The sequence below is a fragment of the Callospermophilus lateralis genome, chromosome 1 (assembly GCF_048772815.1).
Source record: "Callospermophilus lateralis isolate mCalLat2 chromosome 1, mCalLat2.hap1, whole genome shotgun sequence".
In the NCBI taxonomy this organism is placed as follows: Eukaryota; Metazoa; Chordata; class Mammalia; order Rodentia; family Sciuridae; genus Callospermophilus; species Callospermophilus lateralis.
In genome coordinates, this window is record NC_135305.1 from 155923993 (window position 1) to 155984940 (window position 60948).

General features: G+C 45.6%; 1 protein-coding gene across 1 annotated transcript; it reads right to left on the reverse strand.

The window, feature by feature from the left end:
• Nucleotides 1-22150: 22150 nt before the first annotated feature.
• Aldh2 (aldehyde dehydrogenase 2 family member) lies at nt 22151-47647 on the reverse strand. Its single transcript, XM_076853863.2, has 13 exons — nt 47434-47647; nt 37774-37878; nt 36593-36733; nt 35456-35535; nt 33128-33239; nt 32630-32758; nt 32218-32331; nt 30427-30529; nt 29850-30034; nt 27407-27571; nt 25805-25962; nt 24260-24374; nt 22151-22556 (listed from the first exon to the last, which is right to left on the reverse strand). Exons 1-13 carry the CDS (start codon nt 47557-47559, stop codon nt 22524-22526), a joined length of 1566 nt encoding a protein of 521 aa, XP_076709978.1. The 5' UTR covers nt 47560-47647; the 3' UTR covers nt 22151-22523.
• Nucleotides 47648-60948: the final 13301 nt, after the last annotated feature.

Below are 60948 nucleotides of genomic sequence, written 5' to 3' on the forward strand. Positions count from 1 at the left end.
TTGCCATGCAATATATAATTTGGTACCTAGAAATGGTAATATCATAACCCCCTGAAATACGGTAGTTTTGGAACCAGGTGGTAGACAGAGACTGGACAGATTTTTGAGGACTATATTAGAGAAAACCTGAATTGTCTTGGACAAATCTGGTAAAAAATAAGGATACTGCCAGTAAGTAAGATGTTATTGCAAACTGGAGGAAAGATCACTGTGTGGTTTCTTCTGCTTATAATAAAATGTGAAAAGATAATTTGTGAGGATCATTTCACAACAAAGAACTGGGACTTGATAGTTTTTGATCTTCAGCAAAGATCAAAATCAGCATTGCACATAAAATGGGTCTCTCTTTCTTAGCTCAGGTTGCTGAAACAAAATACCATAGACTGGGTGGCTGACACAACAGACATTTATGATAGGTCTGGAGATTGGGAAGTTCAAGAACAAGGTCCCAATAGATTTGGTTCCTGGTGAGGACCCACTTCCTGGCTTGCAGATAGATAGCTACTTTCTCACTGTGTCCTCACAGAAACCTCTGCATTCTTTTACTTTCTTACAAGGGCTCTAATCCCATCACAGAGACCCACCCTCATGACTTCATATAAACCCAATTACCTATCAAGAGGTCCCACCCCTAAATATCATCACATTGGAGATTAGAGCTTCTACAAGCATTTGGTGAAGGTTGGGGAGAGAGACACATTCATGTTACCATCTGGTCTGAAGCCAAAGTAGAAGATGCCACTGATGATATTTTGTTAAGACATCAGAAAGATCAAGAGGTGCCTCAGAAAACTATAGTCATGAAAAGTACCACTGAAGTATTCATGGTATGTCTCATAGATTTTAAATAATAAGGCCTCTTAATGTCACTGTCCCTTAAATCTCAGCAGGACTTCAAGTTAGAGAAGAACTTACTACAGGGAGGTTTGTGGATGTGCCTTTTATATAATGCAATAAATCCCAAGAAGATTGCTAGGAATTCAGAATGTATTTGAAAATTATGTTTGGACTCTTGACTGAGGGATCGACAGTGCAGATAAGTAGAAATTATAATTCTACTAGCAGGAAGCAAGCTAAGAACTAAACTGCAAATGTGGTTCCCTGTTAGAGTCTGTAACAAGTCAAGATGGCGCCTGGCATTTTGCAGAGGGAGTGGTTTATGAAGTAACGCCAGCGCCAGCAAGCCATTGAGTGTGGAGATTCCTTATTGGTTGACTGCTGTATCTAGTTTATGTTAATTAAGATAAGCTGTGTGGAATGTATATATACCCCTCCTGTCCTACAATAAATGGCTCCCACTCCTGCTGTATCAATGTACACAAGTTTCTCGTCCCCTGTCCCCCCGCCCCCCGCCCCCGTTATTTTGCCCAGCCAGCCAGGCTGCGGCAGTTCCCCACCCCACCCATACTTCCTATACTGGGGACTGAACCAGGGGCATGCTACCACTGAGCTACACCCTCATCCCTTTTTCTTTTCTTTTTTTTTTAAATATTTTTTAGTTGTCAATAGACCTTTATTTTATTAATTTACATGAGGCTGAGAATCGAACCCACTACCTCACACATGCTAGGCAAGCAAGCACTCTACCACTGAGCCACAACCCCAGCCCCTCACCATTTTTCTTTTTTGTCTTGAGACAGGTTCTTGCTGTGTTGCTCACTCTGGCCTCTGATTTGCTATCCTCTTGTCACAGCCTCTCAAGCAGCTAGGATCATAGGCATGTGCCACTGCACTAGGCCAAATGTGCTTTTTTTTTTATGAAAAAAGTATCACTCAGAGAGTGGAGCCAGGAACTATTTTTCTTAGATCTTGAGAACTAATCATGGAACTTCCAACATTTGCCCAATGGGATTCCAGAATCACTATGGACCAGCGACTCCTTTGTACCTCTTTTTGAATAAGAATATCTGTAGCTGTTGCCTGTATCAGAGAAACAGAACCAGCTGGCTATTGGTATTGCCTATATATAGATCAATAGATAAGAACAGATTTATTATGGGGATTGGCTTGTGCAATTATTAAGTTAAGAATTCCTAAGACAATGCCGTCTGCACACTGGAGAACCAGAAAAGATGCTTGTCAAAGTCCCAGAGTCTGAAGGCCTGAGAACCAGGAGTGCCAGTATCCAAGGGCAGGAGAAGATGGATGTCCCAGGTCAAGAAAGGAGCAAATTCACCCTTCTTTCACTTTTTTGTTCTATCAGGGCCTTCAGTGGATTGGATGTTGCCCACCTTCATTGGTGAGGGTAATTTTTACTCAGAAATTACTCAGAAAACACTTTCACAGATACACACAGAAATAATGTTTTACTAGCTGATCTCTTCTTCCCCAGTCAAGCTGACACAAGATTAACCATCATATCACCCCAGGCCTGTTGTATGTTGAATGTGTAGGGGACAAATAATTTGTAATCTTATTTTCACAAGACAAATCTTATTTGTCCTGGTGAACGTGTATTTAAGGAACTGTACTCAATGAGATTCCATCTAGACTTGAGTTGGTGTTGAAATTCTGGACTTCTAGCTGGTACTATGAAAGGATGAAGCTTTTGAGGACCTTCAGAGGGTGAGAGTGTGCTTTGTGAAGAGGACACAGATCACTCGCTCCAAAGGAACAGAGTGTAGGTGGCCTCTTCTGCTTTTCATACTTCCCACCCCTTGAGCATGAATGGGAGCCAGTGAGTCACTGGTAAGACTGCAGTGTGGGGAATATCATTTCCAAAGTTGATCACCTCTAAATATTGTGGCTTCCCTTTTGGGCTCATTCTCTTGCTTAACTTCTCTCAGTGAAGGCAGCTGCCATGTGGTGACCTGCCTCACAGAGGAGCCCAGGTGATAAAGAGCTGATGTCTTTGGTCAACGGCCTGTGAGGGCCTGCCATCTGCCAAATAGCTGTGTTAATAAGCTTAGTAGTGGATATTACCCCAGTAGGAGGAGTGGGAAACCCTGACCAACACCTTGATTATAGTTTCCTCAGAAGTCTTGAGCACCGAGCAAGGCAGCATAGATGTCTGACCCACAGAAATTGAGATAATAAATATGGATTGCTTGGAGCTGCTGTTCATGGTCATTTGTTATACAGCAATAGATAGCTAATATAGATGGTTTTAAAATAAATAAATAAAGGAAAAGAGGCCTGCAGGAGAGAGGTCATGGAGGCCTGAACTAAATGGCTGCTGCAGATGAGGAGTAAACAGATCAGAAGTCTGTTTGTAGGTGGAATCAGCAGGGGCTGGTGATGGCTTACTTGTGGAAAGAAGTGGGGAGGCTATCCTGCATTATCCCAGGGCATAAGCAGTGGTGCATTTACTAAGGCTGAGCACACTAGAAAGAAGAAGGGTTAAAGGATTGTCAGTAGGGGCATAGTGTCTTAAATGCAGCAGCAGGGGCTGGGGATGTGGCTCAAGTGGTAGCGCGCTCGCCTGGCATGCGTGCGGCCCGGGTTGGATCCTCAGCACCACATACAAAACAAAGATGTTGTGTCCGCCGATAACTAAAAAATAAATATTAAAATTCTCTCTCTCTCTCCCCCTCTCTCACTCTCTCTTTAAAAAAAAAAAATGCAGCAGCAGATGGGCAGATGGATGAAAGCAAGCAATCAGCCTGTCATTATCATTCTCTCTGTGCAACTGTGCTCAAGCAGCACAAGTTTCACAAGAGTGACCCCAGTTAACAAAAGCCCCCTGATGCCACCTGTCTTGGACTAGGGTAGCACCATTGGTCCCTCTCGTTCTGGGGCTTCAACCTCTTGAACTGCAGAGCTACTCTCCAGCCTATAGGTGGCCATTGTGGATTATCCAGCTTCTGGTCATGTAAGCCAACCTAATAAGTTAAATTATTAAATTATACTTTCTGTTGATTCTATTCCTCTAGTGAACCCTGACTAATACATTCACTAAGCTACATTTTCATTTTCTGTTTGTTTTTGAGACAGTGTCTTGCTAAGTTGCTGAGGTTGGTCTAGAACCTGTGTAACATTAAAGTGTTAGGTATGTGTGCTGAATTTGGCAGGTAAGATCTGAAATACAATAAAGATACCCTTTTTATACAATATAATAATATGGAAGCAACAGTAAGAGTAAAAGTGACTGGTGAGAGAGAAAGAGAAGGGGGAAATGCCAGATCAGGGGGAAATGCCCGGGCAGCTTTTCAGAATCCCCACTGGGAAGTCTCCTACAGAGAGCAGATCAGTCCCTGACAGGAAGGCTGAGACTCCAAAGTCTTATTCCCAGTGTGACTCCTTAAATATTAGAACACAGAAAGCTCTGTTCTAACAATCTTTATGACCTGGCGATCCCCTCAAGGACACTTCATCCCCTAAAGACTATTGGATCGCCAAAGGGAGAGCTTTGAGATAGTGGAGAGAGCCAACCCACCTAGAAGGCAGCACTCTAGATGTTCCATCAAGGGTGAGTAGGCACAGGTTCAGGGAAGATCTTTAATATTTTCCTTAGCTCTTTAACTTGAGATTCTCCTGCCTCAGCCTCCCCAGTCACTGGGATGACAGATATGTGCCACCACACCCACTATGCCATTTTTTTTAATATTTTTTTTTAGTTGTAGTTGGACACGATACCTTTATTTTATTTATTTATTGTTATGTGGTTCTGAGGATCAAACCCAGCGCCTTGTATGTGCTAGGCAAGTGCTCTACTGCTGAGACACAACCCCAGCCCCTGTGTCATTGTTTTTTAAAAGTTAAGCACCATAGAAGCTAATAATGCAGAAAATGAAAATGAAGTTCACTACTCAACAGACTTTGTTAACTCTTTTTGCAGAGCAATTTTTTTTTGAGAGAGAGAGAGAGAGAACTTTTTAATATTTATTTTTTAGTTTTTGGCGGACACAACATCTTTGTTTTTGTATGTGGTGCTGAGGATCAAACCCGGGCCACACGCATGCCAGGCGAGCGCGCTACTGCTTGAGCCACATCCCCAGCCCTTGCAGAGCAATTTTGTTAACTCTTTACTACTCTTCTCTGAAACCAAGTTCACATTTACCTGCAGCTGTGGTTCTGTATAACTGCTGTGGTACTACAGAAATCCAAGCTTCCCTCCATGACAGCACTTAATACCCGCATGGTAACTTTCACCTACCCATGTCATTTAACTTTATAACTGCACTCTAAGGAGGGTGATGTGATTATTTTCACCTCCATTTTACAGATGAGGGAACTAAAATTAAGAGAGGTTAACTAGCTGGGCCTGGTGATACACACCAGAGACTCAGGAGTTCACAAGTTCAAAGCAAGCCTCGGCAACTTAGTGAAGACCTATCTCAAAAAGAGGGCTGGGGATGTGGCTCGGCTATTGAGCATCCCTTGATTCATTCAATCTCCAGTACCAAAAAATAAAATTATTAATTCTAGTTAACCTCTTTTTAACTAGACTTACTAGTTTTAATTAATTTCAGTAATTCATCCAAAAACAATTGACTTCGCTTGTCTCTCAATGGACTAGATTGTTCAGCTGGTTAAGTAGCAGATCTAGCCACTGATCCTAGAATTGAGGACACACCCTCTTTCTCTTGCCACTGTCTCATCTCCCTCCATGGCACCAGTGGCATCACTGAGGTTCAGGTTGCTTCTACTTGTGACTCTGCCTTCCTTGAAGGTCCTAGCACCAACTTAGTCCAAGAAAAATGCACTTGTCCTCAAGGTCTGGCAGCATCTCTTCTAGTGCAGCACCTACCAAATATGAATGTTCAGAGGCTCTGGTTAACCACCTGGGGATCTGGTTAAAAATGGAGATCCAGAGTCACTGTGTTTGAGCTGAGGCATTTCTAACAAGTCCCCAGGTGATGGTTATGCTCCTGGTCCATAAAAACCATACTTTGGCCAGCTATCATCCTCTTAAGCTTGAGAACCCATTTTCTGCACCTCTGTGTCCCAGGCCCACATTTCTTGAGGTTAGAATAGTGCAGTCCTTCAATAATGTCCCAGCACAATATTTTAGCCATCCCTTTGAGTCACTGTAATGCACATCTAAGAATGCAGAGTTAGTCCCTAGCCTGAAAGGTTCACAGTCTAAGAAGCAACTGAACGATCAAATGCAGATTGAGTAGGCAGTAAGGAGAAGTGCATGCTAAGTATAAAAGTAGTTAACAGAAGGAAGTAATGAACTTGGGGCTAGGGAGAACACCTGGCATCCTAAAGGAAACCAGCTCTGCTATTCCAAAGACACATGCAGTCAGAGCCAGCACCAGTGATACATGGTGTCAGTAAGATTTGCTTAAAGACATGTATTTGCTTTGGGGAGGATCTAAAAAATCATGAGTTCTGTTTTAAGCTTAGCACTGGACAATATTAGCTGCCTAGTAAGGCCCACTTACATCTGAATTGCTGATTTGCTATGTTATGGTGTGTATGTGTGTGTGTGTGTATTATAAAAATGGAATCCTAACCCAAGATGAATAAAAACATGTCCACATGAAACTTTGTACATGACTGCTCATAGAGGCACTATTCACAATAGCCAAAGAGCGGAAGTAACAGATAAATGGATAAATACAATATGATCTGCTGCGCCCCTCCCCTGACTCAGGCAATGGCAAGGCCCTACTGAGGTGGATGGCGCAAGGCGTCCATCCTCTGGAGGAGCGCAGTATGTTTCTGGGAATGGGCTGGTTTGTTTTTGTATTCCTTTAATAAGTATAGTTGTGACTTCTCATATGACCATTAAGTATGAAGGGAAAAAAACATGACTTTCCCAATTAATGCAACTACTTCTAAAGAATAGATCTGTTTGCTCTAAATGCAATGATTCAGCTGTGGAGCGTAAATTGTTAATGTCTAATGAAAAACTCCCTGTATTCCTGTCAAGGAAGTTTTTGAGAAATTAAATTAAAATCTAGAGAAGAAAAATTAATGTTAAGAAGACAGATTAGTGCTTAGTACTGGGCAACTTGTTCTTGTTCCTGTGCACAATGGTTTGTGCTCTTACTCTTGTTTGATTAAAATTAATAACAAGTCAACCACTTGCCATAACCATGGCACCGGTTCCAGTCAGTAAGTCAAGAAAGAATAGTCAAGGTATAGGCCAATAGTTTGGGACATTTGTAACTATTATTAAAAGTTAACTAAGCAGAAACAGCTCAAAGCAAAACGCGAACTGAAAGTACAAATGTTTGCTTATGCATAAGCCAAGATACATTCTTCTATTCTGAATGTAGCTAGGTAATATTTTGTTTCTTTGAATAATGATTCCTGTTTTGTAACCACAAAGTACTGTGAGCCTGCCAAAATGAAAAGTATATATGATCAACTTCACAAGTAAAGATTGGGATCAACACCTGCACTTTGGTGTCTGTGTTGTTTCTCCACCCCTCTTTCGCCGACTCCTCATCATTTGTTCGTCTCCTGAGACCCCCTGTTGGAGCTGGTCTCCGACAATGATCTATCCATACCATAGAATATTATTTAACCATAAAACGAGTGAGACACAGATGCATGTTACAGCATGGATGAATCTTGAAGATATTATTCCAGGTGAAAAGAACTCAGTCATATATTGGGGCTGGGGTTGTGGCTCAGTGGTAGAGCACTCACCTAGCATGTGTGACACGGCATTGGGTTTGATCCTCAGCACCACATAAAAAATAAATAAGAGTATTGTGTCCAACTACAACTAAAATAAGTAAGTAAATAAATAAGACCACATGTTGTATGGCTTCATTTATATGAAGATCCAAAATAGGCAAATCTTTACTACAGTAGTGAGCTGAGGGTCAGGAGATAACAGCTAAGGGATACCAGTTTTCTCTTTGGGGTAACGAAAATGTTCTGAGATCTATTTTGACATGAGAAATGCACAACTCTGTAAATATACTAAAAACCCATTGAAACTATTTTAATAGGAGGAAATGGAGGGAGAGGGAAACCAAGGAAGAAAGAAAACAAGAGCTTCTATCCCTTTGTCTCTCAATGTTTAATGCACACACTGGCTCCTGAAGACTAAATGCAGATTCTGACTCATTAGATGTGTAGAGCCTGAAACCTGCCCCATGCTTTCCTTGGACCTGGATCACACCTGGAGGGTAATTGAGGATGCCTCCTGGTGCCTACCACCTAAGAGCTTCTACTTATAGGATTGGCCTTTCTTCATGTGAGTGCCATGTGACCCCATCTCCTGGCTGAACTGACTGGCCCAGGAATGGATATCTGACTTAAGCTAGGTCATCAGTGATATCTATCTATCTATCTATCTCTCTCTCTCTCTCTATCTCTCTCTCTCTCTCTCTCTCTCTCTCTCTCTCTCTCTCTCCCCCTCTCTTTCCTTTCTTTCTTTCTTTCTTTCTTTCTTACCAGGGATTGAATTCAGGGACCTTAACCACTGAGCCACATCCCCAGCCCTTTTTTTATATTTTATTTAGATTTAGAGACAGGGTCTTACTGAGTTACTTAGCACCTCTCTGAGTTACTGAGGCTGGTTTTGAACTCACAATCCTCCTACCTCAACCTCCCAAGCCACTAAGATTACGGCATGCGCCACTGCACCCAGCACATCAGAGATATTTTCACACTGTTTTCAGCTGGATATGGTAGCGTTCACCTGTAATCCCAGTGGTTTGGAGGGCTGAGGCAGGAGGATCGCAAGTTAAAGTCAGCCTCAGCAACTTAGTGATGCCCTGCAACTTAGCAAAACCTGTTTCAAAATTTAAAAAAAAAAAATTTTTTTTAAAGGCCTGGGGATATGGCTCACGGATCAAATGCCCCTGGGTTCAATCCCTGGTTATCAAAAAAAAAAAAAAAAAAAAAAAAACATTGAACTTTCAGCTCATTATTGTTGTCCTCATGACACCCCAGTGCAGAAGATACAGTAGGAGTCAGATGGCCAAAGCCTAGGTGCCATCTGACAAGCAAACCTCATATCACCAGGTATCACAGCCATGCCTTCATTTTAGAGTACATTTACCTGTCCTCCTTGGTGTACCAGGTACTGTCTCGGGCTCTGGAGATACCCCCATAATTTAAAGTCCCTCCTTTAAGGAAGCTTACATTCTAAAAGAAGGGATAATAAATATGACCTTTCTACAGCATAAAGTAATACGTGTCATCAAGGAACGAGATGTGCTCTGAAGACGCATAGACCAGAGTGAAGAGGCAGAGTGAAGGAGAGGCTGTCCTAGACCTGGGATCGGGAAGGCCCTCCCTGAGGTGGCACTGAGCAGAGACTGGAGGGCAGGAGGGACTGTCCCCCAGGGCTCTGAGAGGTGCAGAAGCAGATGAAAGCTGACAGGGAGCATCTTCTCAGAATGAACTGGCATCACACACAACTTCTCTCTTGAGACAAGTTATTTGCTTCCAACTAATAAGTAGCTATGACTGTAGAATACTAATAAAACTCCAGGACTCCCATCCTGTGTCCCCAGCATCCTCACTCCATGCTCACAACAAGGCCATGAGGTCGGCTCTGTTATTTCTGAATTGTGTGGTGGGATTGAGGCCAGGCACTGTGGCTCTGGAGTCCCCACCCTGGCACAGACCACTGCCTGGAAGAATAAAACTCCCTTAGGCTTCCATTTGGAAGTCGGGGTTGGGCTGCAGCACCTTGAGTCAGATCTAGGGGCTGCTGTGTGGGTGGAATTAAGGTCCCTAACAAGCTAATTTGAGTAAGGGGAGCTATGGACTATCTGGGTGGGCTGCTCAGTCCATTGAAAGCCCTTAAGAGTGGAGCTGAGGCTTCTCTGTGAATGCAGCCTCGCCCTGTCCTGCCTGCCCTTCCTGATGGCCTGTTCTGTGTATCACAGACTTGCCTGCCTAGCACCCACCACCCCACAAAGCAAACTCCACATGCATGTGTGTACTCACTCCTCTTCCCTGGGTGAACCCTGACTAATCAGGTACCTGTTCTCTTTGTGGCCTTCTGCATTGGCCCAGGCCTTATTTGACTGATTATGTCTGAAATCTGTGTAGTACATTCAGTTAAACTATGACCCTCCAGCTTCAAACAGTCAAATTCTTTTTTCAATTTTAATAATATGTGCAAGCTGAATACTTCCCTTCATAGGTATCTGCTGCTAATCCCTGAAAACTGTGACTGTTTCTTTCTATGAAAAGATGTCATTAAATGATTATATTAAGGCTCCTGAGACCAAATTTTCATAAATTATTCAGATGGGCTCAAGATGCAATCAAAAGTGTCCTTTTTAGCCAGATGCTGTAGTGCACACCTGTAATCCCAGTGACTCAGGAGGCTGAGGCAAGAGAAAAGCAGATTGCAGGCCAGCCTCAGCAACTTAATGAGACCCTCAGCAAATTTGCAAGAGACTGTCTCAAAATAAAAAGAGTTGGGGATGTAGCTCAGTGGTAGAAAACCCTTGGGTTCCATCCCCTGTCCCATAAAATTTTTTAAAAGTTTTTGAAGTATGTTTTTTAGAGGAAAGACAGACTAGATACACACACACACACCTAAGCAGAGATGATGGAGCAGAAAGATTTTGAAGGCTCTATACTTGAGTACTGGAATGATGTGGCCACAAGCCAAGGGACACCAGCAGCCACCGGAAGCTGGAAGAGGCCAGGAGCAGAGTCTCCCTTGAAGCCTCTGGAGATCTGTCCTGCTGACTCAAGTTTAGTGCAGGGATACTGATTTCAGAGTTCAGCTTCCAGAGCACTGAGAAAATAAATTTCTGTTGTTTTAGGCCACCAAGTTTGTAGGGTCTTGTTATAGGGCCACAGGAAACTAACACACATGCTCTCATTGAAACTTCTTATGGTGAATGTTCGGGAAGATAAGGAATGATGGTGCCCTGGGAGACAACTGTAGCCCTAAAAGGCATATATTTAGGGGGTTTGTCTGCTTCTCCAAAACTTCAAATAAGACATAAACAAAACAAAGCATTCCCTGCAGGTGGGATAGAGGTAAGAAGTGGAATAACAGGTTAGGGATAATAACATTGCTTAGTGAAATAAGCTAGTCAAAAAAAGAAATGCGCCGTTCACCATGGCTCACACCTGTAATCCCAGTGGCTCAGGAGGCCAAAACAGGAAGATTGCAAATTCAAAGACAGTCTAGAAAGACTCTTAGCAACTCAGTGAGACCCTGTCTCTAAATAAAATATTAAAAAAAAAAATAGGGCTGGGGGTGTGGTGCAGTGGTTGAGTGCCCCTGAGTTCAATCTCTGGTACACCCCCCACCAAGAAAAGACAAATGCTGTCTGATCCCCTGCAGGAGGGCCCTGGAGTGGTGATGCTGAGGAGACAGAAATCAGAAGGTGGTGCCAGTCTGAACCACAGAATTCTTGGCACATAGCCATGAAACCTGGGAATTGAGACTTACCAAACTCTGGCACTGCTCACATCAAAAAGCTCTAGCCCGGGCTGAGGTTGTGGCTCAGTGGTAAGGCACTTGCATTGCACACATGGGGCCCTGGGTTCAATCCTCAGCACCATATAAAAACAAATAAATAAAATAAATATTTGTGTCCATCTAAAACTAAAAAAAAAAATTTTTAAAAAGGCTCCAGCCCCATGTGACCCCAGTTCACTCAAATGCCTTCCTGAGGGTTCATCAACACTCAGAAAATTTACTAGCCAATAACTCAGGGTGGGCCCTGACTGCTTTTTTGTGGCGCATGTAGTCAAAAGTCTCCCGATTGTGGGTGTGTTCCCCTTGCGACTCAGCAGCATCTGGAAGCATGAGGCCTCTGCCACCCACCTCTGCTGGAGGACAGTCCTAACTCCATAATCACCAGCCAGAGGACACAGCTGGCCTGTCACATCCACGGCTCACTGTTTACTTGTTCACTTCTGAGGCTTCATCCTTCCCCATTCTCCCTTCCAATTGCCCAAATCACCACTGCACAAATCAGAGCAGAGTTCAGTTCAAAATGGTAAACTTCACATTATGCACTTTTCCAAAATAAACAACAACAAAAAAAACCCACGCATTGTTCAGTCTGTGGTGATGGATATGAGAGTTACAGGGTGATGAAACTGGAACTGAACACACACACACACACGGGCAAAATAGGCCATCCGAATGGTATCAGTGGGTTGTATCCACACCAGGAGCCTCCCAGGACTGCCAAATTCTCAGGTGGCCACAAGTTCACCCTGTGCTTTCTTCCGGCTCACCTGGCCTTCATTTCTGTTCTGCACAGTTGCTTCCTCTGTTCTGCTTTTGACTTGCCATGTGACCCTGAGGTTCTAGAATGGATCCTCTGCCCACCCGACTCAATACCCAACTCCACGGTATCAGAGGTCCTATGGGTCCAGCCTGACTAGGTATCCACCCTGCCTTGGTGTAATTTCTGGGCCAGGGCAGGAAGCAGAACGCCCCCATGTATGTGGGTTCCCTTCTGGGAGGGTTGGTAGAGAAGATAGTCAAAGGGGAGCCATGAGTTGGGGTTCTGGCAGGTTCTGAGAAGGGAGGAAGACCAGGGAATGCACCTGCTTTGCCCTGGGATAATCCTACCCCTTGGATACTTCCAAGGTTATTGAACACCCCTGCGAGTATTGAATAAGAGTGGATCAAATTAAATTTCCCAAGTTTGTCAGTGAACTATAGTTATGTAAGAGAATATTCTAGGTATAACTTCAAACACAATAATAGCAGGCCAATGGGCATAATGCCTGCTGTCCACTCGTAGATAGCCTAGAAAAGTTATATGCACGTAGGAGGTGAGAAAAGGGGGGAGAATGGGGAATAATAGACCAATGGGGGCAAAATAGAAACAGCAGGTAAGTCTGGGTAAAGTATATGAGAAATTGTTGTGCTATTCTGACACCTTCTCTATAAGTTTGAAATAAGTTCAGATGAGTAGAAAGGAAACAAACACAAAAGTTTCTGAAGGAAGTTCTGATGCCCCCATAGTAAGGAAATAAAGGTTTCTATATGGAAGGGTCATAGCACGGCCTAGACAGCACTTCTGGGGCAGGGGTTCTCAAAGTGGGGCCTCCCAGCCATTAGCATGAGCATCACCAGAACTTAACAGAGGTGCAAAGTCACAGCCCTCACCCCTCCTTAGATTCACTGAATCAGGGACAGGTGGATCCAGCAGTCATGTTCACAAGCCCCCCAGGGTCTTCTAATGCCTGCTCAAAATTGGGAAGTCCTGTCTGCAGGAAAGGAAGAGTATCTTGTTGGGCACCAGGAAAGGTCCCACAGGGAGAGCTCCTGGACCCACACTGTAAGTGGGTAGAGAAAGAGCTCAGGCATTGGCTTTCAAAACGCTGGATTCTGGTCCTGACTTGTCCACTTTAGGATGTGTGATCTATGTGTTGTCATTAAACCTCTCTGTGCCTTTATTTTCTTGTCCTTAAAATGAAGCTCTTGAAAAGAAGTAAGTTCCTGGCACTTGGTGCATAGTAACTATTTCTTTCTGGGGTCTAGGACTGGATACCAGATCTCTCTCTCTCTCTCTCTCTCTCTCTCTCTCTCTCTCTCTCTCTCTCTCTCTCTTTACCATGTGTATCTTTTTCCTTTTGGGAAAGTTAATAAAAATCTATATAAATATACAAATATTAGTTTGTTTTAATCCTTCACAAAACAGTCAAATAAGAGCTGTCAAGGTCTTGCAAGGACCATGAGGCTTAGGAGTCACAGCTCATTCAGGTTCCCATGGCCAGCTCCAGGACCTGGGTTATTTTTTTGTCTTGTTTTTTATATATGGTTTTTATTTTGAATTGGCACATAATAATTGTACCAGGTATGGGGGTGTGTCTCAGTGATAGAGTCCTTACCTGGCAGACATGAGACCCTGGGTTGATCCCCAGCATCACAAACAAACAAAAACAAGTACATGCAACATTGATATCTACTTGTGGGATGATATTTCTTTTAGATATATTTAGTTGGAGTTGGACACAATACCTTTATTTTATTTATTTATTTTTATGTGGTGCTGAGGATCAAACCCAGCACCTTGCACATGCTAGGTGAGCGCTCTGCCGCTGAGCCACAACCCCAGTCCCGTGGGGTGATATTTCAATACTTGCATACAATGTGTAATGATCCCGGTATTTTTCTGGTTGAAGTCCACCTAGCATAAACCTGCTATTTTAAAGTGAACAATGTGCTCACATTCTATGCCCTCACAATGTTGTGAAACTACCACCTCTAACTCATCCAGTTCCAAAACATTTTCATTAGCCCAAAAGGACACCCCCATGCCCACTGAGCAGGTATTCCCCATTTGCCCCTTCTCCAGGCCCTGGCATCCACTGCCTGCTTTCTGTCTGGATTTGCTGGTTCTGGACCCTTCAGCTACACGGAATGAAACAGTATGAGGCTTTGTGTCAGCTTTTTTTGGCATCATATTTTCAGGGTTTACCCATGTTGTAGCATGTCAGAGCTTCATCCCTTTTATGGCTAATAATGTCCATAGATGGACATGCCACATTTTGCTCATTCATTCAACCTTGGAATGTTTCCACCTTCCGGCTGTTGTGAATAGTGCTACTGTGAACATTTGTGCACACGTTTTTGTTGGAGTCGCTGTATTTAGTTCTGCGGGTGTGCAACCTGGCCTCTTGATCGATCACTGCACTACTGCCTGCCAGGTGTAGAGTCCCTTTTAAGCAACACCACTTTTAAGGACAGTCCTCACCAGCCCGTGGAGAGGATAGCGCTGTAGCTCCACATACTGTCCACAAGGTGGCGTGGGCACGCAGTCAGCGCCTCAGCCCCAGGGATCTGGACTGCGTGAAAAGCTCCCAGCGTCCTCTCTAGAGCTGAAAGCCCAGCGTTGCTTCTGGGAGACTTGAGAAGGCTGACTCCAGACGCAGCAGCTTTACACCTAATACTCCTGTGACTGACCCACATCCAAATACCCAGAGAGATTAGGTTGTTCATAAGCCGAGAAGCTTGTTTTAAATTCATTTAAAAACAATGAATTGCCAAGTTCTAATTGCTTCCTGTCTCTAAAAGCTCAAGGAGATTAATAAGTGCCTAGGGTGTCAAAATCAATGACACAACCCTTCATAGCTAACGCTCCCTTTGTCATTCATCAGCTTAAAGAGCTGATTTTCTTACAGTGAGTCTGACTTACATGGCTAGTGGACAAGAATCACATTCTTCTCTTCTTTCTGATTCGCCCCTAGTGGGTTCTTTGCAGCATTGTTTGTAGTACTGAAAGAATGACAATGACATCAATATCATCAGTATTGGTCTCTCCAGTTTCCGCATCACCTTCTTCAGGCAGCAGTCTCCGTTTTCTCTGGGGGATCTAATTCTTCCTCATTCTCAGCCCAGGTGGGCTGGGGGCTCCACTCCTGGCCACAGAGCGGATCATGACTGAGGTCTGAGCTAATCACCTCATCTCTTCTCTGGCCCAGTGTTGGTTGGGTCAAGGGGCATGTCAGCTTGAACCTAATGGTTCTTGGAGGGCCTAGAAAAAGGGGCTTCCTCCTTGCCAGTGGACCTCAGCCTGGCAGGGTTAGGCTAGAGTTTTTGATTCTTGAGGGCAGATGGCTCTTCTGGGGTTCCAGACCCACCAGAAATCAAAATAGATATAATAGGGCAGAGGTGGTGCCCAGAGATGGAAGCTTTTGGACCTGATTTGAACCTCTGAATCAGGACTCAGCTGAAGCCAACCACCTCAGGACTTTTGGAATGTGGGAGCCAATGTCTTTTTCTTATGACAGTCTGAATTTGGCTTTCTGACACCTGCAACTAAAATAGTCTCTTTTTCCCCAGCTTTGTTGAGATATAATGGATGAATAAATATTATATATATCCATAATGTTCAAAATCATGTTTTGAGATACACACATATATACACACACACACACTATAAAATGACTACTATAATCTAATCAATGTATCCATTTCCTCTCATAGTGACCTTTTGTATGTGTGGTAAGGACATTTAAGGCCTATTCTTGGCTGGGAATCTAGCTCAGTGGTAGCAGTTTGCTAGCACACATAAGACCTTGTATTCTGTCCCCATGACCTCAAAAATTAAAAAGATTTGCACTCTTAGCAAATGTTAAGTTCACAATACATTATTAACTATAGTCACCATGCTATGCAGTATTCTGAAATTAATTCCTTTTACAACTGCAAATTTGTACCCTTTGACCAACATTTTAAAATATTCTTTTCTTTTTTCCTTTGGTACCAGAGATTGAACCCATGGCCATTTACCTCGGAAACAAGCTCTAACTAAGTTGCTAAGGGTATGGTTAAATTGCTGAGATTGGCCTCAGACTTGCGATCCTCTTGCCTCAGCCTCCCCAGTCACTGGGATTATAGGCGTGCACCATTGCACCCAGCAGCATCTTAAAATATTCTTAAGTGGTACTCTGACTACAGAGAACTTCTCAGAATTAGTATCCTATATAATGAAGCTTGGCAGTAAGGTGTTTCGGCCAGCTTATCCAGCTTGCAACTCTAAACTTTTCAAAATTCTTCCCACAAACCAACCCCAAAGGCTTCTGAAGCACATGGGAAGGTTAGTCACAGCAAAGACAATATTTCTCAGTACCAATATGTTTTGGTCAGCTTTTGCATCGCTGTGACCAAAATGCCCAACAAGAACAACTTAGAGGAGGGGAAGTTTATCTGGGGCTCATAGTTTCAGAGGTCTCCATCCATAGACAGCCCACTCCATTGCCTGGGTCAGAGATGAAGCAACATGTCACTGAGGAAGGGCCCAGTGGAGGACAGCTGCTCAGCTCCTGGCAGGTCAGGAAGCAGAGATGGGGGGAAGGACTAAGGGAAAATTCATCCTTCAGTGACCCCCCCTCCTCCAGCCACACCCCACCTGCCTACAGTTACCACCAGCACAGAAATGGGAAAAAAAAATTCCAAAGGAATCTGGAGAAACATTGCCACAAGTAGGTAATGATCTCAAATCTCCTCATTCCTCTCTACCTAGTTGGTTTGAGCAATTCCCAGATATTATCATTTTTTTTTTTTTTTGGTACTGGGGATTGAACCCAGGGGTGTTCTACCACTGAGCTTCATCCCCAGCCTTTTTTCAAAAAAAAATATTTATTTTTTATTGTAAGTGGGCACACAATATCTTTATTTCATTTTTACATGGATCAAACCTAGTGCCTCACACATGCAAGGCAAGTGCTCTACTACTAAGCCACAACCCCAGCCCTTTCTATTTTGAGGCAGGGTCTCACTAAGTTGCTTAGGGCCTCACTAAATTGCCAAGGCTGGCCTTGAACTTGCAATCCTTCCATCTCAGTCTCCTGAGTCTCAAGGATCATAGGCCTGAACTACTGCCCTCAGCTTTATCCTAGATCTTAGAGAAGCAGTGAACCGGGGCTGGAGTTGTAGCTCAGTGGTAGAGCACTTGCCTTTCATGTGTGAGGCACTGGGTTCCATTCTCAGCAACTCATATGCATAATAAATAAAATAAAGGCCCAGGGCTGGGGATATAGCTCAGTTGGTAGAACACTTGTCTCACAGGCGCAGTGCCCTGGGTTCAATCCCCAGCACTACCACGACATTAAAAAAAAAAAAAGAAAAAGAGTCCACTTACAACTTAAAAAAAAAAAAAAGAAGAAGAAGAAGCAGTGAACCAGAAACCTGAATTGCCTCTTTGGAACTGGTTGCTACAGGTAACCCTTTATCTTGCAATATACCTCCTATGGTCACTGAGTTGAATTTAGATGGTACCAAGGCAAACTCTCTCTGGTTTCATGATTTTTGTAAATTATTCAACACTTACAATTACACCAGAAGGGTGAATGTATGTCTTTTCTGTGGCATCCCAGAACCCATGTAACAGGCCACCCAGGGATTCTCTTCTTCTCTAGCACAGGGACCAGTATATTCTGGCCAGGGAGTAAAATCCAGACTCTGGTCTATTTTCCAACAGCCCTCAAGCTAAGAATGATCTGTCATGGCCATAAAAAAATAGTTAAATAAAATAAAATGTGAAATTTATGTTGCATTACATGCAAAGCCCAACGTATTTTCTATTCTGGACTTTGATACAAAAAAAAAAAAAAATTTGCCAGCAGAGATTGTACTATTGTTTAAATTTGGCTTGAACTACTTAACCACTTAAGACAGACTCTGCAACATGACCTGCCACCTTGTAGATCTGTGTCCCTTACAGATGCAAATTATTTTTGCCTCCTAGAACTAAAATCCCTACAATTATGATTCCTTGCCTTATAGGATGTTAACCAGTTCAGTTACCTAACCTAGAAGTCCCGTTCTAACACTCCTTCACAATAGTGCCCAGTGCTTTGGTGGGCTTGGTTCACCTCCTGAATACCTTATTGATTCCTTGTTGATTTACAAGTTGAATAAAATTTTTGACCTGTGATCTCTTCATAGCCAGGCAGGAGTCATGCTTTTCACTTTGAGAGTTAGACATTGACATGCACTCGCTATTGTTTAGGGCAAACACCAAGCTGCTGATATAGTTCAACTTTATAAGTGGTTTCACTTTCCACAATTCCATTCATCCATAGTCAACTGTCTGAAAAGATTAAATGGAAAATTCTAGAAACAAACCACCCATATTTTTTAAATTGCACACAGTTCTGAGTAACAGTTCTGTCATATTCGTGGAAGCCGAATCATTTCTTTGTTCAGCATATCCACCTTGTAAGTCCACTCTCTGACCTTTAGTCACTTGGTGTAAGGATGGCCTTAGGCCTGAGCCTAAGCAACTCCATTTTAAAACTCCAGTTTGAAACCTGCAGTCTCACCAGGCACACCTACGGAACCCTCCATTATGGCCCTCAGGCACAAACAAGTCACTTCTCCTCGCCCTGACAAACTCAGAGTGTAGTCTCTGGCATGTTGCCCTCCCCCTGATAAGAGCAAGAAGCAAGAAAATCAGGGTGGGGACCACCATACCAGATGCTTTAAACTCAGAATGAATGACATTCACTGAGAAATCCAGTAGCAGCTGATAGGAATTGAAAGGGTGGTCAGAAGCCCCCAAACTTAGTATAAATGATGGAGCAAATGAACAGACATTCAGCCAGCCAATACACTGATGCACACAAGCCTGAGAGCCTGGTGAGGACCTAGGCTGACATCCCAACTCTTCTCATCTGCCTGATCCTCTGTGTTGTTCTCACCACTCTCAAACTCTACAGCAGCCTCCTGACTCAGGTGAGAAAAAGACTTCTCCCTATGACCGCCTCCTCAGCCAGCCGTCAGCTCCACCCCAGGAGAAGCCTGCCTTGGTTTCTGACCTGATCACCGTGGTCTGAGTGAGTGTGCAGCTGCTGGACTTAGAGCCTAAGGCTTCAGACTTTAGATCTGGCACTGGTTTAGCATGCAGAGGGAATGTCTGTCATGAGCCTGTCATGATTAAATGTGTTTTCAGTGCTTAGAATTAATCTAGAATTGTTTGCTGTGAATTGATTATATGTCTATTGCAGTGCCTAGCATTAAGGATTGACATTTTCTTGATTCAGAACCTATAGAGAGTGTAATTGTATTGAGTGATTTGAGTGAATAAAGCATTGAAAAGGGCAGAAGCGCATAGACGTTCTTTATTTCTCCCCCTCGACTGCGTAAGTCCCACGTTTTGTCCATCGCGACACTTAACTACCCTCTCAGTTATCAGAGTTTGTTTTCAAGTAATTTCACTTAATAATGGCCCCAAAGCACAGAGTAGTGATGTCAGCAATTTCCTTGAAATATGTTATAATTACTGGTGTAATTACAGTTGTTAATCTCTTACTGGGACTAATACATAAATTAAACATTATCTTGAGTATTTTATATATAGGAAAAGAGTGTGGTTATACAGGGTTCAGCACTGTCTGCCATTTTAGGCATCACTGGGGGTCTTGGAACGTACCCTTTGAGGGTGAGGGGGACTACTATAGTGGTACTCCCTGACACACAGGAGTAAATTATAGGCAGCTGACCTGGGGACTCAAACCCTCAAAACTGAACCTGCTGGCAGAAGGGTGGGGGTGGGGTGGGTGGGAAGTCCAGGCCAAGCCGAGCCCCTCTGGATAGTCTCTGTCCCTCCAGTCAGTTGGTTCCTCCTTGATTTCCTCTTTGGAGACTGTCTCCCTTCACCAGATCCAGAGCTTCTAGAGGTCCTAACTGTCTTGGCAGCCTTTGCCTTGCCAGCCCCTAGCACCCTGTGAGCTCTATGCTTGCTTAGGTGAATGGAAGTGGGAGGGGACATGGCCTTGCCCCCGGCAAGGCCCAGCTTAGGCCAGACATCCCTCTTCTCACGCTCCAACACCCTCCTCCTCTGACAACCTGCCAGTCTCTGTTATTGCCCTACTTTTGATGCTTCTCTCCCCATAGGTTGCATGTGGGGTGAGCACAGGGCCAGCCCTCGTGGGTCCATGTCCTACTCCACCCTAAACCCAGGAGGCCACAGGGAAGAACAGAGGACGAGGCCAGCTGAGGAGCAGGCTCAGAGCTGTGCCCTCCGCCACCAGGTTTGCATGTTGTTAGCATCGCCGTTGCTTGTCCTCATCAGAGCAGTCTTGAAGTCACTTACAGGGGAGGGTCCTGTTATTTCTGACTGGTCCCTCTTCTCCCTGAGGAATACGTCTTTGCAGGTCTGAACAAGCTAGGATAATTATGTTCAGTACTTAGACTTAATTATTCTAAAGTTAATAATATTCTGCTTTGGTCACTTTTCCATTGCTTTCTGTGCGTGGCATTTAAATGCTGTTTTCTTTTTTATTTTTTATAACTTCATTTTTTTATGTGGTGCTGAGGATTGAACCCAGTGTCTCACAAGTGTTAGGCAAGTGCTCCACTGATGAGCTTCCACCCCAGCCCCAGTTTAATTATTTTTTGGTGGGGTTGCCTTGCTGATGCTAGATTAGCACTCCATCACTGAGCCACACTCCAGCCCCTAAATGCAAGTTTTGTTGTTTTTTTTTAATATATGGCAATAGGATGTCTTAATTTTTATTTAAATAAAAACGAGCCGATGTGCTGGTCGTGGTGGCACACACCTGTAATCCCAGCAGCATGGGAGGCTGAGGCAGGAGGATCCTGAGTTGAAAGCCAGCCTCAGCAACACAGTGAGCCATCCTAAGTAACTCAGCAAGACCCTGTCTCTTAACAAAATTCAAAAAATGGATAGGGATATGGCTCAGTGATCAAACGCCCCTGAATTCAATCCCTGGTACAAAAAAAAAAAAAAAAAGAGTTGATTTAATGAAAAAAGGAAATAACAGTATATGCATACATGACAAAAATTATGAAATATTATTCAAAGAATTAAAACTAGTCTTTAGTGGACTGAGGTTGTTTATCCCAATGTGGCTTAGCCTGAATGAAACAAGGCCAGGGGTCAACTAATGAATGCTGCCCCCTGACACACACCATGTGCAAAAATCACACGAGGTAGTGGGGGTGGGGGGAATATTGGGGAATGATATTGGACAAATGATATTGTTATATTGTGTCCATGAACAAATATGTAACAAGGAATCCCACCATTATATATAATTAATCAATATAAAATATGGAAAAAATATAATCACACAATTTAAAAAATTAGAGGTTATCTTTTTTCTTAGGACAGAATCAAACTTTTCCTCAAATTCTCAAAGGAATCCATGACTCCAAAATGATCACAAATGGGATACCTGCGGTTCCCTCTTTCACTAATTCCCTGCCTCACCAAGGAGTATTCCAATCACCAGTCATCAAGAACACTGGTTTGCCAGGAACCAGGACTGAAGGAAGACTAGGTTCTGGACAGGACACTTGAGTGTCTGGCTCCTGAATCTCACTTATCTGAAGTATACGGGCATCTGGCTTGCAGTCTCCTGTGAAACTGGCCAGCACAACTGTGTCATTTGGTCTGACCAAGATTGTAAACTTTTTTTGTGTGTGGTGCTGGGGGTTGAACCCAGGGCCTTGTACATGTGAGATAAGCACTCTACCAACTGAGCTATATCCCCAGCCCAAGTTTGTGAACTTTGACAACAGAACACACCTCAGTCATTTGACACCTCACTCCTGGAGGACCATCCTCCTCTCTAGGGGCAGGGGCTATGAGTCCTGTGGGGGTTGTGTCCCCCTAGTGCCTGGTTCAGGACCTGCCTCAGGACCCGCCCCAGATAGACAGGCCAGATGTATTTGTGTATTGAATGTGTGAAGCCAAAGCCATTCACTCATGGATGGAGAGCCATGAGACACAAGGTGACATGCCAACAGCAGGCTAGACATCAGGACATGCCATTCAGCCTCGCAGCACCTCCCTGGGTTAGACAGATGGAGGAAGAAGCCCGGAGCTGAGAGCAGCTCAGATTTTAATGAGTTTTAGTCCAGGATACAAAGCAGGGCACTAGCAGTTGGCTTTTTCTTCCCCAATAAAGGCAAGTTACAGAAGTGCAGCAGAGAGAAGAAAAAATCTAGGAACCTGTTTTTAAAGAAATCTCCCTGACAGCCAGCAGGACTGTTGCAGTTTTTAAAAAAAGGCTTTCCACATGTGCTTCGCCCCACCAGCCCACCCTGTTTATCAGTTCTAATTCTGGGACTTTCTTGACCCCAGAGACTTTGTGGGAGGGATTTCTCCTTTGAGCCTTTCGTGTGCAAAGGTCGTTCTTGGAAATCTTGCTGAACTCGGGACTCCGGCACTGAATGAGGAAGGAAGCTGGATGGTGCTTTATGAGTTCTTCTGAGGAACTTTGACTGTGACCTGTGAGAGGAATACAGAAGATGCTGGATCCTCACACTTCCTGACACGCGCGAGGCAAGTGCTCTACCAGTGAACTGCCCCCCTGAGCCCCTCATGGCTCTTGTGAGACCAAACCCCACATCAAGGCAACCCATCTCCACATCGTCTAGCCCCACACATTCTTCCTGCTGGTGATCGTTTACCACCAGCAAGGTCGTAGAAGAGCCCTTTATTCCTTGCTCTCAAAGCTTTCCCACAAGCCATGGCCTCTGTCTAGAATGTCCTTGCCTTCCTCCCTGTACCTACTCCACTCCCGGTCACCCTTCCATCAGCTTAAATACCACTTGTCACCTAGCTGTCTTGTCTGCCTCCTCCTTAGCACTGCCCACATCTCCATTAACTGAAGCTGGATCTCCCTAAGCAATGTTGTCTTCAAAATCTAAGGCAAACTTCTTGCGCACATGGCTGTTCTGCTGACCACGTGCCCCCTGTATGAAGCACGTACCCTGGAACTAGATGAGGGTATAGTGTGTGGCACACAGCAAAATGGGCCGTGTACCAATCCATCACACCTATATGATGGGGACACGGGCTCCTCACGCGGTTCTACCTACACTTGCATGTATTGGAAAATTTTCACAATAAGCCAGGGAACATATTTATTTTATTCTAGTAGGCTTTTCAAGAACACAGGTGGTCTCTTGGTCTCTGGTTCAGGCTTGGTGCTGTCTGAATGGAAGGACACCCCTGGTGGCTTTTTTTTCCTCACCTGCCCCTGGTGGCTGCCCTGAGCCTTCTCTTTTCCGTTCCAAGAAAAGCTCAGTTCTGCCCATTTCCTTTTTCTCTACGTTATCATGTGTGAATGTGCTTCCTGGTTAGACTGTGTAACTAATGTTCACTATAGAGGGGAATAGTTTATTTATTTTTCTTTTTATATTTATAAATTAATGCATTTGGTTATTTGCCAACATGTACATACTGCTCTAAAATTGGGCTTACATAGGGTAGGTAACATTGTGTTCTGCTTTCCTTACTTTGAAAGGTGGGCGTTTTCAGTACCTAATGTTCTGCAGAGACTTTTTTTTTTTTTAGTACTGGGGATTGAATTCAGGGGCACTCAACCACTGAGCCACATCCCCAGCCCTATTTAGAGAGAGGGTCTCACTGAGTTGCTTAGTGCCTTGCCGTTGCTGAGGCTGGCTTTGAACTGGCAATCCTGCCTCAGCCTCCCAGGCTTCTGGATTATAGGCGTGTGCCACTGTGTCTGGCTGCAGGGACATTTCTATGCATGACTGGAGTGACCCATGGTTTTGGGACATTTAGATTACATTTTGAATTTTTCTCCTAGAGGTAATGGTGTGATGGATGTTCATGATGCTAGAACTTCCTGTGCATTTCTGACTAGCTCCTCCGGCCATGTTCCTGTTGAGGGATGGTCAGCAGATATGGCATGGCCCTTGACATCTAGTGCCTCCCAGCCAGCCCATTCCTCCTAGGAGACTCTCCTTGTTGCTTCAGCCTAATGGGGCCCTCCCTGCTCAGGCTGTCAAGCCCCTGGAGAATAACAAAGCCCAGGGAATGACCCTGTAAGCCTGGAGGGTCAAGACCCTAGAGGCTGGGTCTTTACCTCTTCTCTGGCTTAAAGTGAGAAACAAGTAATAAGAGCTGACCCTCCCAACCCCCTGCCGGAAGGAGAGACCAAGCACAGTGGGCTGGACACTCACAGTCTTCACTTCAGTGTAAGCCTGCAGGCCGTACTCGCCCAGTTCCCGGCCACTGCCTGACATCTTGTAGCCGCCAAATGGAGACTGGGCCCCAAACACATCATAGCAGTTGACCCTATAATTTGAAAAGAGAATGCAGAGTTCAACCTGTGTGTTCCTCCAAGGGGCTCCTCACATGGCTCTGACAGCTTACTGAGGGAAAATGGAAGGGACTGCGGTAATAACCGGCTGCAGAGGAGGCCACACGAGCCAGGGCCTAAAGTCACCTCTGTCCTTCCTAGTGCCGCCACACGTAGATGTCAGTAACAGTACTCCCTGTGATAGCTTTCAATTTGGATCACTCATTTTGGCTCATTAGTTGGTAGGCCTACTTCTTTCTCATTTCCAACTTCAAAATTCATTAAGTTTTAATTGAACTTTAAATGCACCATGTTAAGGTATTACTGCATTCCCAGTGGTGTGCCACCATCACCACTGCCTGACTTCGGAATATGTCTGTTACCGGGAAAAGAAGACCTGTGCCTGAGGCTGGGGGCAGTGGGGCTGGGGCTCAGCAGTGGAGCACTTGCCTCGCACATATGAGGCACTGGGTTTGATCCTCAGCACCACATAAAAATAAATAAACAAAATAAAGATATTGTGTCCAACTACAACTAAGAAATATTTTTTTAAAAAAGAAGACAACGATCTGTACCCGATAGACAGCCATCTCCATTCCTTCCTCCAGCCCCTGCTGACCACTGCTATACTTTTCTGGCCTCATTTGAATAGTTTATATAAACAGAATCAGGCCAGCTGTACCATCTGAGTCCGGCTCCCTTCACTAAGTACTGGGCTTTCCAGGCTCATCATGCTAGGACTTCAGGACTTGATTCCTTTTCATGGCTGAATCATATTCCACTTAAGGATAAAGCACATTTTGTTCGGCCACTCACCCACTGACAGACTGTGAGGCTGTTTCCATCTTTTAGCTGTTATGAATGTTGTTGCTGTGTACATCTGTGTGTATATTTCTGTGCAAATATGTTTTATTTATCTTGGGATGTCCCTAGAAGTGGAATTACTGTACCACATGGTGACTCTTATGCGGAACTTTTTGAGGAAGTGCCAGACTGTTCTCCACAATAACTGTCTGTTTTCCACTCCTACCGGCTATGGAGGAAGGTTCCAATTTCTCCACGTCCTCACCAATATTGATTTCTTTTTTTTTTTTTAATTACAGCCATGCTAGTGAGTGTGTCAAGTAAATGCTAAGTTTTTAAGATCAGAATTCCAATTGTGCATACCCTTGACTCTGGTTTTCTGCCCTTGTCACATCTAGGGAGGGAGACTTAGTTGTCCATCTGTGTGCCCAAGGAGAGCTGCAGAGGCATCTACACTGCAAAGAAGTGTACTCTCTTCAAGGGGAAGTAGCTGAAAATCTACCAGCTGGCTACACCATGCCCTGGCCCAGGAAAAACAGGCCAACACCAAATTCTGGGATACCAGCAGATGCTGGCTTTGGGGAATCTTGCTGGGTTGTGGGAACTGATGAGAGGCTCTTACCACACGGTACCAGCCTGAAGGGCTTGGGACAGGTAATTGGCCTTGTCCAGATCTTTTGTGAAGACAGCTGCAGCCAGCCCATACTTGGAATTGTTGGCTCTCCCAACTACTTCCTCTATGGTTTTGAACTTCAGGATCTGCATCACAGGCCCAAAGATCTGGGAAAGAGAGAGCAAAGTGGAGGGTGGGGCAAACAAAAAGCATATGCCCTCCAGTGTCACAGGCCTGAGCATGTGATACCAGAAGCCACCAAGCTACCAGCCATAACCCAACAGTTCCAGAGCAAGATGGCAACATTCAAGGTCAAGAAACACCAAGTGGAGGTGGCTCTCAGGCTGGTCACCTCCTGGTGCCCTGTGTTTTTCACACAGCATCTTACTCGGCTTTCTAGATTCCCCAGATTTATCTCACTTCCTCTGCCCTCTTCCCAGAATGGGCTATTTCTTCAAAGAACTCTGGTTTCTTTGCTTGGAGTGGGATGTTTAGAACCACGACCTAAAAGTTAGGGGTACACAGTGCACGTGGGGTGACACTGCTCTCAGGCCCTTGCAGGGGAGACCACTGAGGGGAACAGATTGTAACTGACCATAATGTCATCAGGTGCCCAAGGAACCCACCAATTATAATGTAATCACTGGGCACAACAGGAATGCGGGACTCCCAAGGGGCCTAACTGGCGAGAAGCAGAGAGGGGAGATGGAGTCCTGGTATAAGCATAGCCCAGCTGAAGTCCTTCCTCACCGAATCCCATTTTTCCACTAAAAGGGACCAGGGCTCCTTGAAGACATGGCTGGTCTCAGGAAGACGGGGTGTAAAGATGGAGGTGGGAGAAGATGGCCAGGCACTCTCATGTTTGGGATAGGACTGTGAGTTAGGGCCTCCCATGCTTCAGATACTGCCCTTCCAGAAAATTGAGAATTTGTAAGAAAAGCACCAAAATAGTCATGATGGGAGAAAAGGCAGAACTCCTCTGGACCTTCTTACCCTGGCTTTGCATTTTAATATTATTTTCTTTTGACTTACACCCAAATGGGCACAGCACCATGGTTCCCCACATAGGGCTGCATATCCAAGGCCTTAATCCAAGGGCTGGGGAAATGGGATAGTGTGAGTGCCACAAGGCCAGAGGCAGGTGTCTCTACGGTCTACAGGGAATCCAGCACACAGTGGGCGTCCATCGAGAATGTGTGAAATGAATGTGTGATTGAGTTAGAGGAGCTGTCCTGAGTTCACGCATCTTGTCAGGTGGGGAGTCAGCCCCTGGGTATAACCCAACATCCTGCTTCTATCAAGGTCATGCGCAGGGCCAGATGACGTCACTGCCAGGACACAAAGGCCTGTAGGCTGTGCTGGGGAAGGACAATATTTTCTTAGTAGGTAGAAACAGGGAAGGGGAGATGGAGTCCTGGTATAAGCACAGCCCAGTCAAAGTCCTTCCTTGGAGAATGACAATAACACATGCAAATTATAAATTAATTCATTCCAGGTTCAGGGCTAGCCCAAAGCCAGTGGAAGAGTCATAGTGTCAAGATATCAGACCAAACCACCCACCCCTCCTCCCTCCCCAGAGCATTCCCCAGAGCACCAGCACCAGCTTCTAACCTCTTCCTTTGCAATGGTCATGCCATCCTGCACATCTCCAAACACTGTGGGCTGAATGAAGTAGCCACGCTCAGCAGCGGCCCCCCCACCACACAGCAGCTTCGCCCCCTCTTGCTTCCCTGACTGGATATAGCCGAGGATCTTCTTGAACTGAGTTTCATCCACCTGTGGGAGAAGGAGCCCAGCGTGATGGAGAAGTTAAATTCAGACCACTCCTAGGTTTCAGGCTGAGAACCACGAAGACAACTAGAAAATGGACCCAGGTCTTGAATAAGCCAGGCTGGAAGAGGAAACACCCAGGACCAAGAAACATGGAACAAAAGAGAGGTGCGATTTCATTAGCCATCAAAGAAATGAGTATCAAACCCCTTGTTTTTTTCAACTATGAGATCAACAAATATTTTTATTTTTATTTAGTTTATTTTTTAAAAATATTTTTTGTTTTTAGTTGGACACAGTACCTTTATTTTATTTTTATGTGGTGCTGAGGATCGAACCCAGGGCCTCACACATGCTAGGTGAGCACTCTACCACTGAGCCACAACTCCAGCCCCAACAAATATTTTAAATAATAAGAAAACACAAGGGCTTGGGGTTCAGCTCGGCGGTAGAGCATGTGCTCGGCATGGAAAAATCCCTAGGTTCAATCTCCAGCACCAAGAAAAACAATAAAAAGAATAAGATACATTAACAATTAAGCTGTGTTCCATACATGGTTAGGACTATAAATGGCACAGCTCTTAGGACCAGTGGTTTATTAATATTGATCAAAAATTATATGCTCCGGCTGGGGTTATGGCTCAGTAGTAGAGTGCTTGCCTAGCACATGTGAGGCACTAGGTTCGATCCTCAGCACCGAATAAAAATAAATCAATAAAATAAAGTCATGTGTCCATCTACAACTAAAAAAAAAAAAATTTTATGAAAAAATCATGCTCCATCCCCTTTGGTATAGCTATTTAACTTTCAGGAATTTATTCTACACAGGCATAGAAAACTAAATGAGGATAATCACTGGGGAGCATTCTGTAACGGTAAAATATAGAAATAATTGTAAGTATACATCAGTAGAGGGTATGGTTAAATAATTATGTTATGCCCATATTATGTATGACACTGAGATAGCCCAAGATATTCTGTATAGAGAGGAGAAAGCTTATGGACAATATAAACTACATAATCCTTGTTTTGTGAAATGTACAGTGAATAACTCTGTGTGTTTGCGTGTGTGTGTGTGCGTATGGAGAACAGAAACAGAGGGCATCTTATTTTTTTACTAAAAACACTTTTAAAAAATTAAATGTTTGGGGCTGGGGATGTGGCTCAAGCGGTAGCGCGCTCGCCTGGCATGCATGTGGCCCAGGTTCGACCCTCAGCACCATATACAAACAAAGATGTTGTGTCCGCCGAAAACTAAAAAAATAAATAAATATTTTTTAAAATTCTCTCTCTCTCTCTCTTTAAAAAAAAATTAAATTTTATACCAGTTTGCATTACCTTTATAATTAACTACAAATAAAATTTTTTTAAAAAGGGGATGCTGGGGTTTCCAGCAGTACTGTTCAATAACTAAAAGCTGGAAACAACCCAACAGTCTATCAATTAAGGATGGAGAGACAAAGCATGGTCTACACCCATCATGGAACACAGACCAGCCATGAGCAGGAATGAAACTGTGACACAAGCCATGACACCACGAACCTGAACATTCTGAGTGGAGGAGGCCAGTCACAGAGGTCCACCCCCTACATAACTTCACCTATGCAAAACACCTTTGTGAACAAATCCTGGTGGCTGCCAGGGCCTGAGGGAGGGAGGAATCAGGAATGGCTGCTAGTAAGCACAGGGCTTATTTGGAGGTAATGAATATATTCTGGAGTTAGTGGTGATGGCTGCACCACCTTGTGATACAGTAAACCAATGAACTGTATAACTAAAATGGTACATTTTATGGTCTATGGCATATGAATGATACCTTCAAAAAGCTAGTAAAAAGAGAAGCCAGGTGTGGTGGTGCACTCTTGTAAGTCCAGTGACACAGGAGGCTGAGGTAGGGGATTGCAAGTTCAAGGCCAGGCTCGGCAACTTATCGAGGCCCTAAGCAACTTAGGGAGACGATAAAATAAAAAGTTCTAGGAACGTGGCTCGATGGTAGAGTGTTCCTGGGTTCAATCGCCAGTATGGCAGGTTAGGAGGGGAAGTCGGGCTCATAACCCTGTTCCATGGTGAGAACAGTCAGTCCCTCCTCAGACATGGGTATGGCTCCCTGACTCAGGTCCACAGACCTGAAAACTGAGGGGAAGAGATGGCAGGTGGGGTCTCGTGTTCACTGCAGTGGGGCATGAGGTGAGACTTGGACCCGGTTCCACCTGACTCTGAGCCCGGGCCCTTTATGTCTCCAAATTTGCTCCACCCAGGCTCACCCTGAAGCTGCCTGGCTTACCTGTGGCCCCTGCTCCGTTCGGCTATCAAAAGGGTTCCCCACCACCCGAGACTTGGCCCGGGCCACACTGCGCTCCAAGAACTCTGCGTAAATGTCCTCCTGCACGAAGGTCCGGGAACCGGCGCAACAGCACTGGCCCTGGTTGAAGAACAGGGCAAAGTGGGCCTGTTCCACTGCCCAGTCCACTGCAGGGAGGGGACAGAGAAAAGGCCACCATGAGGGGAGCATGACCCTGGCCCCAGCACTATCAACCCACCCAACCCTTTCATGCCACCACTAGGGCTGGCACCTGCAGGGTACCAGAGCCTGGGTAGGAGCAGTCAGAGCCATCTCTCCTTTCACAATGCGCAGGGACCAGTCGGAAGGACAGACAGGAAGAGAAAGCTCCGCAGGGAGGAAGGACGTGGGGAGACAGAGTGGCCTGTCCAAGAGCATGTGTGCACAGGGGGCAACGCGGGCTCAGTCTGTCAGACCACAGAGCCAGGAGGAGAGAGGCGAGAGTCCCAGAGCCAGCCCCGTGGAGGTCGAGGACCATAGGAGCGAGCAGCCGCCTCCATCACCGACTCCCATAACTTACTGTCAGCGTCCGACATGATGATATTGGGGCTCTTTCCTCCCAGTTCCAGGGTCACTCTCTTAAGGTTGCTCTTCCCCGCAGCCACCTGGATGAGGTGGCCAACCTGTGGGGCACACAGGACACAGGCAAGCTCTCAGAGGGGAAAACAGAGCCAAATGCTCTCTACAGACAGAACAGAGGGCCCCCAACCTGAGGAAGCCAATGGGTTCAAGAGACTCCACTCCCTGGCTGCCCAGCCCGAGCACCTAGACCACAACGATGATAGCCAGTAGCCTGCACTACCCACTGCTGCCTATGCATTAAATCCCACCCTCATGATGGCCTGGGGAAGGTGCGACTCTTCCCCTTGACTTAGAAACACCATAGCTGGGGCTCAGATTCATGTGCCCAGAGTCATGTAGCTGGTAAATGTGGGATCAGGACCACACTTGGGTTCAGACCCACTCCCCAGCCTCCTTGCTGGAGTGTCATCCCCAGCGTGCTGTACATTCCGTGAGGACAAGGACACGGTGCCTCTCAACTCTATATTCCCAGAGCCTGGCACAAGGCAGCCCTGTGTTTACTTTTTGGGTAGATGGGCATCTCCCCATCAGGAGACCACCCCCTCTGGACTCTCAGCCCTGGGTCAGGGAGTATCCCCAACTCAGTACCGTGGACACCTCTCTGCCCTCCGGCACCACATCACTACCCGCAGGCTGAACGTTTGAAGGTGTCGTCATAGTGAAATCTTTGAAGAGCACCACCGTTCCCTATTTATTGACCCTCTGGGAAGTCATGCGATGAAGACAGCTGAGATTTTGGGGTAGGAAACAGTTGACCTCAGAAGGTAAACTTGACTGCTTTCCTGGAGACCATGTTGAGGAATCTCCAGATCTTGTCTTTGTCCGCCTCGTGTGTGGCACAGAGCAGCCCAGCAATGCCCCGTCCACTCCCTTACCCACTCTGTGGAGCACATGGTCTGGGCCACGCAGTCAAAAGGTTTATCTCGTCCACCTGCACTCCACCTCCGTGAGGGTGTGGGTTGTAAAACGACTTTACAGAAGGGGAAACACAGGCTTCAGGCTGCTAAGTGACCTGCCTGAGGTTACACAGCAAGTAAGAACTGTGAGGCCAGGCACAGGGCGCAGGCTAGGGACCCCAGTGACTCAGGAGGCAGAGGATCCCACGTGCCTGGCCAGCCTGGGAAACCTAGCCAGGCTCTGTCTCAAAATAAAAAGTAAAAGTGTCCAGGGCTATGGTTCAGTGATAGACTGCCCCAAGTTCAATCAAAAAAGTGCCACAAAAAAAGAGAAGAAACAGGAGTGTGATGTAGAGGGCCACCATGTACCCACTACACTGCCTGTGCTGTCACTACCACACAGACACCACCCCTCACCTCAGAGGAACTGAACAGAGCTCACGGACACTCAGTGAACCACCCGAGTCTCGAGAGTGAGGCCAGGACTGCAGCTTCCTGAAGCCCACAGGGACTCCTTGCTGCCCAAGGAGCCTGCCAAGGCCAAGGTGCTTGGGCCTCAGCTTTGAGCTTTACGCAGCCAGCCAGACCTCCCTGTTCCACATGGGATGCTGACCCCTGCGAGCAGCATCTGGAGAGCCATCAGGCCACAGCAGGCTCAACCCTGCTCCGTGACTCCTGCCACATGTGGGCTTTGCCTGAGTTGCTCAGAGGCAAGTCCTGGGAGCAGAACCTGACACGCTCCAAAGGGGCTCCTCCTCAATGCAGTAGCCTTTGAGGACAGTGGGAGCTTGAGCCAACCACACTACCAGCATGAGGTCCCAAGGACGCCTTACCTCAGTGGACCCTGTGAATGCCACTTTGTCCACATCCTCGTGGGAGGCGATGGCAGCCCCAGCTGTGGGGCCAAATCCAGGAACAATGTTGACCACACCAGGGGGGAAGCCGGCCTGTGGGCAAAAATCAGAGGAAACCAGGAGTCATCCTTCTGCTCCAAGAGTCCTTCCCAGAGAGGCCGAGACAGTTTGCTGGGGACCCATGTGCTCAGAAGTATGGGGCACTGTGTGGGAATTCTAAGTTACTCGGCCAAGCAGCCTGTTTACAGGCTTCTGAGTGGACAATTCATAATTCACTTAGAATGATGACTTTCATTCTTCACAGGGGTTAGCCCCTTGGGGTTAGTCACGGTGATGATGGCAAATCCACACAAGGGCAGTTAGGGGGTCAAGCTGGGAACAAGAAGCGAACCTCCTTGATCAAGTTGGCCACGTAGAGGGCGGTGAGTGGAGTCTGCTCCGCAACCTTCATCACAACCACATTTCCAGTCGCCAGGGCTGGGCCCAGTTTCCACGCTTGCATCAGGAGTGGGAAGTTCCACTGCAGGACACAACAGCCACCAGAAACCCAGCTCCCCTCAGAGAGCCTCACCAGGTGGCCGAACACGCCACCCCACCCCCACACCGAGATGGAGATGGATGAGCGAAGCAGGTGACTGGCACTGTCATGTACCTGGCACCATGCCTCCCTGAGCAGAAGCGAGGTTAATTCCCACATTCAAAACTGAGGCCCAGGAGTAAGTGACTTGCCCAAGGTCCAGTTGGCTTGTGAAAGCCCATGTTCTCTTGTGAAAGCCCATCATCCAAGGCCACCCATAGAACCTCCCCCTTTGCAACGAGCCTGGTCCAGGCTGCTGGATTGCCACACTCCACCACCCTCCTGATGACCTCCGGAGGGGCTGACACTCACAGGAATGATCTGCCCGCACACCCCTACGGGCTCATGGCGGGTGTAGCTGAAGAAGTCGCCATCCATGGGAATGGTTTTCCCGTGGTACTTATCAGCCCAGCCAGCATAATACCTTTAAGCAAAGAAAAACCCAAGTTCTAAGCAATGTCAGGATCTTTTGAAACCCGCCCTTGCATGTGGTTGATTCCCAGAAACACTTGCAGGACTGCCGGGAACACAGTGACTCATGCTACATCAATGACCTCGAAGCCTCAGAATCAACTGGGGTGCTTGGAGCAAAAAGTCAAATTCCAGGGTCCCCCTTCCAAACCACTTGATCTACCTCTCCGAGGAAACGGTATTTTAAATTAACGTCCAGATTTATTAAAATGTGACTATTGTTACCAGTCCCAGCACCATAGAAAGTGTCAGAGAACCATGGATCAGATCTGGTGGAAAGGGGTAGGTACTTCAAATGGCCAGCACTTCCTAAGACTGGATGGTCACAGGAAAACAGAAATCACCAGCTAGACGCACACCTTGTAAAGTTCGTTACCCTGACCACAGCAACACAAGTGACAGAAAAGCACAGCAAATTAGAGTTGGTGGAAAACCAGGTATGTACTCACAGTACCTAATGGTTATGTGGTAGGAAAGAAACACAGAAGATACAGGAATGATAAAGTTTGGGGAAGGAAGATTTTTGAAGGGACTTGACTGATGAGCCACATCCTCATCCCTGTCAAGATGGACCTAAAACCAATGCTGACCTAGGTGAGAACACAGGTTTGTGACTCGAGGGAGAAAAATGACCAGGAGTTGCCAATCCATGCAAGCCCCGGCCTCCCTGCCTCCTTCCTCCTGCATCTAGGTAACATGGTCTACAGTGCATCTGTTTTGCACACCTCAGATAATCAGCACAGAGGAATAATGCTGAAGCTCAGGAGAGAGCATGGCTCTGCCTGAGGCTGCTCTCCAGGGGTTCTTGCAGCATGAGTTCCTCAGCCTTGGCACTGACATTTAGGGCTGGAAAATTCTTTGCTATGGGGGTTGTCTTTACACTGTGGGAAGCCAGCAACATCCCCTCCTCTGCAGTTGTGGCCACCATAAATGTCCCTAGAATTGCTCACTGTGCCCTGGGAGGCATGATGGCCCTGGTTAAGCAACCCTGACCCTTCTGGCCCTGCTGCCTCCCCACCGCCTCTATCCATGTGTCACAGGGCAGCAGCTACCTTCCAGCCCTGCCACAGCTGGTCAGACTCTAAGCCAGCCAACCACCATCCCTCCCCCAGGAACTTGGCAGCTGCAGGTTAGTCAAGCAGCCAGGTTCCCACACAGGCAGGCCCTGAAAGAGGCCATCTGCAGCAAGAGAATAATGAAGTAAGGGGCGGGGTGAGCAGGGCTCAAGAGCATTTTGGATTTGAGGCCTGGTAGGGTCTCTGTTACCTAGTTCGGGCTGCTGGACTTTCTGTTACTTGCAACTCCAAGCATTCTAATAAAGCTCTTATTCCTTGCTCATTAAGATGTCTATGATTAAACTAAACCCAAAGCTAGCAAAAGGCAGGAAATAACTAAAACTATAGCAGAGAGATGAAATAGAGAATGGAAAAACAACAGAATCAACAAAATAAGACAAGATTTTGACTGGAATGAGAGAGAGAAGACACAAATAACTAAAAATCAGAAATGAAAGTGGAAACATTACTATTGACCTTAAAGAGATAGAAAGGCTTGTAAGACCCAACCATGAACAACTCAACTATATAGCAATACACCAGATAACCCAAATAAAGTGGGGAAATTCCAGGTAACACATAAATTGCCAAAAGTGACTCAAGAAAAAGCATTTGTGATTAAGTTACAATTTTTTTTTTTTTTTTTTTGGTACCATGGATTGAACTCAGGGCACTTGACCACTGAGCCACATCCTCACCCCTATTTTGTATTTTATTTAGAGACAGGGTCTCACTGAGTTGCTTAGTGCCTCACTTTTTCTGAGGCTGGCTTTGAACTTTTGATCCTCCTGCCTCGGCCTCCAATGGGATTACAGGCCTGTGTCACTGTGCCCAGCTGGAAGTTTGCAGGTTTTTTTTTTTTTTTTTTTTTAATGTGGTGCTGAGGATCGAACCCAGTCCCTCACATGTGCTAGGGAAGTGCCTCTACCACTGAGCCACAACCCCAGCCCCAGTTTATAATTTTTGATAAGTGAGAGAATTTTCCCAGTAAATGGAGTGGACTTCTCTAAATTCTGTGGTCCCATTATTATAATTCTGTTTCTGCCTCCCAACATTTCTCCCTCCCCTCTGGCACAATCAAAAAAAAAAAAGAATAGTGAACCTAAGACCATACCGGAGACATTTCAAGACCATGTCCAAATCCACTAGGTAGGAGATGACATAGGGCTTGCCATTGTCCAGGGTCTCCAAGGCCTGAAAGGAGATCAAGGTCAGCAGAGGCAAAGATGATGCAGAAACAACAAGAGGCACATAGGTAGACCCACGGTACTGAGGCCTGGACTGACAAGGACTCTGGACACCAAGGATAAGAGTCCCCTTTTGCCACTGAGTGTCAAGGGCGTTTCTGGATCATGGCCCTAGCCTTCCCTAAGAGGGAGGAGGAGGAAGGGGGACAGAAGGGGTGAGGCACCACCTCTCACTGATTCATTTCATAAGATTTTTTTTTTTTTTTAAGCTTCTGCCCTCTGCCAGATCCAGGTGCTGGGTACATAGAAGTGAGCATGGGTCTTACAGAGCAGAGACAGTGAGTCGTGACACAAAGCATCCATCACAGAGTCTCCAAAGAAGGAGAAGACCAGACTGTCTGCCTTGGTCTGAGAAACACCCACCTCAGATTTAAACCTGAAGGCTGTGCTGGAGGCACCTGGGCAACAGGGCCAGTGGGGTTGGTGAGGGCAGTGTGTGCAGAGACTCTGGTGCCCAAAGGAGCGAAGGCTGAGCCAGGCAGAGCCTGGGACAGGCAGTCAGCATGAGCTGGGAGGGGGAGCCAGACCTGCACAGTCTCACGGACTACACTGAGGACATGCTAGGGACATATGGCCACAAGGCTGAAGATCACCATGGTACAATGTGCCTTCTGGGACGTTCACTCTGGCTCCTGTGTGTGGAATGGATTGGAGAGGGGAGGGGATGGCCTCCTGATGTCTTCTGACTCTGGCAGCCAGGGAGAGACCTACCATGAAAGGGGCAGAAGGAGAAGTTCCCCTCCTGAGGGTCTCTCCTGGGAAGGCCTCTCTGTAACACTCCCTCCTCTCCTCTCACCTTTCTTGGCCAAACCCACTGCATCGAGGTGACACAGAGGCTCCACTGGCTGGTGTGGGACATACCCCAAAGGTGTCCATCCTGTGCCATTCTGATGGATTACATGTCAGCAGTGTGGGCCCTGGATGTTCACTAGATGCCATGAGACTTAGACGCCATGAGACCCATCACCATGTGGGAAATGGGGGCAAGCAGGCTGGGGACTCACCGCCAGGTAGGTCCGGTCCCTCTCGATCAGATCAGCCAGGCGGTAGAGCAGCCGGCCCCTGTCAGAGGCATCCATGCGGCGCCAGGGCGAGCCCAGCTGGAACGCGGCCCGGGCAGCCTTCACTGCCTTGTCCACATCTTCCTGCAGAACACCCACCAAGACGGCTCAGGGCTTCTCAGTATGATCTCCTCCAAATGCTGCCCGCCCACAGCCAAGCACAGCCCCAGGGCCAGTAGGACTGCCCAGACCAGCACCAGAGCTCCCTCTGATGAGCTCTAGACCTCAGCGACAGGGCGGAAGCACACACCCTTCTCTCTCTTGCCAGAGGTCATTGTGGAAATGAGAATCCTGAGCATTCCTACTTTTCATTTTAAAATCCCCAAAAGAGTTTCAGAGGGAAAGGCACCCAGGGGTCAGTGCTTAAGAGTTTGACCACTTTCCCCACTTCCTAAGAAGCCAGCAAAAGGTAGCATTCCTTCAAAAACCACCAACATTCTCCAAGAAATGCAGGCTCGCCAGCTTCCTTCTCCTTGGAGAAGAAGGAAAATTCACATCTCATATAACAAGATGTGCATCAGGAGGCAAGAAGCAGAATTTTCATTTATATTAAACACATATACTATCAGATGATCCTATAAACCCATTTGCTTTCAGCAAAGGAGGCAGCTCTTATATATAAAGTATTGTCCTAAAGCAGAGGACCGAGGCATTCTTAAATTATTTTTAATGCCTTTTCTATTAAAAAAAAAAAAAACTTTACTAAGATTCTAATTTTTGAATTTGAAATACTATTACTTTTTAAGTTTCTACCAGTATATATAATTCAAACTGACACCAGAGGGTATCTCAGGAAGCCTAATTTCTACCAAGCAAGATGCCATCTATGTCTATCATGCATCTCCCTCCTCCGGCCTCCACCTTCCAGGTCTGGAAAAGAGAACTGGATTAAGTATTCGTTGAATTCCCTTCCAAATCTTCAGTTCCATGCTCCATGGATTATCAAACCCAGATACAATCTAGCACCTGCATCTGCAGGAAAGAAATTCTGTTGTTTTGTTTACTCAAAAATTTTAATTGGCTTTTTTAGGTTATGCATGACACTGCATGGTAAAATTTCCACCACATAAAAACATAAATAAAAAATCCCCATCCTTGCCTAATGGCAAGTCACCAGTTCTTACCTTGTTCCCTTCTGCTACCTGACAGATGACCTCTCCGGTGGATGGGTTGACAGTGGGGAATGTTTTCTTGCTGACAGCATCATGCCACTCATTGTTTATGAAAATCTACAAGGAGAAAAGAAGTTCTCAGAACTAGCTTTCAACCCAGCACCAACCACCCGTGAGACACGTATTCCAAAAGCACAAATATGAAGAACTATGGGTCAGCTCTGGAGTGTGACAGCCTCAAGGTTGAAAGCACAAGCCTTGAGGGTCTAAGCTGGAATGTCCACTCTGCCAAATGACCTTGGGTAAGTCATTTGACCTTTCGGAGTCTTGGTATCTTCACAAAATGAATAGAATGTTCCTCATGTTCCAGTTATCTATTGCTCTGTAACAAAGCACCCCAAAACTGGGTGGCTCAAGAAGGCCTTTTCATGTCTCAGAGTGGTACCCATTGATTGGACTCAGCTGGGCAGGGCTTGTGCCTGTGGTTGCTGTCTCAGGGCAGCTGGGGTCACAGTCATCTGGGCTGGATGTGCAACATGATTGTTCACTCACTCGCCCAGCACCTTATGGCTGCTTGGGCTTCCTGACTGCATGGCGGGTTCAGGAGAGTCTGACTTCTTCATGGCACTGGTGGCCCCAGGGAGTGTTCCAAATGGCTCAGGTGAAAACTGAAAGGCTTCCTAAAACCAAGCTTCAGAAGTCACCTTGTCTCATTTCTGCCCCAAATTCTGCTGGTCCAAGTCAATCACAGGTCCAGGCTTTCTACTAGGGGTCTCTTTGGCCCCAATTGCCCAGCATGGCCAGTTCTGGCCTGGGACCCCAGGGAGTCATCTTCAGCTACTCTGGGCCTGACTGTGATCATATCTAAGACCAAGCCACCAAGCAAAGCCTGGAGTCTGGCTTGCACCAGGGTCTGGGGAGGGTAGCGCATCTTAGTGGTTCAGGGTGAGAGTCTGGATGAACAGGACTCTTTTCCTTCTAGTTTGTCAGCAGGGGCCAGGCCTTCCCCTCTTAGCCTTCTTTTCTCATCTGTAGAGTAGGATCACTGTACAACTTGCTTCAGAAAGAGGTCTGCCTGAGATCAGGGGGTTTGCACCAAGCCCAGCAAGGAGTAGGTGCCCCATGCTGTGACAATGACAGGGCAGGCAGTTAAGGAACTAGCAGGGGTCACTTTCCCCAGCTCAACTGGGTATTTCTGCACAACCCCTGCCACCACTGCAGCACCATATAGAGCTGCACACCCACAAGGTAAGCTCTTGGCCACCAGCAGGAGAACATGGGTGAACGTGAACCAGACTTGGGAACTGTGTTTGTGTGGCTTTGTATCAGTCGGCGGACATAAGCTTTAGGGAAAAGACACCCACATTTCTTCCTGCAGAGGTGATAGTGCCCAGCAGGAGGTGTGGACGTGGCAAAATGGGGTCTGGCTCAAAGCCAGGCAGACCCCTGACCCGCCACACAGCACAGCTCAAATCAGCTCTGCCACCCCCAGGTGGGAATCCTGGGACACTCCTCCTCTCTGAGAATTGGCATCCTTCTGGTAAATGTAGAGGACAGGGAAGCTCTGGGAGCTGCCAGAGGGTTCAAGCTAAAAGAGGAAGGTTTGTCAAACAGGACAGACAGCTGGGCCGCTGAGCTTCTGTTACCACTTTTGGCTATTCAGAGCATCTCGCCACCTGCTAGACAGCAAAACACTGGAGGGAGTGGAGTTATGGGGACACAGGTCAGGAGAGGCTGGCAGAGTGGGCAGGTTGGTCTTGAACTGCCTCTACCTGCCCTCTCTCCCTCCCCCTAAGGAGGACATCTGCCCAGCCACCTGCACATCATGGAAACAACTAGAGTTTTTGAGCTGCTCATCAGGTGGCAGCCTCTGCACAGACGCCCTGAGAGCAGGAATTGTTTGCATTTCTGTAACCTTGGTTCACTTTACCTTTTGAATATAGCCCTCCCTACTTATTTTAAAAGGAATGTGTTTTTCTTTTCTTTTTCCCCCCTCTCCCCTTCCCTAACCTGGGCATGGGGAACAAGATTACCTAGAGTTATCTGTCCTTGAACACACACCCACTGCAGGAAGATGTCACTGGGGTGTAAATCCTGACTCCACACCTCACAGATTGGGACCCCAGGCAAACCCTTCACCTCCAAGAGGCCTCATCCAGTGCCTCTGGGGGCTGGTGGGAGGATTCAGTATGACAACAGGTGCTGCTCCCAGGCCAGAACCCCGCCAGAACCACCTCAGGCTGGAGGTCCTTAGGAGCAAGGTCCAGGTCAGCACCTCTTGGTGTTGCTTTCTGCACAACAGCACACTAAATTAGTCAGTCCTAAGAAAATGTTTTCATTGTTATTTTGTGAAGATAAGGAAGAAAGAAAGGGAAAGGTGGGCCAGTCTGGCTGGATACCAGGCCCCACCCCTTCCTTCTGATGTAGATTAGGGCCCTGAAAGGATCACACCCTGGCCTTTCTAAGCCCTGAATTTGCTGTGTCACTCTTTGTAAGCTAATCAGGCTGGATTTTCCACAGTCTATCCTTCCTTCTCGCCCCAGTGACACCTGGAGAGGAAGAGACCCTGGAGAGGAGTCCTTCAGAGTTCCCACTTCTCTTCTCCTACTGCCAGACCTAGTGGCTCAGAGGGGCCATGCAGGAGTTTTCTCACACTGAGCATCTTGGCCAAAGCTCTGCCCCAAACGAGGAGAGTTTCATAGAATCCTGAAAAAAACACAAGGGCAGAGTCCAGGCCAAAAGCTCTAAAACCTCCTGGCCCCAGCCCAACTTACACAACAAGCTAAGTTCAGCCACCCTCCTGGGGTGTGGGGCGGGGCTGGTCCTCCGGGCTCACACTTCCTTTTTACAGTGTGAAGCAACAGACCCAGGTCAGGAGTTGACATTTTGCATCTGGACCACTGGCAAAACCCACGAAGCATTTCCACCACCATACTCTAACTTTTCCACATTTTCCTAAGAACGTCTCCTTCTGTTTTATAAAAGCTGGATTCAACAAGTTTTAACTGAGAGCCATCGCCATGCCACGCACAGGGCGAAACTGCAAAGTCCCGATGGGGAGGGAGGCAGTGGAACCAAGTGAGAAGTGCCCAGAACAGGCTGCGGCGACCAGAGGACGCAGCTCCAGGACCAGGCTCCACAGGCTGGGGACAGAAGGAACTGAAAGGGCCACGTGGCAGCAGACTATGTGGAGGAGAAGAGGGCTCCCGATTCCACTGAACGTGTCCCAGGGCTGAGGGGCCAGAGGCACCAGAGCAGGCACCGCAGCGTCCCTGCTAAGGGACAACCAACTCTATTGTAACTTGCTTTTCTCAGTAACACTTGCTCTTGGACGTTACTGCACAGGCAGATCTGCTGCAGTTATTTTGAGTAACAGGCTCCTCAATACAGCTGGAATCACAGTTGACAACCATTTCCCTGACTTAACCATTTCCTGTGCGCGAACTTTCAGGACCATCGCTCTATTCCACTGATGCTGCCATTGCCAATATCCATTTACGTGCGTTTTGGTCAACCTGAGGCAGGCGACTGTGTAAAAATTAGAAGTGCTGAGTTTGAGGATAGCACAGATCCCTTGCTGGATTGGATTTCTTGTTTTCCAAACCCAGCAGATTAGATTACAAACTGCAAATGGAGACCAACCAGGTGGCAGTGGTGCTGGGGGGGACTTAGGAGCTGGGGAAGTCAGCAAGGCCAGAAGCAGGATGGCTGGACCCTGAGGACAGAGGCCTGACCAAGGCAGAAGAGAATGACACCCTGGCTGCTGCTTCCACATCCCAGGACCGTGGCCGTCATAATCTGCTCCAGGTTGCCAATAAAAAGTTAAATTATGTTTAGCAGCTGGGATTTCAGGGGAAAAAAAGCATTTTCTAGAGAGAATTCAGCTCAAGCTTTACACATGGAAGAATTAAGGATGTTATGTTGGAAATCCATGTTCCTGGAATACCTTATTTTCCTAAGAGTAAGTGAGCAAATGCTGTGTAGTTTTCAGCATAGGTGACTCCTGATGGCATGTGCTTTTTAAGTGGCAGTCACGTAACTAACCCAGTGGAAAGCAGATTTGTACTGAGAGATTCCAAGGGGTAAAGTTCAAGACAAACATGGCATGCCTCGCAGGTCCACACTTCACAGACTATCAGAACCTCAGGAATCACAAGGCCAAGGGCAGCCATCTACCTAGAAGTGCTGGAGCTACTCTAGCACCTGGCCCCAGTCCCCTCCTTTCTCCCACCCCCCAGGACTGATGGTTTTGCACTCCTGGGATTTCACCACCCTCAGGGCAGGAGTGTTAATTCTACTGTGGACTCTTGGCCAGGAAGACAGAATTTCAATGTGTCCATGTGCTTATGAGTTGGCAACCTTCATCCTGGTGTGATCACTGTTCCTGCCTAGTTTCCCATTCCCGTTCCTCCACGTGTAAATTCCCAATATTTGGCATTAAGAGCTTTTTTTTTTTCCCCTTTCTTTCTTTCCTTTTTTGGAAGTACTGAGAGTTGAACCCATGGGTGCTCTATCACTGAGCTACATCCCCAGTCCTTTTTAATTATTTTTACTTTGAGACAGGGTCTCAATAATTTGCCCAGGCTGACCTCAAATTTTTGATCCTCCGGTCTAGTCTCCCACAATAAGGTCCTCTGAGTGGAAATATTGGGTTCCCATTAAGCAACTCTTTCCCTGGCTCCTGCAATGCAAAACTGTTAACATTGTTTCGTAAGCGGCAACCATTATGCATTCATCAAATATTTACTGAAGAACGATTCTAAGCCAAGCCTGGAGTGGAGCGTGGTGCCAGGAATACAAACATGAACAGCACAGATATGACTCCTCTTTCCTGATTTCAAATGTTCAACCCGATCATTCCTTAAATATTTATATCTTTGTCTAACAAGAGGGTCTGGTCAGGAGCAGCACAGCATGTGGCTAAGGGCGTGTCCTAGCTGGGCAGAGCCCAGTTTGAAGCCCAGTTTCAAATTTATAAGTAAGGTGAACTTGACCTCCCTAAAACTCAGTTTTCTCATCTCTGAGATGGGGGACAGTGACAATACCTGGCTTACAGAGTCACAGGTGGAATAAAAGGTGGAAATGTAGGTAAAAGCCCTCAGCACAAGGCCTGATGGATAACAGATGATAAATAATCTTAATTATTGGATCAGGGAATACATAGGCATGTCCATAACACACATATCCTGGCCTCAGGTCCACCTCAATACCACAAACATTATTACTGCCCAGCCACCCATCAAGTGTCCTGGGATTCTGGGCAGGCAGGAAACACTGAAGGCCATTTGTGGGCCCTGATAAAAAACTATTATCAGAAGCAGAAATAACCAACGGGGACTCAGGGAAACCCTTGGGTTCGCTGGGTGCCTAAATCTGTTTCTACAGAGGCCCTTGAAACTCCTAACCAGGCAATAACCAGTGCAATGGAGGGATATGGGTCCCTGGGTGCTCAGCAGAAGTCACTGCTTCACCTGAGAGGTTTTGGCTCATTCTGTTAAAAACTCCCAGGAAAACATGAAAAATCAAGCCCCACTCCAAGTGGTTAGCTGCACTGATGAGACAGCAGAGGTCCATTTTAAAAAAATATTTTTTCTTTAACATTTGCCCACAGCATATTTAGTTTTACACTAAAACACTTATAGCCAAAGTCCCCTTTCCTCATCACCCACAGGCACATTCCCTACCCTCCTTGCATGCCCAGCCAGTCACCACCCCTACAGAGGATTTTCATTCATATACATTGTATAGAGAGATAGGACTAGTGATATTCAAAATAAAGTTTTGTTTAGTGGAGCTGAGAATATAGCTCAGTGGTAGAGCACCTGCCAGTATGGGAAGCCCTCGGTTAAATCCTCAGTACTACACACACACACACACACACACACACACACACAAAGTTTTGTTCAGTGTGATTTTAAATGGTTTCCTATTGTGCAGCATGTTGGACAATTTTCCCCCTTAAAACATTGTTTCTAAGATCCATTATTCATACTGATTCAGCTAATTCTTTTTTTTCTTTTCTTTTCTTTTTTTTTTTGGTACCAGGGATTGAACTCAGGGTCACTCAACTATTGAGCCACATCCCCAGCCCTTTTTGTATTTTATTTAAAGACAGGGTCTCAATTGTTGCTTAGTGCTCCATTGTTGCTGACACTGGCTTTGAACTTGAGATCCTCCTGCCTCAGCCTCCTAAACCACTGGGATTATAGGTGTGTGCCATGTACCTTGCCCAGCTAATTCTTTGTAACTGCTACATTCCTGGAATTATTCTTTCCTGTAGACTATAACAGAGGTCGTCCATCTATCTCTTTAAAGAGTTAATGGGGATTATTACTTAATTTGTTGCTAATATAACCTGTGTTGCAGTGAACTTCCCTCCGGTGCATGTGCGTATTTCCAGTGAACTTCCACCTTGCAGACTTCCTTAATGTTTCACTTTTTGTACTGAGGAGGTTCCACTGTGGTAATCAGAAAACTGTATAGGGAGCGATCCTTTATTAATTCCCTTTTCATCAGTTCTCTCTTTCATTTCTGAGAGTTGTGGTCAAGAGGCTAAGAATAGAGATAGAAATTTAGTGCACCACGAACTCCCATTCAATTTTACCACAGCCTAGTTTACCCCTTATGGAAACACACTGCAGATACAGCAACACCCATAAAATGGAGTCTTATCAACATTACAGTGCAAATCGACAGCAGCACTGTTAACCCAGTTCTTACTAACGCTACAATAAACATGTCCTCAGCACACTGCCTAGGGCTGCTTAAGGACGATGCCATTTCATCCTCACAGACACCCAACGATACACAATGAGATTTTCACCCCATTTTACAGATGTGGCACTGAGATTCACCCACCCCTGCACACACCTCCTCTCTTCCTTGCTTTCTTCTTCTCCACTGAATGGACCATCTATGCCACACTGCATTTCACTGATGTTATCTGTCTGCCCCCAAGTATTCTTCTGTTTTGTTCACTGGGTCTGGGGGCTGCTCAGGAAGTGTCTGTTGAATAAATGAACCTCCCCTGAAGGTCTCATCAACTAGTGTGTGACAGGCAGCCCAAGTCCAGAACGTCACACGGTGTCTCACGTTCTCCATGATCAGTGTCAATAAATGTGAACTGGCTATGGTGAAGATGAAATATGGCCCCAATCAGGAGCATGAAAGCACATGCCTTTGACACACCGTTGTCCTCCCAGATCTTAATGATTGTCCAAGTCAGGGAGAATAAAAAAATGAAAAATGCAAGCCAGTCTTCTTAACAGAGGTGAGTCCCTGAAACCAACAGAGGTAAGAAGTGCTGCTCATTTGGAAGCTCCACGCATGGGATCCTCCTAGGGGAAGAAGTATCTAAAATCTTCCTCACCCACCCAAGAAGTTTACCCACTCACAACAAGAGGCAAGAGGACAATAGAAAGTAGAAGAAACTACTTCACTCAATCTCTGCGGGTTACATGGAAAGACCTATCCTTGTTATCTTTGTAACAAGGCGATAGATAGAGCTCCCCCACATCCAGGTGAGACCCCAAAGCCATGAAGAGTAACCTTTCCCCTGGTGCCCACAACCCCCAAATGACCTTGGGAAGCAAGCCCAGCACCTGCAGAAGCAACTTCAAAGCCACCCCGGAAGCTCCTTTTGGGTACTGACTGCACTGAACTTCAAGGCACCAATAATCCCCCAGGGGAAATGCCCAAGAAAATGATCCAGATTGCACCAGAGCCACTGGTAAGAGACCTTGACATTCTTGCCTGCAGGGTTTGCAAAGAGTTAACACCACAACCTGCTAAGTAGCTTCTGCAGGGGCCAGTTTCAGAACAATGCTACCATGAAGTGGGACACTTTGTGTCCTCAGAAGCATTAAATAAGATCTGAATGTGACTCAAGAAGATAATCCAGGTACCTCTATCATTGAGACAGAGTTTCAGAAAGAAAGTGATAGCTTGTGCTTTCCCACTGGTGCTAGTGCTCTCTCTCTCTCAGAGAGAGAGAGAGAGAGAGAGAAACTGTGTACTTCTTGGTGGGAGTGTGTGGCAGGAGTGTGACAGGGTCTCCAGGGAACTTTAAGTTGGTACTGTCTATATTTTTGTAAGTGAGCATATGCCACTTTTGTGATCTCAAAAAAAAAAAAAAAAAAAAATCTGGTAAAGAAAAGCAGCCATAGGGAGAATTCACTGCACTCCCCCAACCTACACCCCTAGACTAAATCTGAAGGGCTTGTGAAGGGCTTATGATTTCTACCAACTGAAGGGGCACGTTAGGACTCCCACCCCTATCCTCCATGTGAACACAAAGGATGAAGAACTTAATCAGATCAAGGGCTTGGGATGCTGCACCTGGAGGACATTTCTGCTTGATTTTTATTTATTTATTTATTTGAGGTTCAAGTCTTCCAAGCCTCTGTTTCTCCCCTAAGCAGCCTGCCAAGGGAGCAACAGTCCCTGTATTTTTGGCTTGTTATGCAAAATACATTTTATGTTTTTATTCCCTTGCAAATGACCCTTTGTAACATTCTTTAAAATCACACTGATGTCCCTTTACCCTCGCTCTGGGACAGACAAGAAGCCCGCCCACAGCATCCTAAATCAGCAATCATCAGAGGATCAGTGGTCTCTCTATTCCCACCCAGTGTTGTGACACACCATAGAATGTTCCAGTTAGGGGCTTACTCTTGGGGGTGTAGATGTGAACTATTGCCACTGACTTAGGTCTTTGGGAAAGTCACTAAACCTTTTTGTGACTCAGTCTCTTCAACTTAAAATGGAGATAATTACAGTACTAACCTCATAGGACTGTTCTAAGGATTAAAGGCAAAATGTAAAGGCTAAGAAGGCTGGCAGGTGCCAGGTTGCACACGGAGGACCAGGGCTGTTATTACCTACCCAGTGCTCACACAAGCTCCGCCCTGTGTTGAAAGACATCTTAGCCCCTGACTGCCTTCCCATTTTGCAAAAGAAATCTAAGCTCAGAGGGGGGCCGTCAATCAGCACTTGTTGCACAAACAAAAAGAACTCTTCCATAACCAATACCCCTTGTGTGCATTTGGCACTTCATCCAGACTCAAGGATCAAAAAAAATTTTTTTTAGTCCTGGGTGGGCAAGAAAGCGGCCACTGGGAACCGGTTTCATCCAGGAAAGCCCCTCCTGGTCTCCAGTCCCTTGGAGGGACGACCACCTCTCCTCTCCCAGCTTTTCCTTTTGAACTTCCTTGGATGAGGCCTGAGTCAAGAGTTAAAAGAGATGACCAGGGAAAGGGCAAAAATTCCTGCAAACATGGGCTCAAGAGGACGTGTCTTCCGGGTGGATGACGTCGGAGACCCTGCGCAGACACAGCGGCGACCAAGAGGCCCGAAAGCCGAGGGCCATCCGTGGAAGAACCGAACGCCGGGAGCTGGCGCCGGAGAGCCGACCGAGGCTGGAAGAAGCCGGACTGGGGGCCCATTTGCAGCGAGATAATGGGACTGACTGTCAGAGGCAGCGAAGGGGCCCAAATGCTCTCAGGACGGAGAGGGGAAGGTGCGTGTAAAGATCAACCCCAGCGAACCCCTCGGGTCTCAATGGTAAGCTGAGGTCCCCGCAGCCCGGGGCCTTCCTACCCGGCCAGCTCCGTCCCGCCCGGTCCCGCCCCGTCCCGCCAAGGGGGCTGCGGAGAACAAAGCGGGGGGGCTCACCTGGTTGTAGAAGACCTCGGGCTGCTGGTTGGGGGCCGGCACCGCATGGGTGGCGGCTGCCGAGAGCAGGCGGCAGCCCAGACGGGGCCCGAGGCCGGCGGCGGCGAGCGCGGCGGCGCGCAACATGCTGCAGCTGAAGGACCGCGGCGAGGCGAGCGGCTAGCGGCGCGCGGACTTGGGTACCCGGCGCCCGGCACCCGCTGCTGGGCCACAGCACCCCACCCGGCCCCGCCCCGCAGGGCCACCAATGGGCAGGCGCGGGGCAGGGCGCAGGGGCGAGCCCGCCACGCCCACCCTCCGGCCCGGAACAGCCTACCATGCAGGGCTGGCTGGGAGAGGTGGGCTGCCTGGCCGTGTCCCCCACGCGTCCCTGCCTCCCGCGTGACTCGCTGCAAGTGGAGAAGGACCGGACCTCGCGAATTCAGCACGCATTGGTTCAACCCCTAAAATGTGCCCAGACCCCTAACTGTGTACAAGCCTGCACCAGAGCGACCCTGACTGACTGGAGCTGACTCTGAGAGAGAGAGAAACCATCCGCAAACTCAAACCCGAGGTCATTTCAGACAGTGACAAGGGCGATGGAGAAGATGAACCAGGTGAAGAGAGGGTGAGGGTAGAGATTACTGCTTTTAAATACTTAGCCAGAAAGTGACAGGTGGAACCTGAGTGGGGAGCAGCAGTGAGTCTTGTAAAGGTCTAAGAAAGAGCAACTCAGCAACCCAAGTGCAGGGGCCTTGACAGGGGACCACCCCGACGTGTCCTGCGTTGGAGAAGTGCAAAAAACGGAGCCCAGGCCCGGCGAGGTGGCGCACGCCTGTAATCCCAGCCGCTCAGGAGGGTAGACAGGAGGATCAGGAGTTCAAAGCCAGCCTTAGCAATTTATCGAGGCCCTAATCAACTGAGACCCTGTCTCTAAATAAAATACAAAATATCAGGGGATATGGCCCCCGAGTTCAATCCCCAGTACCAAAAAAATGGGGAAAAATGGAACAAGGGAAAAATGATGGGGAGTGAAGTGAGAGAAGTGGGCAGAGCCAGAGCAGGGAGGCCGGTGCTCAGAACTGGGTGACTTTTCTTCTGCTTCTGTTGGTTCCTCATCCGTGGAGAACCGACTACAGGCTAGTAAGGATTTTGCAAATGTGTTTATTCCACGGATATCAGGGAACTGGACACTGGGGATGCAGGAAGGAATGAGAGGACATTGGCTTGGAAGGTTCAAATGTGTGTAGTTCAACCAGATCCATGTTAGCAAAAGCCCAAGGAAATGCCCAGCTTGTATACCTGTAATCCCGGTGGCTCCAGAGGCTGAGAGAATGGGGTGAGACAATGAGGTTCCCGAGTTCAAAGCCAACCTCCACTGCTAAGCAAGTCGGTGAAATCCTGTCTCTACAAAATAGGGCTGAAGATGTGGCTCAATGAGCTATGTAAAGAGAACTGTTTTGACACACAGAGAAGCCCAGGAAAGGGGCAAATCTAGGCAACAAGTGTCCAGGGAGCTAAGTGATGCCCCTGGAGCTGACACCCCAGCCGTTGGTGGAGGCTCACTTATCAAGTACCAGGCACAAATGTTGATACAAGGGCTGACAGAACGTGTGGGTATGATTTTTGTTTGGCTTTGTTTTCAAGAGCTAACCTGATAGCAAAAGTATATTGTCACAGAGCTTCTGTAAGAGAGAAACCCCGCAGTTCCAGTGACTGAAGGTAATCAAGTCCCTGCTCAAATTGCTCCTCACAGGTAGAGGTTCTCCAGGCAGGAACTCAGGGACCCAAGTCCCTTTCTTTGTGTGATTGCATTTTAACATGGGACTGACATAGTCACCCTGGGACTCAGTACCATTCCATTCAAGCCAGAGGGGGGGAAAGCATTGAAGTTGGCACATGGGGGTTTCTATTGTTCAGCCAGCTGCACTGGCTCCATGTCAGAGGCAAGCCCACAGTCTCCAAATGAGTTCTGTCAAATGAGTACTATGTATGCCCGAGTGGAAGAGGAAATCGGGTTTGTTATCAGCTGTAGAGATCATCTGGAATGGGAGTCAATGAACGCAGCTAACCAGTCTCCACGTCCCCTTCCTAAAGGCCTCTTGCTTTTTTATGCAATAATGTTGGGGGGATCATTTTGTCACAGCACACAAGGAAAGTGTCCCTATTCTCAGCTACATGGTATTGCATTGGCTGCATGTACCACTTTTTTTTTTTTTTTTTTAAGAATTTCCTGTATGACATGTGGGCCACTTCTTATCTTTTACCATTACAAACAATGCCACAATGTATATATATCCTTGACTTACCTGAAAAGTACCAGAAATGGAACCACTAATTAAAGTGTAGATGTTGCTCTATAGTGCCCCTGGGCTTATGGTGTCTCATAAACCATCTAAAGCTGGAAGTAACATACCTCACCTACCATCACTGCTTATCTACACTGAATACTGTAGACGGCTAGTTGCTCCTCTTGGTGATTTCAGGGCTGCTGGGGAGCTGCGCTTGCTGCTACTGTCTAGCATGGCGAGAGGATCTTACCGCATATTGCTAGTCGAGGCAAAGGTACAAATCCAAGTTTCTAAATATGCTTTCTACTGAAGGTATATTGCCTTTGCACCATGGTGAAGTTCAAAAATGGTGAATCAAATCATTGAAAGTCAGGGACCTTCTGTGTTAGCCACTACCTGTGTATGATTAATTTACACCCCACCCCTCTATAATGTCTGAATTTCTTTATACCCTTACAAGTACAATTTATTATCAGATTGTGCTGGGGATACAACCCAGGTCCTTACACATCTAGGCTAGAGCCCCCTCTGAGCTAACAGACATTTTTCTTATCATTGTTATTTGGAGAGGTGAAAAATAGCCTTTCACTTTAACATGAAGCTGCATTTCTCTTAGGAGTAAGCTTGAGCATCTTTACCCACATATAGTCATGTGTTTTTCCTCTGTGAGGCACTAATTGTCCCTGGTTCATTTTCCTCTTGGTCTGATTCCTGGCCTCTTTAAAACTGGGTTGTAGAAATGCATATATGTATCTCAAGGCAATTAATCTTTTGTCTGTCATATATGGTGCAAATACTTTTGTGGATCATAATTTATCTTTTACTAGTAAATACCCTTAGAGAGCCAAGTGTTTCTGAACCATATTCTGTTTCACTGTTCTGGTCACAGTCTGACCACTGTGGCTTTCCCTTAACCTCCCATATGATCTTTTTATTTTTTTGTACTAGGAATTGAACCTAGAGGGACCTAACCAGTGAGCCACATCTCCAGCCCTATTATTTTTTATTTTGAGACAGGGTCTCCCTAGGTTGTTTAGGACCTTATTAAATTGCTGAGACTGGCTTTGAACTTGCCCTCCCCCTGCCTCCAGCTGCTGGGATCACAGGAGTGCTCCACTGCACGCAGCATTCATACTGTCTTTTTTCTTAACCAAGATTTTTAAGCCTCAGAAGGGTGAGGTTGCATGTGCTTTAGAGGGATCCCTCTGGGGCAGCATGGAAAATTGGTGGTAGAGGGGAGACAGGCTGCTTGTCTGGGATGGGCTAGGAGACAGCATGGGGGTGGGATTGACAGGTAGCTGTGCGGAGATGAGGATGAGGGAGAGGTGGAGGATGGTGCCCAGTTTCCTAACATATGCTGTTTGCCAAGATGGGGAAGCCAGGAAAGTCATAAATTTGGCTGTGGGAAAGGATGTAGAAAATGAGGTAGCTCATAACCCTCACGTGTGTTGATACAGCGAGCGTGCTTGGCCCCATCAGGGTGCAGGGTGAGCATCTCAATTTATTCTAGTTTGTTTGCCCTTGGTGTTCACCATCACCCCTAGTCCCTAGTTTTGGTTGACCTCTTCCCCATGCCCGTTCTACCCTCTCCCCATAAGGAAATCTTACCTGTCAAGAGTCAGCCCAAATCCCATCTCCAGTGGGAGATCCTCCACAACTACACTAGCCTTCCATAGCTGCTTCCTCACAATCTTCAGTTGCACATCCACCAAATGCTTCCAACCCAACTCACTTGGTTGTGCTGAAACCCTGTTATAATCAAGGCCCCTGATGGCTCAGTCTGTCCAGAGCACCAACTAAAACACAACTATTGGCCCCACTTCTCCCTGAGAGTCTCTATGAGCTCTTTTCTCCCTTCCACATTTCTTCCCATGGGTTCTCTCACTCTCCAGCAAGTCCTCATTCTGAAAAAAAAAAAAAAAAAAAGTCCTCTTCTCTAAGTTTCATTTTCTCTTTTCTTTTTTGTCCTTTGTCTCTGAACTCACTGCCTTGCCAAGAACTGGCAAAAACAACAGCACCGTGCCAGGACTGAGATCTTGGGGAGAGGCACCCCAAGTCACTTCTTCTAAGAAAATGGACAGCTTCTCAGCAGGGCCCAATAATGTGGGGGTATTTGTGTGTGTGTGTGTGTGTGTGTGTGTGTGTGTGTGTGTGTGTGTGGTGCTGGGGATTGAACTTGCAAAGCAAGCACTCTACCAACTGAGCTATATCCCCAGCCCCAATAATGTGTTTTCATGTTGAAAAAACTCTAGTTCCACTTGCTCTCTAAAAACCAGAAGAGGAACCAGGCGCAGTGGCTCATGCTTGTAATCCTAGCAACTTGAGAAGCTGAGGCAGGAGGATCACAAGTTTGTGGCCAGCCTGGGCAACTTGGTGAGACCCTTTCTCAAAATAAAAGAATTAAAAAAAAAAAAAAAAAACTGGAGGTGTAGCTCAGTGGTAGAGCAATCCTTGGAGGATAGCAGGTTGCTCCATGGTCAAACATGTGGTCATCATGCACCGGGCCCTGGATTTGATCCCTAGTACCACAAAAAAAAAAAAGAAGAAACCAGAAAAAGTTGGTAACTGAGCTCTCCTTCAGCATCTCTGAATGGTAAGACTTTAGTATTTGTTTAGCATGTGTGAGGCACTGGGTTCGATCCTTAGTACCAAAAAAATAAACAAAATAAAGGCAGTTGGTATATCTACAACTAAAAAAAAAAAAATTTAAATAAATAAATAAAGGTCCACAACAACCAATCTGGACACTGATTCTATCTAAGGAGAGCTTCCCCCCAAAACCCTAAGACAATAATGTTTAGGTGGGGAATTTGAAGCAGCATTTAAACTGGAAGGCATTCTGCCTTACAGGAAGGAGGGGAAATGTGGCCCAGCCCTGTGCCCCAATGGCCCTGCTTGTTTGCACACAAACTTATGACACAGCTCTCTTGTCACATTCTGAATGCAGCCAGGCCCACACAGCTAACACCTTGCATGGAGCCTGACCCCTACGAGGCAGGTAGAGGGTATTCTGAGATTATTCATCTTTCAAAATAGAATCATTGGGAGAAACTGGTGGATTTTCTTCTCGGCAAAGCATGCTCTCGTTGGTTAGATGGAGCTTCATTTTCTACCCATTCCTCCTTTTCCAGGCTAGACAACGAGCACCCCTCAGGAAGCTCCTTAGGGATCCTAAAATCTGCTCCTCAGAGCAGAGGGAGCTCCAGAGCCTTCTGGGTTTAGGTTGATTTTTGCTGACCGGCTCTGAGACCTTAGGCAACTTACATAACCTCTTTGAACCTTGGTTCAAAGAGGGACATAAAATGGGACATAAAAGTACCACCAGTTGTCCTAAGGGTTCAAAATAAGGGTTCTGCTCAGCCTCCTGAGTCACTTGTCCTTTGTATTTTTTTTTAATTTTTTTATTAGTTGCTTAAAATACTACAATGATCTTGACGTATCATACATTTGATTCAAATGGGGTACATAATCTTATTTTTCCACGTGTACAGATTGCAGGATCACATTGGCCCTAGGAAATTGCAGGATCACATTGGCCCTAGGAGATTGCAGGATCACATTGGCCCTATGTATAAACGTGGCTGTATAACCAATGTATTTTTTTCTAATATTTATTTTTTAGTTTTTGGTGGACACAACATCTTCATTTTATTTTTATGTGGTGCTGAGGATCGAACCCAGAGCCCCGCGCATGCCAGGCGAGCACACTACCACTTGAGTCACATCCCCAGCCCCTGTCCTTTATATTTTTTAAAAAAAAATTTTTTTAGTTGTAGATGGGCACAACATCTTTATTTTATTTATTTATTTTTATGTGGTACTGAGGATCGAACCCAGTGCCTCACACGTGCGAGGCAAGCATTCCACCACTGAGCCACAGCCACAGCTGCCCCCTCTTTTAAAAATATTTTATTAGTTGTTGTGGACCTTTATATATTTAATATTTTTTGTAGTTGTAGATTACCGACTGCCTTTATTTTGTTTATTTTTATGTGGTGCTAAGGATCGAACCCATGTTAGGCAAATGCTCTGCCACTGAGCCACAACCCCAGTCCTGACCTTTGAATTTTTATCATGAGAAAACAAAATACACAAGTTTAAAAAAAAATCATAGAATACTGAAAAACCTCTTTAAATATAACAGAAGACTCTTGGGAATAAAGGTGGCATATTTGGGATTAAAGGTGATAATTATTATTTTTTTTCATGATATGGTCCACCAGTCTAAAAACGTAAATAAATTCCGACATACTAGGTTTCTGGATATTTCTGTTATAGGAGATCCAATTAGGAAGAAGGAGTAGGATCTAGAGTGGGGGTTAGTGTTGAGGGCCACAGCCGAGTCGGGATGACGCATGGCATTTTTGCCAGAAGTAGTGGTTGAGAGGTGACACCAGCGAGTTCTTGCAGAGTCCCGCTGAGTTCCAGTTGAGCTCCCGCGGGGATTCCTAGAGAGTTCCCATTGGTTGGGAAAGTGCCGGAGGAGGGATATTTTCTGGCTGCAGGTTGCTGGGCCAGCTGCGTGGCGTTCGGCAGATTTCCAGGAGCGTGTGTGGAGTGTGCTGGTGGAGTTCAGAAATAAAGTTTGTTCCAGCTTCAGTGGCTCGTGATTTGTGCCCAGTCAGACTGCGGCATTTGGCGGCCCGAGTGGGGAACGCCTGAAGCTCGGGGGTAAGTGAAATTGCTTGCCCCTAAGGGAAGGCGAGAGAATGGGTGACCATTTCAAAAAACAATGTGTTCTTGTATTGATTTGTTTTGTTTTTGTTTCAAGCTGCCTATCCCTAGAACTTTCTCAGGCAAACTGGGAAAAATGGTTGGCTCAAGGTTTGAAGTTGTTCGCTCCTGAGGAAGAGATAGAAATAGACCACAAATGCGCATGTCAAGAAAATAGGAAAATTGATACAATGATTTTTTTGTTCTATTTTTGTTTCATTCTGTTTCGGTTTTGTTTTGTGTTATCTTATTGGGTTGCGTTATCTTTATAGTAGATTAGAAATTAGTAAAAAACAAACTGAAAGAGTGTTAAGTAGATTGTTAGAGGTTCAGACCATGGAGAAAGACTTTTTAGATCAAGCAAAAGAGAAGGTGTCTCGAGCTAGTCAGACAGAGGAAGAAAATTTAAAGGAAAAGGGGCTATTAGGGAAAAAGCTACAAAGGAGGCTGCTACTAACACTGTTCTATCACCAGAGGGCGTAATTCAACCAACAGCTCCACCTATAGAGACAGCTGAGTGGCCCTCAACCCCCGTAGTTGATAGATGGGATCCTGAGACAGGACCTCAAAGATTAGCATGCCCTGTATTTGAGCAGGCAGGAGGGCAGTGAAGTCACCGTGCTTTATATTTCAAAACAGTGAAGCAGTTAAAGGAGGCTGTAACAACCTATGGTCCTCAAGCACCCTTCACTCTAAGCATGGTCAAATCCATTACCACCTTGGACATGATGCCAGCAGATTGGGCTAGCATGTGTAAATCGGTGCTAAATGGAGGACAATATTTCTTATGGAAGGTTGTTGCCAATGAGGAATTTTGCATGGAGACGGCTAGTCGAAATGCAGCAGCCGGTTACCCTCAAAGAAATCTAGATATGTTGTTAGGAAAAGGACCTTATGAGGGTCAACGGAAACAAATTGAATATGATCCTGCTATATATGCACAAATTGCTGCAGATGCAGTTAGGGCATGGAAGACTTTACAAGGACATGGAGATTTACAAGGTCAATTATCTAAGGTAATACAGGGAGCTAATTAACCTTACACTGAATTTGTAGATAGGCTTATTCAAACAGCTACCAGAGTTTTTGGGGATACAGAACAAGCAATGCCATTAATTAAACAACTGGCTTATGACCAAGCAAATTATTGGTGAGAGAGGTCATTAGACCATGGAAACATGGAGATTTAAACACACATATTAAATTATGTAGAGACATTAATGAACAAGGGCAAGTCTTGGCAGCTGCAGTACAACAGGCTTTAGATGCCAGGCCAAAAACATGCTACAATTGTGAACAAACAGGACATTTTAAAAGGAAGTGCCCCATAGGAGGAGGGTTTAACAAAACTAGGTATCAAAGGAATAGAATACCAGGTATTTGCCCACGATGCCGTAGAGGGAGACATTGGGCTAATGAATGCCGTTCTCAAACCACCATAGAGGGTACTCCATTATCAAAAAACGGACAAGGACCAGGTGTTTACCCACTATATCATGGAGAAAGGCATCGGGCTCCATTGCCAAAAAACGGACAGGGGGCCCCAATGCTCCGGGGTCCACGACCACAAATATACGGGGCTCTGGAGGAACCCAGAAACACCATGGAGGAACCCAGCAACACCATCAGGGTAGTGCCCAGAACACATTATCCATCAGATCTCTCATCAGACTAACTAGAGGGAGCGCAAAGTTGGACATCTGCGCCTCCGCCAGAGCAGTACTAACTCCAGAGATGGGAGTTCAAATAATTCCCACAGGAGTAAAAGGACCTCTTCCCCAAGGAACAGTAGGCTTATTGTTGGGACGCAGTTCTTCTACTCTAAAAGGACTTATGAGGGCTGGGGATGTGGCTCAAGCGGTAGCGCACTTGCCTGGCATGCGTGCGGCCCGGGTTCGATTCTCAGCACCACATACAAACAAAGATGTTGTGTTCGTTGATAACTAAAAAATAAATATCAAAAATTCTCTAAAAAATAAATAAATAAAATAAAAGGATTTATAATAAGTCCTTGGGTAATTGATCCCGATTATGAAGGTGAAATAAAAATTATAGCTAGTTCTCCAAAGGGTATATCAGTAATTTCACCAGGAGATAGAATAGCACAGTTATTAATAATACCCAGCCTACATGATAAATTTTCCAATAGTAGTATAGAAAGAGGTTCCAGGGGATTAGGCTCCATAGGTGTAGATTGGGCTATGCTGTCTTTAAATTTAGATTCTCGCCCAATGCTAAAACTAAATATTCAAGGACATGAATTTAATGGGCTACTGGATACAGGTGCAGACTTTAGCATCATGTCTCATCAAGCATGGCCAAAACATTGGCCGTTACAACAAGCCACTCAAATGCTTCGAGGCCTAGGAGTGGTAACTAATTCCCATAGAAGTGCAATGGTGTTAGATTGGAAGGATCTTGAAGGATGTGAAGGAACTATACAGCCATATGAATTGGATCATCTTCCTATAAATTTATGGGGACGAGATGTCCTAGATCAATTAGGTTTGACATTAACAAATAACATCAATCCAAATGTGCCCACTATTAGGGCTAGACAAGGTTTTAGGAAAGAAAAAAGATTAGGAGAACAAGAACAAGGTATAGCAGCAGCAATTCAAATAGATCAAGGAATAAATAGACATGGATTGGGTTTTCAGAAGGCGTCACTGAGGCAATAAAAACTACTTGGAAATCGGAAAGACCAGTATGGGTTCCTCAGTGGCCCCTGACTAAAGAAAAGATACTAGCAGCCCATGACCTGGTCAAACAACAATTAGTGGAGGGACATATACAACCTTCTGTATCTCCCCATAATACTCCCATTTTTGTCATTAAAAAGAAATCTGGTAAATGGAGATTATTGCAAGATTTAAGAGCCATTAATAATGAGATGGTTATTATGGGACCTGCTCAATCGGGGATTCCTCAATTGTCTGCTTTGCCAAAAACCTGGTATGTTTTAGCTATAGATATTAAAGATTGTTTTTTTTTTTTCAATTCCAATTCATCCTGAGGATAGTCCAAGTTTTGCATTTACTATCCCTGCACTGAATCATGAAGGTCCTGATCAGAGATATGAATGGAAAGTACTCCCTCAAGGGATGGCTAACAGCCCAACTATGTGTCAAATTTATGTTAACAAAGCAATCCAGCCACTTAGAAATCAAAATCCTGAACTACAAATATTTCACTATATGGATGATGTATTGTTAGCACACAAAGATAAAAACACATTGCTGGAATGTTATGCCACACTTACAAATTTATTAAAAATTATAATCTAGAGATAGCAATAGATAAAGTACAATTAAATTTTCCAATTAATTATTTAGGAGTTCTATTATCCTCAACCATGGTCCGTCCACCAAAAATTCAAATACGAGTAGATCAACTCAAATCACTTAACGACTTTCAAAAGTTATTAGGAGACATAAATTGGATAAGGCCTTATCTAGGCATACCAACAGGAGAGTTGGGACCTTTATCTGATATCCTAAAAGGTCCATCAGATCCAAATTCACCCCACATGTTAACACCTGAAGCAAGAAAGGCATTAAAAATTATTGAAACATATATGGAAAATATGCATTTGGATAGAATTGATATAAGTTTGCCTTTATTATTTATTGTAATACCAACAAAAAATATTCCTACAGGAGTATTTTGGCAAGAAGGTCCATTATTGTGGATACATTTATCTTATTCTCCTAACACATTCTTACTAGGTATCCTGAGGCTGTAGGACAATTAATACTCAAAGGAATAAAAGCAGCAAAGGGAGTGTTTGGAATTTATCCCAATAAAATTATTACTCCATATACTATGGATCATATTGATGAGTTAGCTAATGAGTTAAATACTTGGGCAATAATCATGTGTAAATCTAATGTTTCATTTGATAATCACTTACCATCTTATCCTTTATTGTCTTTTTTGTCTTCGCATCCTGTAGTTTTTCCAAAAGTGATAAGAAAAACACCTATCATGAATACTCCAAATATATTCACTGATGGGTCAAATAATGGTACAGCAGCAGTAGTTACCCCTGATCAAACTTTTACATTTTTAGTACCCAAACAATCAGCTCAAAAGGTAGAGCTTAATACAATTTTACAAGCTTTTGTAATGTTTAAAGATTCTGTATTTAATTTATTTTCTGATAGTCAGTATATAGTTAATGCTATAGTATCCCTTGAAGATGCTGGTAGGATTTCTCCTTCCTCTACTGTTTTCTCTTTGTTTTCCACTATACAAAGTCTACTCTGAGACAGAAAAGATCCATTCTTTATAGGACATATCAGGGCACATACAGGATTTCCTGGAGCCCTTAGTTTGGGCAACGATTTAGCAGATAAAACAACACATGACATATCCAGAGCTCCAGCTTGGCTATTCTTACATCTGTGACAGTGATTAACCAGGATGCTTTTTTTAATATCTATTTTATTATTGCCTTTTCCCACATCATAAAGTTCTATTTTATTTTTTGAGCTCATACAGACCTAGGTTAATGTTTTTCTGATCAGTTTTATTTTTTGACAATGGAGATTTCACCTGTGTAAAGCTACAAGGCCTTTACTATTGTGTGTTATGTGTGTGCACATTTGTGTTTTGTGTTGTATGTCTGTATGTGCGTATGTCCATATATCATATATGAGGAGCACTCATGAAAAAATGGATCCAAATTTTTTTTTATTCACGTGATTATAATGGTTTAATTTAAATTGGGTAAACAGCTGTTGAGGATTGTTTTAGTATGTGAACAAATAAGGAGGTTAACAGATCTGTTTGTGTACTTTCACCTTTCCTTTTCATTATATTTAATAATTCTGTTCAGGATAATGTAAATTATTCAGAAAATTGTTTTCTTAGTACCTGTTGGAATGTTACATAATTTTTTTTTTTTAGCCATCGTTGCCAGAATTCCTATCTTCATCCCAGTGCCAGTGAAGACAAAGATAAAACCAAACTACAGCTTCTTTGATAGATATCACAACAAACTGCATAAACTGATGCATCAATGAATAATAACTCAACAAGTAATGCTCAATCAAGGAGTCAATTTACTTTTGGAGGAAATGGACATGTTGATGGATTCCTCTGCTTTGAACTGCTTGCAGAACTTGCCTGGACTATGTATTACTTGTATGCATTGTGAACTATCTGTTGGTGCAGCAAATTGTGGTAGTGCTGGCGTATCTTTACTGATGGTATCACCGGTGATACAATTTTTCCAAAGGAGCTGTCAGTTGGCTTGGTTTCGTGGCATTTCTGTATCCTCCTCCCATCTGCTAGTGATGGTCTAAAATTTGGGGGCCAACAGAGGTGAGGCAAAGAACCTCACCCCCCCCACTGGTGCAAAGGCCTATCCACAAGTATGGCTGTATGCTGGACTGGTAGTCAGTAATGGGTATGATCCAATTGCAGTGGTACCAACCTAAGACAGGAGGCTAATGCCTAGAGGTCAGCTCATTCGATGACGGGTAAGAACCCTGTGTAGTATTGGACAGCCTAACAGGCATGGTCCCTAAGCCACATTGCTTGTTGTTTAATTAAACAGAAGGGGGGAGATGTTGAGGGCCATAGCCAAGTCGGGATGACGCATGGCATTTTTGCCAGAAGTAGTGGTTGAGAGGTGACACCAGTGAGTTCCCGCTGAGTTCCAGTTGAGCTCCCGCGGGGATTCCTGGAGAGTTCCCATTAGTTGGGGAAGTGCCAGAGGAGGAATATTTTCCGGCTGCGGGTCGCTGGACGAGCCGCGTGGCGTTCGGCAGATTTCCCCGGAGCGTGTGTGGAGTGTGCTAGTGGAGTTCAGAAATAAAGTTTGTTCCTGCTTCACTGGCTCGTGATTTGTGCCCAGCCAGACTGTGGCAGGTTAGAATAACGTCCTCATTGAGTGTGGATTCTATAATCAGGCTCCATATAATGAAGACAACTGTTCTAGCCAACAGCCATGTGTTTATGCTCTTGTTATTCAATCCTTTTCTATAAAATATGACTGCAGGGATAAATTGACATACCATTTTCCAAAGGAAGAAATTATATTCCCCACTAATAATCATACCATCACAGGGCTGGCGCTATACCACCGGCTCAGGGGTAAAGCACTTGCCAACGTGAGTGAGACTCTAGGCTCAACTCCCAGTTCTACCAAAAAATAAATATGTACATAAAAATAATTGTCCTAGGGACAGTTAACTCATGTACCTATTTACACTTCCCTGAGCATCCAGGCCTATGAACTATTGTGTTTACATCCTGATATTACCAGTTTTTGGATTTGGTCCATAGTATATGGGTAGTGTGAAAATATATGATCTATTGGTATAAATAAATGTTCTGAATGTGTCCATATCATGAAAGTGGTGAGCCAATAATAACCAATCTGATGTACAGCTTTTATTTAAAATGCAATATCAAGGTGAAATTGTTTAGGATTCATCAGAAAAAAACAAAGGCAAGTCTTGTAGAATTCATGTATTAAATATGGCAATGGCTATAACTTTGCTCCTTATATGAGGTGATGTTT

Bases quoted from the DNA above. Each gene is read 5' to 3' on its own strand.
- Aldh2 (XM_076853863.2), bottom strand. From the start codon at position 47,559: ATGTTGCGCGCCGCCGCGCTCGCCGCCGCCGGCCTCGGGCCCCGTCTG. The intron at 32,759-33,127 runs GTGAGTGTCAGC...TGTGTCCTGCAG, and splicing joins TGTGCGGGCAGATCATTCCT to TGGAACTTCCCACTCCTGAT. The intron at 27,572-29,849 runs GTAAGCCAGGCA...CTTCTCCCACAG, and splicing joins GAACGGAGCAGGGGCCACAG to GTGGATGAAACTCAGTTCAA.